The following is a 72,089-nucleotide window of genomic DNA, read 5'->3' as shown; positions in this document are numbered from 1 at the left end:
AACGGGCTATTTCATTTTCCAGGCCCATTCATTAAGCTGTTGATTCACCCTTTGCAGAAGCAATTGAAACCTTATTTAGGAGGATGACCACTGGTCCCACTTTAGCTCCAATCCTTGGGCCGTGAGGTTATGTACTGCCTCGTCATTCGAGGGGGCAAGACAGCGTCTTCTTTGGATATTTAATTCAAAGAGGAATTGGGGGGAGGGTAATGAAATTACCAGTTAGAATTAGTATCATTGGCAAGAGTTTTTAAGGTCACTGAAGAGTCATCAACCCTTACAGATGACAATGCCAAAAAAAATAGTAGTTATAAAAGGGAAAATACCAATTGTTGTCTTGTCAAACAAAAAACTAACCATTGTGTTTAGCATGAACACCCAGTAGCTTCCACCAATTTTGCAAAGCGTGCTTCCCTTTGGGCGGGGTCTGTCAGTCTTCCCTTCTATTACATCCTTCTATTGACATGCCCGAGGCCCCAGGGGAGGACAGATCCACCCAGATATTTGTGACTCCAAAAGTTCATTTGCGTCATTTGCGTCCAAGATGGCTCATTATTCTAGGCTCAAACCACATCCTGCAAAATGAAAACAACAAGGAGACCTTTGACCAAAACCTGGGGAGGAGGTGGGAGAAGAAGCAAGGGGTCGGCGAGCGGACTGGGAGGGTTTTAAAAGACACAGCTCGTGTTTGGCGAGTTTTGAGAAGCAAACTCTCCCTGCAGTGTAATGTAATTACAACCTTTTCTTGGCTAAGTGTAGTACCCTGGAGATTACTATAAGTAACTTATAATAGAATTTTTATTAGCGGTAGTAATTTTTTATGATAATTAGAGTAATCTGCAGCCCATAAAATCAGAAGATATATAGTTATATCTTTTGTACAGGAAAAGTGTTTCTTCCAACTATGGAAACACCATAAATGGCAAATGCAGCTTTATGGCCACTATTGGCTTTTATGCTGGCTGTTTGGTGCTCCTTTCCTTATTAACACTCTTCATTACTTTGGCAGTAAACATTTGATGACAAACTCAAAATGTGCTCAACGGGATCAAAAGGCAGCAGAGGCATCTCTAAATGGCCTGCTAGCCCCGGCCCTCCCCACCCCCCTGCTTTCTCGCCTCTGTCCTAAGGTTTCCCAAAGGCAAGGTGGTTTATTAACAACCACCCCCCCCCCCCCGCCCCCCAAGCTCAGCCCTATCGGCATCGGTATTTTGGGTCGGACACAGAACTGTTACAGAATGATCCAACTAGGGCATAATTCCATGAGAACTAATGGGGCTTTCTGAGTCTGCCCAGAGGGGTATCGGGAGAGACTTGGAAAGAATATGCGTGTCTACACTGACTGTGCACTAGTAAAGGGACATTATGCTAGCTGCTGTAACAAATGAGCCCCCACGTTTCAATGGCTGAACAAAATAGACATTTATTTTTGGCTTACCTACTAGTTAAGCACAGGTGACGCTGGTCAGAGTATCTTCCCTCCAGGTGGTGAGTTTTAGCGACCCAGGCTTCTTTCATCTTATAACTCCACCATCCCCTGGGGCCTCAGAGCAATCTGCATCCATTTGTCAAACGCAGGAAGAGAGAAGGAAGACTCATTTATGTAAAACCCCATCCCAGAGTGATGCACTCCATTGGTGAGAACTAGTCACATGGCCACAACCAGCTGCAAGGGGTCCTGGGAAATTTCGTCCTGGGTGTGGCAGCTGTCCCACTTCAAGAACTCTACTCTATAGAAGAGGGAGCAAGAACTTGGTTGAGCAGCTGGCCCATCCTTACCCCACTGGACAAGACACGCCTAGATTTATACAGACTGTTGGAAAGATTTAAGGATGCCAAGCTTTTCACAGAAAAAGAGCATAATTGGTATAATATTGAATGACAAAATTCTGAAGTCAGACCACTTGTGCTCAAAGCCAACCTTTTCCCTTTAGCGCCATTGGAGTATTGTTCAGACTATTTAACGTCTTTGAGCCTCAGCTTACTCAGCTGTGATACAGGAATAAAAATAGCTAAAATAAGTTGAATACAGAAGATATGCTCTATGCTAACTGTGGTAGAAATGTTATTTCCTTTAACACTCATTGCGACTCTATGAGGAAGGTGCTGTTATTATCTGAGCTATACAAATGGGGAAGCTGAGGCACAGAGAGGTTAAGTCAGTTGCCTGTGGTCACACAGGTTTTAGTGGAATCATGATTCAATCCTTGACCTCTTAGGCACCAGCGACACAGTTTCACAAACGCTAGTGCCTATCTCATAGAGTTGTTGTAAAGATTATACAAGATAATAAGTAGAAAAAACTTTTAACAACTAGTGAGCACTTAATTTATTTACTTCATTATTTATTTATGCCACCAAATATCTCCTCCATCAACTGGTTACAATGTCTCAAATTCACACAATTAGAATCATTGTTTTGGGTTAAGGTAGCATTTTCCAAAGACCGTTCTGCCTAAGGCTATTCTCAAATAATACTTTAAAAAGGACTTTATGGTCAAATAAATGTGGAAATGTTGAATGTCCTGTCTTGGAGATTCATAGGCATATTAGTGCGTCAAAGGTACGGATAAGTCCTGTATTAAAGAAACCTGTTTAACTTTGTCTAACCCTGCAATTCTCAAATTTATTTGCTTTTGGACCCCCTAATTAATGTAGCATTTACAAGCACCCTAAGAAGCTAGTATTCCATTGAATATACTTTATTACCCACTGAGTAATGTTGTACTGTCTTCAGGAGCTCCCAGTTGAAAAGTATGTGTCTGAAAGCTATGCCTGCAAAACCTATCTGAGGATGGACCTTAGGAATTTGGATCAGGAGACTGATATTTTATAAGAGTGTCTGTTTCTACTTATTAAGGATTTTTTTGTGGGAGGGGAACTATCTAAGCTCTACTACCTTTCCCAGAAATTCGTGGTCATTTTTATTGACGTCATCAAAAAGAGTTAGTTGTAGCTCTGTTGATATCTCAATGCCTTCTGTTTACCTTGTCTTCAGCCCCAAGAAATAACTTTGCCCTCAATATGGAGGAGATGCCAATAGCTGTAGAATAGGATAGGGGAAAGGAAACCAATTCAAGTTCCCTTTTAGCTTCATTATTTCATTTGGCAATGTAACATAACCTGGCGACATATCCCTGAGTTAAAGCCCCCAAAGTCTTGATTGTTTAATCAACCAGAAGTCAACTAATTAGAATTCTCAATTAACCAGAAACTTGTCCCTTCACTATTCATTGGAGAGGAAAAAAGATAAACGACAAGTTAATAAGCTGATAGTAATATTAAAACAAATGGGAAAGTATTTTCTGTGAGAATGGCAAAGATATTATCCTTAATGAATAAACAGTTCATAAAAATCAATAAAAAATATTGAGTATATAGAAAAAATATACGCAAAGGATAGGAATAGATTAGGTATAGAGAATGCAAATGGCTAATAAACATGGAAAGCCATTCTAGTACCAAAAATGTAAATTAAAATTGATAAAACCCAATTTTTCACTTGGCAAATGAATAAAGCTTAAAATACCCCTCAAGCTTGTCAGTGCACCAGACACGAAAATATTTATTTCCACTGACCTGCTGATGCCAATTCCAGGAATTTATCCTAAAAAACAGTCAGAGAAACAAGTACAGATTTAAGTAAAGATATATTTATTGCAGCGCTATTTGTAATATTGAATGAAAAAAGATTAGCCTAATTGCAGAGAAAGGTCTGTGAATATCATGGTTATCCATAGTGGATTATTATGATGAGAATAAAATGATATTTTCAAAGCAGTATTAATGACAAAGGAAAATTCTCATATAGTTAATAATAAGGCAAATTACAAGATACAAAACTACATTTGTACCATTAACTCAATTATTTAAACACACAAGAGGGACAGAAAGAGAAAAAAAGGGAGGAAGACAAACGAAGCAAATATAACCCAAAATGTTAACAGTGACTCTTTCGAGGTTGTAAAATTAGAAGTTATTTTGTTTTGTGATTTTTTTACTTTTCTACATTTTTCAGCATTTCTACAACGACCATGAACGATTTTTGTAATCAGAAAAACGAAATTAAAACAATGAAAGTTAGGAGTAAAAATTACAAAAGACGTGTTTCGACACTGCTGATTCCGGGCACTCCCTCTTCCCCTCCCACGCGGCTAGTCAGTGCCCTGAAAACCCATGCTGGCTCCCACGGGGGCTCAGCAGCCCTCGAGATCCCAGTCACTGAGGAAACATTCGCTGACTTTCCCGCCCTGGACTTCCCGGGGCAGGAACGCGAAACACCACATCTTGAAAGGATTTTCAGCAATAAGATTTGAAACCAAAAGACTTCTTAGCTAGCCCTCATTTAACCGAAATAGCACGTTGACCGAAATAGCACATTGACTGAAAAATCCCGATTAGGTGAGATGCTACTGTGTATATGATTGTCTCATTGTCTGCTACTCCGGTTGACTCAAACCTCTGCCATTTTTTAAGAACATGGACAACTAGAGCCCGGCTCTACAGCTCATTTAGGGAACACTCTTTCCACCCTCTCCTGTGGCAGGGGTTACTCTGTGTTCACCAAATCCCTTGTTTTTCCTCCTGGGCACACAGACCGCACTTCCTAGTCTCCTTTGCGGCTGGGTGCAGCCATGTGGTGAGCTCTGGCCAGAGGAAGGTGGTCAGAAGTGTCACACAGCACTTCCCAGCCTGGCTCATGAAACCCTGCACGTGCATCAGCTCTGCTCGCTCTGGGTTCCCCCGTGTGCCAGATACATGAAGAAAATCCAGTGGACGGCTCTGCAGGCCTGAGGGATGGGGAACCATTAGAAGGAAGGAGCCTGAATCCCTGAATGACTGCATGGAGAAGAGTGCGTGCACGTGTGCACACATGCATACACACACACACACACACACACACACACATACACACAGCAGGCCTTTTAGGGACTGTGTCATGAACGGGAAATAAACAATGATTGTGTTACATCACTGAAGTCTGGGGAGTTGTTTGTTATAGCAATTCACTTACCCCAGTGAATACATCACCTTACAGCAAAACCACTCCGCGCGTTGCTCTTGGTTGGATGATGGCAGAGAGGCATTTCAGATGAAGCAGAAGATTTAGAGATGATCAGGCTCGGGTTGAAATGCCAGTTCCACCACTTTCCAGCTCTAGGGCTTGAGCAAGTTAACTCTATCTCTAAAGCTCAGTCAACTTTTCTGAAAACTGAGTATAAAAACAGTACCCTTCACGGTGTTGCCACGAAGCTTAAATTAACGTGCATGTTTAAGTACCTAGAGCAGTTCCTGACAAAGGGTACACAACCAACAAACGGCCCTTCCCTTTCTCTTATGAACAAGATCCATCATAGCAACTGCTTTACTCAAAGACAAACTAAACGTCACAATCTGAAAGCAGACAGATAGGTCCCTGAGGTCAACCATCCAGACACTATTCCTTTATCTAGGTGTTGCTCACAATTCCCCAGGTTCTAGAACTGTGCTCATCATCTCATTCACACATCTTGAACCAAAAGATGTCTGACAAACTGAAAGTAAGAGAATCAAATAGAGGATGTATCAGTAAAGACCCTAAATAACCTTTGCTGTGTTTGAGCATGGCTGATGTCAGACCTGTATCCTCAAAACAAAAATCATCCATGACTGAGACTGTGGAATACAGAGCCCTCCCTCGTTGGTTCATTCGTTCAGAAATACACACACATCTATTGAGCATCACCAGGCATCCTGGTAGGTGTTGTGGTTATAACAGTGGAAGGAGCCCTCAGCCCCTGGGTGAGATACAGAAGTAAACAGACAAATAAAAATAGTGTAATGAAGGGCTACAACTCCTTTATTCACTCATTCAACAAATACTGCGCATCAAAATGTGCCAGGCACTCCTCTAAGTGGGTTCATCAAACAGAAACAAAAAAATTCCTGCCCTTGTGAGGTTTCCATTCCAGACAATGTACAATTTATCAAAGAAATAAGTAAAATATACTCCACATTTCTTTGGAGAAATGGAAAGCCAGCATGTGTAGTAGAGGGTGCCAGCATGGGATGCGGGGTGCCATTTTAGGGTGGTCAAGGAAGGCCTCACGGAGAGGGTGACATTTAAGCAGAGACCTGAAGGAGGTGGCGGAAGGCGCCATGTTGTCGTCCAAGGAACGAGTGTTCCAGACAGAGACCATACCCAGGGTGAAGCTCCTCAGCGGAAGCTCGCCCGGTGGGCTCGAAGGAGGTGGGCAGCAAGGAGGCCAGTGCAGCCGGAGTGGAGGGAGTGCTTCGGCTTTGGTTATTCAGTCTTGCCCATCATTTTGCACTTGGTGTTGGCCCTGGGGTGTGTCTGCTTCTGTTCTGCAGCAAGAGTATGAGAGCTTCCGGCAAGAGGACATGGGTGTGGAAAGGCAGCGATGGAGGAGGGTGATAAAGTGGATATGAAATAGGCGAAAGACAAGTATTCTCATGTTTGCTACCACAACGACACGCACTATCGCTCCTTCCTTATCCAGAGATAAGAGATTGCAGCCCTGGAGGTCCGCGGGGCAAGGATGGAAGCTCTTGCCATATAAGTGGTTGCTCAAGGGACACAGCAGAATTAAACAGGGAGAGGCTGCCATGTGGGGACGTGGACGAGGCGGATGAGCATGAAGGGGCCACAGGGCAGGGCCAGGTTCAAACAGCAGCCCCGGTGCTTCTTCCCACTGTCGCCATCACTCCACGCCAATGACACACATCCCCGGGGAGAAGGGTGGACTGAGGAGTCGGCCGTTGTTTCTGTTTTACTTTAAGCCACAAAGCTTCTAGGCAAGGGAGGTCTGGTCCTTTTCATTATTTCACTGATTTAAAGATCCTCATGCTCTGGGCAGCTCAAGCGGGGCCGACACAAGGAGCAGCATCACTCCTGACAGTTCCAGCAGAGGCCTCAGCCATCCGGAAGCTGAGCACCCTGGGCTCCCTCGCCCAGCAAACTCAGTTTTCAATACAGTTTTTCACTGTCCAAAGATGGTCAAGTCTGAGCTTTCAATGAGATTTTAAAAAATATAGACTTTATTGATTTTTTTGAATAGATAAAATCTACTTACTGTGCAAAGCACCAAAAGTCGCACAGTGAAAACCCCCCTGCTACATCATCCCCCAGGCACCGGTCCCCTGGCCAGACCCAACCCGTGTCCTTAGTTTCTTGCCTATCTGTGGTCCAAAGAGACCACGTAGCGCCATCTCCATCTCCCCTGCCCTTTAGTACGAACAATAGTATCTTGCTCTTTTCACTCAATAAAGCATTATAGGAAGTGTCTCCTTATGCTTCTGTTATGGCTGCATAGCACCCCACGGTATGGGTGAACCATGATTTGTTGAACCAGTCCCCTATTGATGGACATTTGAGTTTTCGTCAACGTTCTGCTATTACAGACAATGAGGTAATGAACAGCCCTACGTGCACAGCATTGTGCACCTGTTTGAGTGTACCTGTGGGATGGAGTTTTGGAAGTGGGATTTCTCCATGAAACGGCGTGTGCACGCGTGATTTGATAGATGCTGTTAAACTGCCCTCTGCAGAGGCTGTTCTGAGTTACCTTTCTACCAACAGTGTATGAGGGAGCCTCTTTCTCCACATACCCTCACCTTCAGTTTGTTTTCAAACCTTTTCCTCCCTGCCAATGTAATAGGAGAAAATGAAATTTAATTTGACGTATTTGATTTGTTTCACTGCGAGGGCGGTTGTCTCCTTGGGGTAGCCTGGGCCCCTCCAGAGCCATACTGCCCTTCGCCACCCTGCTCTGGACCTGGGAGGCTGACCTCTATGAACGATTGCATCACCTGGGCTCCCTCGCCTCTGGCTTTTAGTTGGGCTTGGCCTGTGGGAGGGATAAGAAGGGAAGCAGAGAAAGGGAGGAGGAGAGATACCCTCCCTGGCCTTGGCCTCCCCGAGTTCTGGTTAGTGTAGGCGCCAAGGGATGCGGTGCTCTGTTGATGGGCAAGCAGCTCAATGGAGACCCCCTTCCGCCATCACAACCCTCACCTGACTCCAGAGCATCATTCTCTGTTCTTGCCCCTTTAGGCCTCTGGGGCTTAGCACCTTCTTGCTGGTGCCTCTGCACCCCTGTAGTCCCCTTAGCCCTGCCCCCACCTCTGTACAGAATGTCATCACCAAACTCTCTTCAAACACGCCCTTTGAAGGTGCCATCTTTTTCCTGCCTGGTCTCCGATGGATGCAAATATAGATGTATATTTTTTAAATTTAACGTGCCAAACTTTTGGGGAGTTTGGTGATGGAAATCAATTGATAATTGCACATCTCAGAAGGAAAAAACCCTAAAAGAAAAGGGAGCCTAAAGAACTTTCCAGATATTTTCCTGGAACCAAAGACCGTGTCTATTTTCATTGGCCACCTGCTCTCCTGGCAGAGATGGCAATTTGAATTTTCTCCTCGGGAGAGTCCAAAATATTCATGTTTGTCCACCATATTGTCTACTTTTCCTATCAAACCAGCGTGTCCTGCCACCCCAGACACCACCACCATTCAATAGGAGTGTCACCCTCACCCTCCAGCCCACCCCACTTTGAAGCTATGTGTAGTCACATCAAGTCATGTCAACCACTGCCATCCTCATCAAAAATCTCCAATGACTCTCTACTTCTCTCAAAATGAAGTTTAAATTCTAACTGACAAGGTCACATGCAGGTTAATTCCATAGCTGCTCATTGAGCACCTATTAGGTACTGGGCTCTGAGGAAATAAAGATGAATAAGATGCTTGTCTTCCTTTGCAGTGCTTATGATCTGGGAGTATGGGAGAGATAATAAACTGGCAATTGATATTAGCCATCAGTGAATTAAAAGCCTATTGGATCTATGCAAGATAAGGATAATTAGTGACTCTGAATAAGAGAATTTCACAAACAGAATCAAAAGATCTTTAAAAACACAACAGTGTAGAATATCCTTTAAATGAGGAAATAACTGAATCTGTGATTCACAAGGTACACTGTGTCCAGGAAATACTGATAGAGAGTGAGTGACACTGAGACCTTCCCTGGCCTAGTTCTTAGACTCCAAGAGGAAAGAGATATTTCTTCGGGCACCCCGGAACCACATCAAGACATTGGCAACTGAGAAGTCAGGCCAATAAGGAACGTTCGCAGCCAAAAGATGACTGGGGTAGGTCTGCAGAGTTCTGAGAGAAAGAACACGTGACCCAAGCAGGTTATGCCCAGTCAAGCTGTCATGCAAGTATAAAAGCAACAGGGAAATATTTTCAAACATAAAATATATCAGGAAATGAAGCACCCCTACTCCTTTTCGAAAATTAAAAAACATAATAAAACGATCCAGTGACAAAATGCAGCCAACCAAGAAGCAAACAGTAAAGAACTCGTGTGGGACTCAGTGTCAAAGACAGCAGAGCAGGGGCTGGCCCAGTGGCCGAGTGGTTAAGTTTGCGCGCTCTGCTATAGACGGCCCGGTGTTTCGTTGGTTCAAATCCTGGGCAGGGACATGGCACTGCTCATCAAACCACGCTGAGGCAGCATCCCACATGCCACAGCTAAAAGGACCCACAACGAAGAATACACAACTATGCACCGGGGGCCTTTGGGGAGGAAAAAAAAAGACAGCAGAGCAACGTCTACAAAGTCCTGAAGGAGGGGAGCGATTTTATACCCAGCCGAGTGGTCTTTCAATTATAAAGGCAACAGTCGACCTCAAGCATGCAGGAGCTCAGGGCGAACAACCCAGTGAAGCTATCTTGATAAACACAGCATTCCTGGTAAAACAGAGCCAGGTCCTTCCTCATACTCTGATAGATTAGCAGGGCTCCCTCACAGCCCCCCAGGACCCAGTTCTCACATGTACAAGTTTTCAGATCCTGTGGGCCCCCTCTCCAAGGACACTTGCCTCACCCAGAGCACATATGGAACCTTTTTCTCTCAATGAGGGAGTTGCTCTTTCTTTGAACCTTCCATGGGTACCAACAGTGCTAATGAGCTTCTCTTTCTGCACCACAGAACGTGTCCCACCACTGCCGCCAGGCTTTGGAGGAGGGCAGAGTGAAACCGGGGAGGTAAGCTTCCACCTGCAGACTCAATGGAGGATGAACAGCGACCCCAGCCCCACCTTACACCACCCCTCCAGGGAGATACACTCTCATTTGCAACATCTCTGCATCCCTGTCTCAACATTGCTGCTGCTGGAGGACCTACGTGAGTCCCAGAATTTTACGGTGACACCCATAAGAGGTTTTCTGCTTTGTTCAACTTTTTGGGTTCTCTGTATACCAAGGGTAAGTGCAGGTGGCCAAGGTCCAGGCTTGGGGACTTCCCTGACACATCCTATTATGGGAGACTCATACAGGAAGCACTGAGCCCAGCTTGTACGCATTCCAAGGATTGGCCTGCTTTCTTCCTCCCTTCCTCCCCCCGGGATAAACCACCTCGGAGTCGCAGTGCTGACCAACTGTCTTTCTAGCTCCACCTCAGAAAGTTCTCCCTGTCCTTGGAGGGCTTGGGAGAGGACCCAACAGCGGCTTTGGTGGGTATCACTCATTTGTTTATTCAAGACTCAAGCTCAAAAAGCCAGATCCAATCTTCAGAAGCTTATCTTTATGGTTTCCATTTTATTGAATCTCATTCTGCTAATTCCTCATGATTCCACACTTCCTATTAGCCATAATGGGTTCTTTATTGGTTTACCCCTAATAATATGCTAATTGATAGCTCTTATTGCTTTAAAACCCAAGCTTTCCCACTTTGCGAAGCCCAAACAATCGAGCCACTGCTAATAAAGCTCAGATATGGGGAGATTTGTACGATTCCAGACTTGGCAGGGTAGAGGGGTGCTCTTGACCCAGCGACGTCCCGACGGGAAGCTCCTCGGACGGTGTAAAGGCATTGCTGCTCATGCCACTGGCGGTGGGCAGGGAAGGTGAGTGGGCAACCTCCATGCAAAGTGTATTGCAGCCTCCAAAGGCCCCTTCCTTTCAGTGACGCCGCAGGACTCACGGCCCCGGCTTGTTGCCAGCACCCTGACGACACACAACACCAGGACAGCATCATGTTCGGCTATTTGTAAACCAAGCAGGAGCCGAGGAAACATCCCGCTCACAAGGAAAACATTGATCTGAAGAGGGTTGGAGTGGGGCTAGAGCCTCCACAAGCGCGGAAGGGCCTTCTTAAACTGACACAATAAATTAGTTCAAAGCTGATGACAGCCCTGCAGATTATCCACCGCCCCACAAAGGAGGGAACGCTCTGGTCCCCTTCACGAAAACATAGATAAAAATTGTGTTCTTCTCCTCTAATGAGGCAAGCTCAGATATAAGTCAATAGAGCAATTCATTAACAAATCTAATGAAATCCCCCGGGGTTGCCGGCGGGTTGGCCATGAAATTCTCCTTGGGCGGCTGGTCCATATGTGAGGGTCAGATTGCGGAGTGGTTTCCTCTGGCCTATTCACTGCCCACATATGGCAGTTAAGGTCACTGATATCAGACACTTTCTCTGTACACAAAACAAAATTTCCATATGGCCCATGGAAATGTCCCGGCCGGCTCCCGGGCAGCTTCCCACGGCTCCCTTTGTGCGGCGCGGGTTAGAAGTGTAAGAGGGTGTGAGGGGTTAGCTCGTCACTCAATTGCTCTGCCTGCTTTGTGCGTCAGTGCAATTTAGGGAAAATCTGCCTCACTTTTTCCCCTGTCTTTCAGGCACAAATGCTCATGTCAGTCTATTAGAACGTGATGGAAGTGCTGATGGCAGCCTCCGCATTTAAATCCTTTTGAAACGACAGTGACCTGCTGAAGGGGGTTCCGAGGGGAAGGGCCTTCTCAAGGCTCTTTCAAATCCACATAAATAAAGGCCTTTCCTGGCTTAAAGTGGCCCCTCAGATTGAGCCCCACAGAGCCCCTAAAAAAAGCCCAACACGATTGTCATGGATATTACATGACAGTAACAAGAACAGGCCAGCAGAGACAAGGCTCCAGGACGCACAAAACTGGAAGGGGCTTTCCTCACGATTTGGGCCTGGGATTGTTGACAGCCCAGTAAATAGGCTGTTTAACCCTTTGAAAGTGAATAAAGAGGGTGTAGACAAATGCTTTCTGATGGAGTTTGTGCATGTAATGGGCAAGAGCGTACACACACTCAGGGACTCTGGGGACTCAGGGGTGGGAGGGGCTGGCTGAGGACAGCAGGCGGCTTCCTCCTTACACAGCAGACAGAAGTCTCCATAGAATTTCGTATGGAATTGGTGGAAGGAGGCAGGGGTCAGGGAGACCAGATCTGGACGTGCAGGTGACCAGGACGTTTGGGACAACAGCAGCAACGGCTGTCATAGTCTCCTGTGGCCCCTGTGGCTTGTCAACGTCTGGTGCTCAGGAAAGTTTTGGGAGTGGTCCCAGAGGCCCTCGCTTCCTCATGCCTCCATAGGATGACAGCAGCAATATCCATAACAACAAGAGCCAACAGGTGGGTTTCCGGCTGTGGCAGAGACCCCCGCGAAGCATCCTGCATATGTTATCTCACTTAATTGTCATAACCGCTCTGCAAGGGAGAAGCGATCAACCCCATTTTGCAGATGAGGAAAACTGAGACACTTGCAAGAGAGTCACAGCTGGTGAGTGGTGAAACAAGGCCTGGAACATTCTTACCCTCTCTGCTCACTTGCCTCCAGATCCGGTCTCCCCATTGTCTCAAAATAGGGAAATTCCTGTTCAGTTGTCTCTTTGTTTTAATAAATACAGTAATGCAGTCTCAGTCTCCCTCCCTCTCCCTCTCAATTTGATTTTGGGTGAAAATATATTCCTATTGACCTAAGACGCCAAAATAAACAGGAGAATGAGAACTGCCTCCCAGAAATTTAAAATTATGTATATTGCCTCCAATTTCATAAGCTGTTTACGTTCCCACTGAAATGACTCCCCCGTGAGCCACAATTCCTAAGGCTTGGCAGCTGTGAAGTTTCCATAAATCCGAATACTACTGTTTCTAACCTCTGTCTGTACCTTAACTGGGAAGGGCCTTTTTAATTCATTTAACTCGTTTTAATTGTCTTTGGGGGACGAGGGCTCTCTGGCCGGCTCTGCTGGCAAGGGGAGCTGATTACAGCGCGCAGGCTGCCATTCACCAGGACCCCTCATGAAAATGCATGCCGGGCTCCGGCACCCCTCGGTAATTGTAATATTTCTTCCTTACTGTTTATGTCAGAGAGTCATTACTGGGAGAGGCTGACACATCTGACATGTGTGGCATCGACACACATTAGGTGGTCCTTAGATAATTTTTAGGCAAAGTTTAGTCGGTGTCACAGGCGCCCAGCCCTGTTGTAAGCAGCAGACGTAAAATGAACAACATCTCCTCGTGTTGGCTCCTTGCACATTATAATCAGCCCTAGTTGTGTAGTTCTCTCTCCGCATCTCCCAACTGTAGAGATTTGGGTCTGGGGCCGGGTCACAACCATGTGTGTACCCTCCTCATCACGCCTGGAGCAGGTAGTTTCCATTGTTAGCTATGGTGTCTCCAGCACTATGGCGGGTACTTTACTTATAGCGTCCCCTTTAACATTCCTACCAAACTGAGGAGGCAAATTCTATTACTGTTTCATACAGAAAAAGATCTGAAGCCCAGAGAGGTTAAGCAACTTGACCAGAATTAAACAGCTCATACACCTGAATTCAAACCATGATGAGCTGTCCACCGTGATGCTTTGCTTAGTGCGGCATCGGCACGGTAAAACATCAGTCAGAACTTGTCATCCACGTTTCGGAGGGAGGCTAGGATTCAAGCTGACAGATATTCTGGCACAGATCTTATCCATCTAGGACCTGGGGCTCACTGGTTCCCTCCTTCCCACCACTTGCCCCCTCCGCTGCCCCCACAGTCACTCCTGACGCTCTGGGCTTCCGTTTAAGGCGAGATCAATCCACGTTAAGCAATGTCGCATAATTGCCTGTGTTCCACTACTGAGAAATAAATGAGCGTTTTCCATCACCTGATTTAGTAGCGCTTGCTCTGACTGCAGGAAGAACCAAATTAGTGGCTGGCAAAGGGAAGGAGCATTTTTTTTAATAACTCACACTTTAGCTACGTGATCTCTAAGTTATTACAAATTATAAGGTTAAGACCTCTTAGACGAATCCTAGCTGCTTAAAAATTTAAAACTCCAGGGTAAAGCGGAGAAGTCCTAATGAGCTTCAGGCTACTGAATATCAGAATCCAGGAGGAGAGGGCTTGTTTCCTGTGAGAGAATACGAGCGCAAAGCAGCCGGACTTCACCATGTTGAAGGAAGAACTCTACGGGGGGAGGCAGTGGTCGTGAGATGGGGGTGTGGAGAGGTGAAAAAGGGAATGGGGGTGGCTTAGAACATTCCAGATTATTCTGGCTGGTTCTCCGATGGAAAAACCTGAGATTCCTCCAAATGCTTCCCTGTGTCAACGCAGCATTAGGTTTCCCTAGAACATCCTTTCACTCTCTGAAGAGCAGAAAGAAAAGCGTTTCATGAACCGGGGTGCCTTCACACCACAGTTGGAGGGGGTGTGTGTGTGCAAACCTTTCATGAAGAATCGGGATTAAAATCTCTAAGAAAATATAGCAGGCAGAAGCGACATGCAGTATTTATTTTCCCAATGGAAATGTAAACAGTGGCAGGAGAAGATGAAAATATTTAGAGAACAAACTGACCCGACCCAATTAAACACTCCAAGAACTGCCTGCTTCACAGAGAGGGGCAAGAGCTGACGGGCTCCCTGCCTGCGTGATGGCGGGTGTCACCTATACCCAGCTGCCCCTCAAAGCCTGAGGTTAAACGCCCCTCCAGCTCATCACCACACACACCATCCCAGGGAGCTCACAGCTCACCCAGGCTGATAAGGACCTGATAAAGTTCATACTGCGGTTCAAAGGTTTCGCTGGCATGTGAGATGACAATTCTCGGGTTATTTCTGCTTCCTGCCTTTTGTGGGTCAGAATCACTTTCTCCTCAGCCCAATCTACGACTCTCAGCTCCACTCCCACACTCCTGATTCAGGAACAGCCCACAGGGACACCCCTCACATAGCCCGGAGATTCCCCTCTGACCATCAGGGTCCCAACTGGGGTGGACGATCAATCCCCAGAGGACCTCATTTTAATTAAGGATGCTAAAATGGACCATTTGGAGGGAACTCCTGTTTGCTCAACACAAACCTTCCACTACCCGGCCAGCTTGGGTCTGAGTTCCACATTTAAAATTAAATTATGCTGGGGATAATATTGTCTTGAGCTCACAGTTGCTGACATGGATATTGACAAAGACTTAGCCAGTATTTTAATAAGAAAACAAAACGCAGGAATAGGCGCCAGAGTTTCCAGGCAGGTCATTAAGAAGCCGCCTCCAAGGCCGGAGGCTGGCACTGACTGCATCACAGTTCGTCATACAACTTAAACTTCTTTTGACATCTAGTTATGTCGAAATGTGACTGATCACCTAGGGGTTGGAGCTCCTGAGAGGGAAAAGTTCACTGACAGACAGCCGCGCGCGAAGCAGCTCTTAAATGAGAATCAAGAGAAAGTAGCACGCGGGCGTCCTGACACTCGGCAGCTGCTACCTGGACCCGTCTAACTAAGGCAGGCCTGTTCTGGTGAGTTCTATTAGCATCTGCACGCTTCTGTCTCATTATCACACATCTGCCCACCTTTATTCCAGTGACGCCGCCTCTCATCTGACAGCTCAGGCATTGTCAGGGACTGGATATTGTGGGAGCGGGGTACAGCGGGCGCACGGTGTTCGCTTTTATTTTTTAAAGACTGGAGTACGGTTTGACAGTATCATGCGGCGGAGGTAAAAGAGATAATTAACATATTGGGCAGTTCCTAAACAAAGCTGAGTCTCTGATTCGGAGGGAAACCGCCACTCCTTGACTTGGGTTTTTTCTGGGGCTGGGAGATCAAAGCTGTTGCAGACCTCAGCTCTTTGCCCAGTTCCATAGCAGACAGCCAAATGCCAGAGAGGAGCTTAACTTCTGGGCATTTCAAATTTAAAAAAAAACCTCATGCTTTGATTTTCATCAACTTAGCCATCAACATCCTGACTTTGGGATTTTCTGCAGGACCGTAGCATCTCAGCTGGGTCTGATGCTTCCAAACAGACCTCCTGCTGGCGGAGGAGAGGGTGGGAGTCCCTGCTTGCCCTCAGTTGCCTCCCATCATGGAAACAACAAGCAAATGCAGCTCCATTTGTGTAAAACCATGACCTCACCTAGCAACCTGGACACCAGAAATCTATCCGCTGCACTTGGCCCCCCAGAACCATGGGGGTGAGGCGGGACATGCCAAAATGTCATATACAAGGGTTTTGGGGTTCTGTGCTCATTTCCAGTTGCCAGAGGTGCTGGCTTTCCCGCTTGCCTGCTGGCCTCTTCCTTGGAGAAAAGGAAGGCCCCTCCGTGTTCGGATATCTTGGGTTCTGAAGGGCTTTGAGAGTTCCTGAGTTGAGTCCTAGAAGAAGACCGAGGTCCCCGGCACAGGAAAGATACAGCATAAAACGTGGTCCCTCTGAAGGGAGCGAAACCCAGCCCTGGGCTTCCCAGACCCTGCTAACACAGAGGAAACAATAGAATTTGGCAGAGAGGACGAAGGATGCCCGTGGAGACTCAGACACCAGAGGACCCCGAATGGGGCCTAAAATGGCCTCCCCGACAAGCCCCGGCCAGCCTAAGAAGCTGGTGTGTGTAGTCGCATTTAGAACCATTTAGGAAACTCCTGGCTTTCCTCCCGGCGCTCATGGCTTTCATCCCTCTGCTATTTCTTTGTTCTCCTGCTCGCTGAGGGTTTGTATGGGTTAATGGAAAAATTACTGCTATTTTGCAACAATGCAATCAAAGTCAGTTCAGCAAACCCTGATAAAGTGAGAATAGCTTATTCAGATTGAGCTGGCAGGCCTGAACTCACAATTGCAAAGTTTGAATACAAAATAAGATATTCCCTTTTTAAAAAAAAGAAGACAGAATCCGTTGTCATTCATGCTAAAAAGGCATTACAGACTGTCGACACTGTACAGAAAAATAGGAGATGTTGACCTTTTTATTATAGACTTTTCTCTACTGTTGCCCTTCTTTCAACTGCACATTGCTCCCCCCGCGCCCCTCGCCCCGCTCTGCACTCACACACACTCTTTTCAGCTGTATGTTATCTCAAATAATTACCCTCGCTTCTGGCTGTCCCTGGTGACTTCTGCTGCTAAAAAAGCTACTCATTGTCGGAGACTGAAGAGGGATTTCAAACCTGCTTCTCGTGGCCGGGCAACGGCTCTTAATTAACCACTCAGGTATTGCGGAAGCTCCCAGCCCAGCCCGCTTCCATATGGCTGGGACATGTCCACAGTGATAATCACGGGAGGAAATATTGTATCAAAAAAGAGCTCACACAACCGAAAGCTTGTGCAAATTATTTTTAATGATTCTTCTCTGGTGAGTCGGCTTATTTGTTATTTCAAGCTGAGAGAGGAATGTGTTTGTCCTTGACCCACATTCTCACAGCACGCGCCCTTGGTGCCCCCCACCCCAGATCTGATGCCGGACATTGTCATCAAGAGGGTACCCCAAGTAGTGAAGCCCCCCAGACGGCCTAGAAAGCTTTTCCCCCCTATGATTTCCATAAGCTTTTGTTTCTATTGGGCGCCTCGCTCTTCTCAAACACATGTACGTACACACACACCGAATTCACAGAATTTCCAACAAGCAAGTGATTTTAAATAACTCAAGGAGTAGCTGTTTGGTGGTACTTCCCATTTTCATGCCTCTTGTATTTCTTGCTTTAAATAACCCGGGGGGAGGGGGCGGCAGGGGGTGGAGGGCTGGCTGCTAGTGAAGGTGGTGAAGTTTATAAATCTAATTAAAAATGAAGTTGCATTTACATTTTAAAACCACCCATCCACCAGCGTACTGTGTCACTAGACATTATGTACGATTTTACTTTGCGACAGAAATCATTACATTTAAAAATTCATTACAGCAAGGTTAGTTAGACACATGATGGATGCAGCTTTAATCCTGCCATATATTATTACAGTTAAAATGTAAATGATGAAAAATATTTTGTGCTTATCAGCATTTATGTAGAAATGTGTTTTACAGTGATATATGGTGTTATATTTCTATTATTGTGATGAAAAGAAAGCAGTACAAAAAGATGAAGTGTTTATTAAAACATGGTTACTTGTGATAACATATTCCTGTTGTACATGACTTTAAACATACTCGCTGAGGGCATTTGTCCAAAACAACTGTGAAAATGTATTTGCTGTGTGAATCGGGCTAAGTTTTTTCTTCTGATTACAGGTCTTTTTAATAGACTAATATTAATTCAAGATCCTGTAGAACGCCGTGAAGTTGGCAGCTCTGTTTCCTTTCTGACGTGGCTAAAAATGCACGTGTGTGTGTGTGTGTGAGTGTGCGTGAGTGTATAGAGACACAGTCTATAGCTATAAAAAGAAGGCTTGCTTGTTTATTTTGTACAGTCATTCAGAGGAAAACGGGCCGCCCAATTGAGTGATGTTTCCAAAGTGATGTCATCAAGGGCACAATAAAATCTTATTAGAGTTGTAATTAACCTAATGGAAAAGTAATATCAAATGTCACTTTCCAATCAGGTAAGCAGAAAAAAAAAACGAAAAGGCCACATTGGCTCCATTTGTGGTTCCATCAGGGCACAGGCATATTTCTGTTGGGACCATGGAAGCTCCGATGAGGCTGGAGAATGCAGACCTCAAATGCGGTGCCGGACGGGAAAGTCGCCTCTGAACTCTCCCTTTGCCAAGTTCGCTCACAATGTGGTTCCTGCCTCCTGCTCCCCTCCTCTTTTTTCAGCAGCTCCAGAACAATGGTACATCCAACTACAAAATGAAATAGAACACAAAAAGAAAATAAACCCTCATCAGCAACCAAAAAAAGAGAAAATTTATGACTACACACTATTTAAAGAAAAGGAACAAATGACAATGACGAAAAGCCTTCCTACAGACATTCTCTGCTGTATCTTTCATCATTTAGGACAAAGTACTTAATATGTCACCCAAGTGTCCTAGCGTCCTTTCCCCCAGAACCAGAGTTAGAATATTACAATAAGATTACCCAGGTACTGAGGAATCATATCCATTAAAGGTCCAGGGTACCAGATTCGGTATATAAATTGGAACTCTTCCTCCCATCTCCGGCTGATGACGGATCTTGTAATAGACCTGGAAGTGACCAGACTTGGAAATCAGTCCCACCTTCCGTTTCTTTCATTCAGTGTCCCAAGTGTCCCCGGGGTGAGGGTGACATGGATTTAATACAAATTTCCATCAGGGCCCCTCTTTTTCTTCTTCTTCTAGCATCTGCTTGTAGGAGGATGTCGTTGTGTACATTAGCACTGTAAAGTTTCGCACCCTTCGGGCTGCCTTTGGCACAGGAAGCGAGGACCGGGTGAGCCAAGGATAATAAGGCCTCAGTATTTCCGATCCCAGCCTCTCTCCCGCTCTGCTCCTCAGCTGCCCGCGGTTGTTATCTTTAGGAAGTCCAAGGAGGGGAGAGGGAACGCTTCTCTGGCTCCCATCCTCGTTATAGACGTGAGGCTCCTCCCCGTACACCTTGGGGACATTGTCACAGAGGGGTCACATCCGCTCAGATTCCATAGTGACTGAACCAGCCCGTGACCTACACTGTCCTCCACCTCCTTTTGTCTGCGGCATAACACCCGACTCAGCCGATTTTCTTCAAAGCACAGGTTGTAGGATTTGTAAGAATGTTCTCCCACTCCATTAGGAAGGGGAAAGCCCGCACCCTCTCCAAGGCATGGTCTCTCTCTTCCTTTTTCTTTTTTTCTTTTAAATTTTGGTCTTTTATTTTAAAGAAACTCACACTCACACACACGTGCATGCATGTGCACACATATACGCACACTTTCTCAAGGAAACAGGGAGTCTCAAAACAACTTGCCCAAAGCACACCCCTTCAGTCCATTTTCCCGCCTCAAGAATTTCCCCAGGCCAAGATCCCAGAAGCTGCGGACTGACCTGAGGTTGCCCTGTTGAATGTATTTATTTCTTGGAGCTGAAGAATATTCGCTGAAAGCTGGATTATCACATAGTGGGCCACCAGCAGCTGTTGAAAACCAGGGCATAAACGCTTGTTTGTGTCTTTAATGGCTCACTTAATGATGGAGCAAGTATGTTATTCATAATAAAATGCTGAGGAATAATCTTAATACCCCAATGCATGGCGCTAGAGAATTAAGAAACATCTGCTGTGTCATAAAAGAACATTTTATTTGGGGTCTACATTAAAAACATGATTCCACGGAGTTCTGCTGATTTATATTGTACACAACAAATTATGATGTCTTGAAGTAATTATACTTTACAATTAAATCTACAAGGGCCATGCTTAGAAGAAAAAAAAATCCTGCCCAGTCTTCATCCTTCTAGATCATTTAAGCACATACTGTGGGCTTTCCTCAATATATTTCACCAAAGCACTGTTTAAAATCTCTCTTGGCGTCTGTGCCTCTCTCAGAAGATAACCAAGCTGAACGGTGCTCCTGAAATTACCATTGCAGAATAAAATGGCTATTTGGATTCAAGGGGAAAAGTGTAAAAATAAGTCTTTTCTGCCTGTCTCTTATCTGACTCTAACGCTGTTGTTTATTTTAACACTACTTGAGAGAGAAATATTCAGAACCTGGGACTGGTTAGGGATGAAGAGGATGACTCCAGCCTCACCAGCTTAGTGTGTGTGTGTGTGTGTGTGTGTGGTGGGGGCAGGGAGGTATGCCCCCAGAGGGAGGCTGGGATAGAGTGGCCCTAGAGATGTCCCTGAAAAGGGGAAGGTGCTGAAGGGACAGGGTGTGGCCAGCCCAATCCCAGCCATCACCCCCGCTACTCCAGATGGCGTCTGTCTCCAACACACCCGCTATCACACCAGGAAGCCATGTGTCACCACCTCCATGCCCAACACCACTCATGAGTCCAGGGACATGTCTATTGCTTCCTGGAGCTGGGTTCTCAGAAAGGCACATGAAGCAAGAGGAAAGATGAGTTATTTTAAAAGCTGGCTGCAGGGCAAGCTGGTTGTCCAAGGGCAGTGGCTCTTGACCCAGGCTGCTCTGGGGAAAGACTTGGGTGATGGAAAGAATACCTGTGCCAGACTCTACCCCAGGGATTCTGGTTTCATTAGTCTGAAGTGCTCTTCCCCTCAACACACACACACACACACACACACACATTAGTAATTTTTTAAAAGCTCCCTAGATGATTCTCAGGGTCAAAAACTACTGCTTTAAAGAGATTAGATTTTTTTTAAAAGATGGGTAGCACTTTCGTCCTGAAATACCTCCATGAGCTTTTTTGGTTTCAGAAAGTAAGCCTGCCTGTTGTTGGTGGGGGTGTGAAAGGTTAAACGGTCCTATCACTTTGGAAAACTGTGTAGCGGTTCCTTAAGAATTAAACGTAGAATTACCATATGATCCAGTAGTTCTGCTTCTGGGTATGTACCCCAAACAACTGAAAACAGGGTCCCGAGAAGGCATTTATACACCCACGTTCATAGCAACGTTATTCATGATGGCCCAAAGTTGAAAGCAGCCCAGTGCCTATGGATGAGCAGATAAACAAAACGTGGGATACACAAACAATGGAATATTATTCAGCCTTAGAAAGGAAGGAAATGCTGCCACATGCTGCGGCATGGATGAAACTGGAGGACACTATGTGAGTGAAAAAAGCCAGTCACGGAAGGACAAATACTGTGTGATAGCACGTAGATGAGGCAACTAGAGCAGCGAAATTCATAGAGACAGAAAGTAGAACGATGGTTTCCAGGGCCTGAGGGGGAGGGGGAAGGGAGAGTCAGTGTTTAATGGGGACAGAGTTTCCTTTTGGGGAGATGGAAAAGTTACAGAGATGAGTGGTGTGGTGGTTGCACAACAATGCGAATGTACTTATTGTCACTGAACCGTAGACCTAAAAAGTGGCTAAGACGGTAAATTTGGTTATGTTTATTTTACCACAGTTCTTAAAAATTTTAACGGTGAGGCTGCCTGGGCTGCTCTAGAGAGAATCAACGATGCTGCATAGTGAAGGAACGCAAGCGACGCAAACTGTGTCTCTGCAAAGGCCAGTCAGTGAGTCTTTGAGCCTTCGCCAAACAGCCAGTCTCCGCTGCAGATTCGGAGCCCACCACAGAGGTGCCAAGGCAGCTGAGGACGACACGGAAAGGAATAAGCAGAGCTGGATTCCAATAAGACTTTAGTGATGGACACCAAAATCTGAGTCTCACAGCATTTTCACAAGTCACAAAATACTATTCTTTTGTGATTTTTCAGTCATTTAAAAACTGTCCTTGGCTTGGCAGGCCATACAGAAATAGGCCACAGGCTAGAATTGCCCACAGGCCATCATTTGCTGACCACTGGCCTAGAGTTGACTCCTATAGTGGAGTCTTTCCATCCAGGTCACCCAAGCCAAGTCCCAGGGCCACTGAGACCTGCTCTCCGAGGGTTAACTGTACCACAGTGTGCACATGCCCAGGCTGGGTGTGGGGAGTGTGGACAGAGACCAGATGCGTGGGTCCACACACGTGAGCAAGAGGCCCCTCCCAGGGAGCAAGCTGCAGGACTAACTCTGAGGAGCCGAGAATTCTAAATTCCAAGCGGGCCTTCAGATGGTTGCAAAGTTCCATTTGTCAAGGTAGATGGATAGAATGTTTTCAATATTTTTTTATTTAAAACTTTTAAATGCTTAGACTTCTGGTAAGTGGGCCTCCATTGGTGTCCCAGAACGTCCAAATGTTAAGAGTGGGCCTGCCTCCTGCTATTCTGAAACGTGCAGTAGGGTTTGCTTCTCACAGCGGATGGGGTGATGGCACTTTGGAGGGTGAGGGGAACAGTGCTGAGCCGGGAGAAGGACGCAACAGCAGATGGCCAAGAGAGGCTCCAGCGAGGCACGTGACTTCAGAGTGAGAGAAACAGGGCGCCATCGTCAGGAGTCCTCAGACCTCTCGGTGAGAGCCCGGCCTTTTCTCAGTAGTGGATGCTCAAGCCTTTTTATCTGGATACTGAAGAAAAGGGACTGTTGAAGGATTGGGGCACCCCGAGGGCCACAGGGGGATTCTCCATTCTCAGCATGCCCCATCTGAGTCTCCCCTGTCTGTAGCGCACCAGGCAGCCAGTCTGGTGTAGACACAATCAGAGGCTTCACTCCCCTGCCCCCAGCACCATCACGGACCTCTCCCTGGGCCGGTTCCATCGTTTTCTGCCTAGCTCATCTTTTAATTCTTTAAGTGCAATTAAAGCTTCTGTCCAACCACCTGCCATTGCCCAGATGGAAGCTGGCAACCAAGAGGGAAGAGGCTTCAGTAAAATTGCTCCAGAGACGGGTCGAGGCTGCACAGCGTGAGGTAATGTAGGGACCAGACGCACCCTTTCCCGATTTCGGGGTAATAAAAGCCCCTCCCAGAACCTGGTTCCAGTTCTCACACTGTTTCTCCTACCCGCCAGGAAATGGACAGGAGGGAAAATTTCATGACAAATAAAATGGTGATGAATTCATGAAAACATTTTTATAATATATACGTATTTGGTGAGTCCTTGCACCATCTGAGCATTAATCTGCCGGGAAGCATTTCCTAGAGGGATGGGTTCTCTAAGGCAGGAGTGGAAACATCCCAGCGGCCCCCTTGGTCATCCTGCCACCAGGGCCAGAATGGGGCCATGATGGGATGGGGCCAAGCAGGCCACTGGACGGGTGGCCTTCATACATGCTCATGGAGGAGCATCCACATTCCATCTAAATATTCTGCAGGCATCTGATGGGTTTAATAAAAAACAAAAGGAATCAAGCAGACAGACAAACCTTCCCTGACACTCACGTCCTAGGGAACCCAAAATATACCTCTAACCTGCCCTCGAGGCTGCTGCAACCTGGTACCCACCCTGCATTTCCAGCCTCATCCCACAGGACATCACCACACTCTCTCCTCCAGCTAGACTCATTCACTCCCAGTTTCCCAAGCCAGCCTGGTGTTTTCCAGGCTCCATCCTTTTGTTTACACTGTTCCAAAGACTTAGAATTCTTCTTATTTTCAACTTCACCTTTCAGACCATTTAGGACCCAGCTCAAACACTTGCTTCTCCATCAAGCTAGGAATTTCTCTTCTTCCTTTGTTCGAAGCTCAGATTCAGCACTTTACCGTCTGCCTCGGGTCTTGAAGCTCAGCCAGACAGTCATTCTCCCTGTATGACCTTGGGGACTTGCATGACCTCTTGGAATCTTAGTTTCCTCTTCTGTGAAATAGGAATGTTAATAGACGTGCTAACATCACATGGCTGGTTGTCTGAGGATGCAGTGAGAGGATGCAGCATGCCTGGCTCAGTCAGTGGCCACCATCGTTAGGAGAGTCATATGGGTACCCAGCAGGAATCCTTTGAGACCACAGGTAACTTCCGGGTCAGGACTGAGCCCCTAAAGCACCGTGAGGGTGAGTCACACTGACGGACCCTTAATGACCAGTTCCTCCCTTGAATGCCACCTTACCTTCTTGAATGAGGCTTCCCAGATTATAAAGCACCGGCCTCCCGCTTAAATGACTCCTCTTGCTCCCCAAGAAAGGGCTCTGCCCTGCTGCCTTCCTGTCTGTCCCTCTCCTGTCTTCTCACTCCTGCACTCCAGGTCAGCGTTCCCCAAATCCAGTTATTCTCACACCTCTGCTACGGCTTTTGACAGGCCCCAGTGCATTAGTCGGGTTTAAATTTGTCTGTATTCAACAGCCCCAAAGTAACAATGGTTTTTAAAAAAATACAACGAATGTCTACAGCATTTCCAGGAGTCTGGAAGTCATCAATCCAGGGCATGGCACAGTAATAAAAACCCAGGCCCCCTCTACGTTGTTCCTCTGCCCTGTGTAGCCCATTCCAAAACCATCATGGCTCCTGGAGCTCCAGCAGGAAGTAGGAGGTACCAAAAACAGGGCCACTTCCTTTAAGGACACATCTCAGAAATTGGATATATTACTTCTGCTTGCAATCGGTTGGCCAGAATTTAGTCACATGGCCATATTTAGCTGCAAGGGACTTTATTCTAGGTGGACAAATGTCCAGTGAAAAACTGGGGCTCTCTTTCAGGAGAAGAAAGAGATAGGGATGGTTGAGGACAATGAGAAGTTTCTACACTATTTTGAAATACCTATGCTGTTATTTCTCTTACTTTAAGCATAGTATAAGTTTATCAAAGTAATATAGGCATGTAATTGAAATAGTCAAATAATGGTAAAAGGTCTATAATGAAAACATTTTTTGCTATTTACCCCATTCCACTTCTCCAGAAGCATCACTTTTAATTCTTTTAGGGGTTTCTTCAGGTGTTAACCTCCACATTTCTAACAGATAATATGATGATACTGCTATCTCTTGATTCATTAATTTTAGGCTTTTTATACTGCCTTTCTATTTTGGTAAATAAGGATTTGGCTTTCTTTCTCTCAAACACACACATGCCCCTGCCCTGCCCTCTCTCCCTCACATCTTCTCAACAGGATCATATAAAATTTCCCAGGTAAAGCAGTATCCCATGTTTTCATTATTATTACTGTTATTATTTTGTGTGTGTCTGTGTGAGGAAGAGTGTCGCTGAGCTAACATCTGTGCCAATCTTTGTCTATTTTTTGTATGTGGGCCACTGCCACAGCGTGGCTCAATGAGTGGTATATAGGTCTGCACCAGGATCCGAACCGTCAAACCCCAAGCCACTTAAGCAGAGTGTGCGAATCCAACCACTAAGCCACAGGACTGACCCCCAATGTCTTCATTATTTTGACAATACCAATATCCTTCACTGCTAAGTCTAGCGGAGTGTCATAATTACGCTTCTCTTTTGGAAAATGTATCTTTTCTTAGAACGTCTGTTTCACTCTTTCATTTTCTTAGTTTTTTAAAAAATTTCTATTTAAATTTCTTCCCATTTCCTCCAATAGCTTCTTAATAGAATCATCCATGTGTGAATATATCAGATCATCTATTGGTTTAATTTTTTTCTCCTAGAGACCCTCCTCCTGGACCCCTCTGTCCCCCTGCTCCCCTCTGGACCACTTGCCCTTTAGGACTGATGTACGGCTGTTAATATTACCTTATCCTGGAATTCTCTTTGCTTTTTTCAAGTGTTAGATTTGTTTCCTGGATCCAGAATTTCCTTCTTTGATGAAGCACACCCTCTAATCACTTCCTGGGGAAGGGTCCCTGGGAGGTAAGTGTTCTGTCTGTGAGACGTCTTGATTCTACCCCAACACTTGATATTTTGGCTGGATATAAAATTCTAGGTTGTAAATGCATCATCATTCAGTGTGTTAAAGACTGTAGCTTCTCTCTCCCAGTGTTAACAATCCAATTCTGTCATTCCTCCCAGTCCTTTCTGTGTCACATGATGTCTTGTTTTCTCTCAAAAAGTTTTTGGGTCCTCTGTCTTTGGTGTTCCGGAATACCATGCTGACAAGCCTTAGGGGAGCCTCTTAAAATTCACTGTGCTCAACTCTGAGTGGGTCTTCTCAACCCACATGAGAAAACTCTTGTCCTTCAGTTCCGGAATTCGTCCTTATGTTATTTTCGGATAAATTTCATTCCTCCATTTTATGTTTTCCCTATTCTTTCTTTCTAGAAGGTTGGCTAGTCAGATATCAGACTTCACAGCCAGATCGTATAACTTTTAAAATATTTTCTTTCTATCTTTTAGTCTTTTTGTTTATTTACTGAGGTAATTTCTTCAACCATACCTCTAATCCTTAAATTTCATTTATTATTTCTTCAACCCTACTTTGAGTTCATAGAGTTCTTTCTTGTTTGTTCTTTGATTGAAACTTAAAAGCAATAGTAACCTGTTCTTGCTCCATGCATGCAAGACATTTTCATCTCTCTGTGAATATTAATTATAATATTGTGGCATTTTCTCTTATTCCTTGCATTATCTCTATTTCAAAATTTCTTCACTTCTGATTTCTTGTTTGGTCTCTGTCTTTCTTAGTGGAGGTTTTCTTTTAAAATCGGTGAATCCTTTGCAGCCAGTTTATACTTAGGAATGCAACACCCTCAAAATAATTGACTGGAGGTTCCATTTACCTGAGAGACCTTGTTGACTGATGGGTAATCAGATGGAAAAACAGCTTTTTAGTGTGTTCCTTAGTATTTTCTCTGATTCCAGGTTCTCCAGAAAGGGATTGTCCACCTCTTCACCTCCAACTTATGGGTTATCAGCCCAATGGTGCATTCTGGGAGCTAGGCAAAGAAAGTGCATGGCAGGTGGGAGCCCACTGTTCGGGCACAAAGGCTTTCACTTAATCCACATATTTTTACTGCAGCACCTCATCTTCATTCTAACTCGGTTCTCTCTTCTCCATCAACCTCTCTATCTGCTTTCCATTTTAACATATTATGGTTAGGCATCACAGATGGCTTCTAGCTTCAGTAGAGGTGGAGACTACTTGGTTTCTCATTCCGCTCGATATTTGGAAGTGATTCTTAAAAAGAGAAGGGAGAAGAAAAACACTCTGTCATCCTAATTCTGGAAAGTCCTATGATATTGTTTAATTTGTCTTTAAATTGTTTAATATTTGTCTTTAAATTTGATTCATTCTTTTCACTTAACTAGGTTCCTTCAAAAAGGGAATTGTATACCACTACTGCAAAATGGTAAACTGGAAAGAAACTATGAAAATAAAGAGAGAACAAATGAAATAACACTATCAATTCTAGCCAGCTATTATTGCTTGCTCAAGATTCGGGGCTTGAGGTCTGCTCTCTCTTTGTTAAAAAGACAGGCTAGCAAGTATTCTAAAGATGTTACTAACAGAAAGACATGCCAATTAGAAAGACATATTAATACCAAATGGTAACCAAACAGACCAGAAAAATACTCTGAAATGGGAATAACTGACCCAACCTGTAATTCAAGGTTGTCCCTTGAACATCACCTCCCTGTACCCCTTACCACCTCCCAGCGGATCTTTGCATAACTGGCTTCTTGTCGTTGTTCAGGTTTCAGCTCAAACTTCTTCTCGGAGTCTTCCCTGACCACTCCCACTAACGTAAACGCTGGTCTTATCTCACTACTCTGCTTTATTTAATTCATTAGCACTTACTTCATTTCAAATGACTCTGTTTACTTGTTCATATTCCATCCCTTCCACACCCTTGCTGGAATGTAAGTTTCACAAGAGCAGAGACTCTGTCTGTTCCATTCACCCAATATATCCATTCCTAAAATAAAGATTGACACATAGTAGATGCTCAATAAACATCAGTGAATGAACGAATGCATGAATGAAAAGAATAAGAATTAATTTGCTATCAGTTTCAGCCTCTTGCATATTCCCAGCCACCAGCAGTCTTATTCTCTCTTTCTCTGCTTCTCTCTTCTCTTCTCTCAGTCTTCCCCTCTGTCCTCAGGTTTCAACCGCTAGGCTCACTCCCACGTGATGGGAAGAAAAGGAATTCTTAAATGGTGGCTGAAATCGAGCTGAATGTACTGACAGCCCTCACACCACAGCGCAACATCCCTCCTGAGGGCGGGCATCTCACAATGGCAGATGCTGGTCAATTAGGCAGAAATACTTTCATCTTAAAAAAGAGAGAAAAAAGGGATTTAAAGACCCAAAGGTATTTTTGGCTGACATAAGGTGTAATTAATTTCTTCACGAGACAAAATGGACAGAAAATGAACGCCATTAAGACCTGAGCTTTTATGCTGCCAAACCAACAAATTGATTCAGGGAAAACAGCAAACTGTGTCAGCTTTATTTTTCCCTCAGTTTTCATTTTATTTAAATGGTATTAACAGTGAAAAGTAGACAGAGAGTTTACATAAAATCTTTGATTTCCATTAGTCTTATAAAATGGGACGATCTAGCTGCATTGGGCCAGCATTCCCAGATGCAATCATCATGGGAGCTGCGTAGCATCCACCCCTTTGGGTGGGGCCTGGATCTCCAGTTAGTCGCCATCTTCACTGGCCTGCATCGTGCATCGTGCTGGCCCTCACAAGCACTTGAGTTTGTGAGCCCTGAAGATGGAACCACTTAAGTTCCATCTCATTCCATCTCCTAGGTCTTACTCCTCTCTGCATCACCTACAAAACTGAGCTGAGTACCAGGCACACAGCAGGTGCTCAATAAATAACTACAAAATAGTTGGATAAAGTTCCTTGTATTTTCCCACTTTGTAACTAATCTATTGCCTTTTATACATTGGGACCTTTAGGAAAATTTCAAGTTTCTCAGCATAAGGGGTTCTCCTTAATCAATAAGACATTTCCCTAAACTTGTTTACAGACATCTTCTTCAAGAAATGAAATAGTCATTATTAAAAAAGAAATTTAAACAATTACTCTATTTCCATCACCAGACTGGCCAACGCTTCACTGCATAGGATGGCATTTCCACAGCAGAAAGAACTTCCTTTCCTCCATGATGAACAAACATGCGATCTTCTTTAAAATAAGGTACGTGTCTGTGCTCACCCGTAAACCAAATCCCCAGATCACGCTGCGCCTGGATCAGAGGCTCTCCCAGGTAATGAAGAGAGAGGCCCAACAATGGCGTTTCCGCGGTGACCGCAGGTGGCTCTGGGTTCTGTGTGTGCTCTCTCCACACTGGCCAACGCCTCTCTGAATGAGCGAGTAAAGGTCGTCCGGACTTGAAGAGGTGGGTGAGGCGGAAGGCCAGCGGGCGACTGCAGGACTTTTTGAACAGTAGCCCGTGAGAAAGCAAGCACCGTGAGAAAGCAAGCACCGTCTTTCTCCAGTAGAATGTGTTCCAGTGATTGAGATAGTGTGCAAATTTATTTCAGGTAAGAACACTGACTTGGCAAACAGCAGGGAGGGTCAGAGTTCTGTCTTTAGCTAAGCGCCTCCTTATGGAGGTGAATTTGCTGACTGTTTGCCTGAATATTGAGCTGGCATCAGGGGCCGGGGGCTTGCGTCTACCTTGCGATTGTAGTATGTGGAATAAGGCATAACAATTAAACCAGTGATAGCCGAGAAAGTTTTCTGCGTGATTGACTCTTTTATATATAAATGAGTCAGTTCAAAGTAATTCAGCAACGGTCTCCCTCACTCATTTGCCTTTTTGAGTGGGAGGGAAAAGGATGTGGTTATGATATACCAGGAATTGCACATAACCCAAAGCCCAAGTTATCTATGCCAAAAAATGTACTGAGTAATCGTTCCCAATGTACTATTATTAGTCTTGATCTGTTCCAGTACTATGAGATTCACTTCTCTGCCAAATTTTTTAAGGTTAGTCAAAACCCAGGTTCAGCCATGAGAGCATGACATGCACGTATATCTTACCAGAAAGCAAAACGTTTAAAACCACTGTTCTGTTTCATGGTGGCACAGTATTTGCCAGTTATCATTTTTGACATTATCCATTTTGTTATGTCCCTAGGTAAGAATCCATGCCATAAATTCCTCCAAGAGTTTAGGGCCAGGAAAAACGTTTCTCTCCTGATCTGGCTCTTTTTGATCAGATCAGGAGATACACTACAAGTTCATCTTCTTGGCTTTTTTACTTTGTCTGCCAGTAAGCTTGGAGTTTCCAATTTAATATCACCTTATAGTTGACTGTACGGAATGGACTCTAAATCATGAGCCCAAACATCTGGCTTCTAGCCCTGGTTCTATCACTTACAAGTTGCATGTGCCTTGAAAAATTTACTTAACCTATCTGAGCCTCAGTTTCCCTATCTGTCAAATGATTGTAATAACATGTCCCAACACAGGGTTTGACAGACATTCTAGGCTGCTCCTTCACTTTTTGTCCTGATAGCAGAAGGCTGTTTGGGTTCCCAATGGCAATGTGCTTAGGGAACGTGGACCCAACTCTAGTGAATGAGTCATCATTGGTCAAAGCCAAATATGATAATCCCATTCTCCGTTGCCTGTGATTGCTTTAGAGATGAATGTGTGACCCAGTTACGGTAAATGAGTTATAATGAGAAGTCTGCAGAGAAGCCCGGGAAAAGACTTCCTCCGTGAGATGTGAGTAAGGAGAAAATCAACCTCGTCCCATGCCCCCAAGCCTTCCTTCTTTTGGATAAGATTTTTAAGAAAGGGGATGTGAAAGCTGGAGCTGGGGCAGCCATCTTGGAGCCATAAGGGAAAGCCAAAAGATTTACAGGGAAAGCAAGCCTGAAATCAAGGAACTGCTAAACACCCACCCCTGGAAACCTCTGGGCTTCTTGCTATGCAGGACAACAAATGTCCTAAACTTTCAGGGCCAGCCCGGTGGTGTAGTGGTTAAATTCATGTGCTCCACTTTAGCAGCCCAGGGTTTGCCAGTTGGGATCCTGGGTGTGGACCTATGCACCACTCATCAGGCCATGCTTAGGCAGCATCCCACATACGAAATAGAGGAAGACTGGCACAGCTGTTAGGTCAGTGACAATCTTCCTCAAGCAAAAAGAGGAAGATTGGCAACAGATGTTAGCTCAGGGCCAATCTTCCTCACCAAAACCAAAAAAGTCCTAAACTTTTAAGCCATTAATAGTTGAGCAATCCACTTCTTGCTGTCAAAAGTATCTTAACTGTTAGATACTCTGGATAACTGTACATCAAAACACTTTGAAAAACTATAAAACACTATGCTAATTATTATGTTTATTCCCAGTCCATCTATTTCTCCTTTTGTTTCAAAGCTTCTTGACCCCTAACTTTTTATCTCTATTTTTCCTACACAGTTTTAAGTGATTTTATGAAGATGAGCTCTAGCAGTTATTATAATTGCTGTTGTGTTGCTGTTGGTGTTATATAGCATAGCTACTATGCATTGACTATTTACTATGAGCTTAGTATCGTGCTAACTGCTTTATGTACACTGTCTCATTCAATCAACACAAGAACCGTATGAGGGAGACATTATAATTATCTCCACTTGTAGATGAGTAAACTGAAACTCAGAGAGGTGCAGGAACTTGCCCAAGGTCACACAACCAGCAAGCAGCAAAGCTCCAGTCTGAATGGCATTAGCATTGTACACTCAACTGAATTCCCAAATACTACTCACTTGGGAAGTGTAAATGACCGATCAATCTATCAGTAAGGAACATATACATTGGCCCCAAGCCTTTTCTGGATCCCAAACCTAAGTGTGCTTTGCCCTGGGACTTTAAGAAGGCTCAGCCTGTCCACGTTTGTACTTTCGCCGTGTCAAACACTAGAAATCCTTACCACAGTCTTTCCACCGTTAAAACTCGACTGCTGACTGAGCAAGTCAGGTAGAACTATGAGACAGGAAGGGAGAAAGCCAGACTTCTTCAACAGGACAAAGAAAAAAAGAGGAAAAAAGGCAAATCCAGTTCGCCTTTTCCTCACAAGCCCCAAACATTACAATACGGATCTCAGAAACGGTTACGGTCAGCTAGCACTGAACAAAATTCGCACTCGGCCCAGGTCACAATGGTTGTTCTTGTGCACCGCGGAGGATCCAGCCCGGTGTAGAGAGTTGTTGAGAAACATCAATTAGCTCAAATACCTACTGACTTGCCAAGAAACCCTTCTCATAAGCAGGATGACACGGGCGTGCTCAGGAAGGCGCTGAGAGAGGTCTTCCACCAGGCTCATCGCATTGAGAAATCCCTCCCCAAAGAAACGCTCACTCTTCTGCGTGTCAGACGCCATTTCAACAGAAGAAAAGGCAAAAGTGGGAACCACATTGAGCGATTTTGAAGTTGTCTGCTGCACCAAGATCACGTTCTCTTCTTAAAAGATGCTGTCACTCAGTTTGTCAACAATTGTCCTCAAGCTGAATCACCAGCCTCGAAGAAATGTGAAGACGGAGACAGGGGCGGGGGTAGGTGGGGCGTGGAGATTCAGAAGTTCCAAGCAGAGGCGATGGGGAGTCTCCCATGTCTAAAACTAACGTCAGGCAGAGGGCAACTCAGGCCCGAAGCGCTCACTGGTCAAGTGTCAAGAGAGCTTAAAAGCAGAAAGGAGACCGGTGGCTTCTTGAAACAGGGCTGAGGAGAGTGTGGCCAGGAGCTTGTACTGACGACATAATGAAGCCTTCCCAGACTGCAAGGGAGACAAGCGGGTTGCCCACAGGGGAGAAGTGCCAGTAGCTGCCCTTGTCCCAGGCAATAGTGCTGGCATGCGGGGTCTTCTCCAAAATGGTTTGTACAATCCAGAACGCTGGCAGAACCTTGTGCGGGGGCTGGGAAAGTAAGATGGCTCTGGACAGCTTGAAGGGAAACACTCTTAAATGTGTCCCAAAGTAGCACTGTCCCCCTGTTTTCTCTTACCAGGGATCTGTTTGTCCAGCCAACATCATTTTGTGAACAGGTCCTTCTTATTTTGAGATGACAAGCCCCTGCCCTGGTCCCCTGGTGCACCCAGCCTTTTGCGCAAGGCCCACACCAATCCTTTGCATTTCTGCCACATCCAAGAACTGGAAGAGGATGGTCTGGCAGGGCCACCTTCCACCCAGGTTGGCCATTCGATGCCCTGGTTGTGAGGGACATCACAGGGCACCGTGGGGCACCAGGACCCAGAGTGTTCCAAGTCGCTTCCGTTCCCCCCATTCGGGTTGGGCGAAGGAGCTCCTGTGCGTAATTCACAGAGTGCCTATACTCCGAGGTGTTGCACAATCCCATTACCATTAATTTTTGCATATTTAACCACAGTTTTTAATTAGATGGTATTTTATTATTCATGCACATAATTTGAGTCCAAGTCAGGCTGCTCTCTTGGAGGAAAGAAAAAAAAAGGTGGGGGGGTATTCTTCTGAATTGAACGTCGGTGTTGGCGTTCCTTCTCAACTGGCGAGCGAGCATGGCAGACTGTGAGTCTGTAATGGTTCTCTTTTAATTTTGCTAATAGCTATCATGTTATGTACCTTTATAAATTTGTTAAATCCGGAGTGCTGGGAGCTGTCTCTGTATGCGGTAACTGTAAATAGTTTGCTCTGTTTGGTTTGCACATACAAACTGTTTGCTCAGTCTCCTTGATGTATTATTAAAATGGGTAATGGGCCCCTGGGAAACCATCTAGTTATATGCCTTCATTTGCAGAATAAACCATGCGTTGTTTTCATCTTTTCTCATGATTGTTAATGGCACTGATGATGAGATGGGTGGATTTTTTTCTCCCCTAGCCTTTATCAGCACTGTTTTATTATGCAGGCAAAATGGCCAGGCTGCTGATTTTGTCTAAGGTTTTCAATTAGTCATTTGACTGAACACATCTGTGCTGGCATCCGCCCAGAGCCGGACCGCAGCCATTACCCGTTTTCACCTGCTGAACCGTGGCCATCAACGCGGATGGGAATAAACCTAAATTGGCCTTTTAGATATGGTTGAAAAGTTGTAATGTTGCAATGTTTTATGGCAAAGTCAGGAAGGTGTGAACTTTTCCGCCTTAAAGCTGAAGAAGCTGCCACGATATTGCCCTCCGCTCAAAGGACTCACGTAGAGGTTGGTTATTAACATCTGTTTGCGCTCTGCAGCCCCGATGACTTAATCGGCTGATGTTAAGTAGATGAGGTTATATTTGTCCTGCAGCTGGGAATGGTCGAGTTTAATTGTGTTGGTAAACAGAGCCCGGTGGCTTCTTTGGGATCCCAGCAGATGCCCTGGAATCCTTCCGCAGCAGTTTAGAACCTGACTGCTGCCTCTTCCACTGAAATGAAAATTGCTTCACGGCAGAGCAGAGGCCCCGGTGCCGGCACTGGAGGAGCGGGATTTCTTTAATACTTCAGAGAATCTGTCATTTATCGTGGAGGAGGAAACCTGGGCAAGTTTCTGTAAAATAAATGCAATCTCTTCACCGCTAAGTCCTCATATGTTTTATGAGACAAATTGTTAATTGCTAAATTTCGAGGACCCCCCCCCCGACCTTGGCTGGTCCTCAGGACCCCCGGGGGCAGTAAGCTAGGCGGCAGAGAGTAGTAGCCACGTCCCTGAGGAAGAGCTGGCGCTGGGATACTGGCGTGCACGGTTTGCGGAGGGAGCAGCGTTTCTGTTGAATCCAACCGGTCCACTGGGGACTGGAATAAAAACATTCTCCTCACTGTGGGAAAATCCTGAACAACATTTCAGACTCTCAGGATGACAAAAGATATTGGCATTGCAGCCAGAATGGAAGTGCCCCGTGACACCATCTCTGCCCCCAAAGGATTAAGCTTTTGTTAGTTTCACCGTGGCCGTGTGAATGTGTGGCCACCATATTTACCCCTAATAAGCATCGATGCCGCTGTTCTGAACCCTTAAGACTCTGTATCTTTATTGCCCCTTCCTCTCTATCAGAGGCCACCACCAATCGTTTCTCTAGCCATTTTCCTGACTACAAGATGAGCTTCTCTAGTTTGTAAGTAAGGATCAAATCTTTGACAATTCATACGTGCCAAGTTCATTTCTCTGAGCTTTAGTCATTGTATTTGTTGTTTGTTTTTACTTTTCCAGTTAATACCTGAGACAGACCCAAGGCATAGGCAATCATCATCATCACTGTCGTCCTCATCATCATCATCATCATCATTGTCATCGTCATCATCGTCGTCATCATCGTCTCACCCCATCTCACATTTAGGGAGGCTCTGCAGCATCACTATGCCACAAACACTCGTGACAGACACCATTCTAGGAGATTCGCATGAACAAGGTGGTACTAGGACCACTCCCATTTCATAGACGAGGAAACTAAGGCACAAAGATATTGAGAAAGTTGCCGAAGATCACACTGTGAGTCATGGAAGGAGCCAAGATTCATGATCGGCAGTCTGGGCCAGAACCTGTGTTTCTAACCATTAGGCGACACCACCTCTTTAGCATGGCTTGGTTTCTCAGCCACGGGTTTGAAATAGTAAGCTGAGATCTTTCTGGAGGGGTTCCATGGGTTGGAACCTTCTTTTTTCGCCTGTACTCCTTACTGGTAGATATTTAGGTTGTTTCCAGTTTTCCCAGTGTTGTGATAACATCTTTTTTGATCTCCTTGGGCACACGTAGACGTATTTAGAAGTAGATTTGCCCAATCATAGGTCACACACACTTGAAATGTTACTAGATTTTGCCAAATTGCCCCCCAAGGTGGTTGAGCCAATTCCCGTATCTCCTAGCAGCATATGGAAGAAGCTCTTTCCCCACACATTGGCCGACATTTTGATATTATCACACTGTAAGTTTTGCCAATCCAAATGCATTTTTCTGAGTTGAGATTTTCAGCTGTGTGTGAAGTTAAACCTTTGGACTTGCTATTTGTGAAGTTAAGCCTTCTGTCACTCAGGCATACCCTCTCACTCTCACTGCGTCACCCCAAAAATAAAGATGTCCTATGTTCTTTAAAATACAAGTCAAAACACAAGATCTTTTCCCCTCTGGCTAAATCCAGTCTCAGAATAACTAGGTGTAAGGCAGCATTTGTCAGCCTCAAAACTGCAGTGACAGCGTGTGGGGTTGGGAAGCAGTGTAACATCTGAGCGAGCACCCTCTGGAATTAGACCACCTGGCTCACAGCGTGGCTCACCGCGTGGCTCACCACTTCCTAGCCGCAAGACCTTGGTAAGTGACGCTCCCTGTGTCTCAGTGTTCTCGTCTGTAAAATGGGAATGCTTGTGACATCAGCCTCATAACGTTGCTGCAAAGACTAACGTTCACATACAATATGCACAGCACTTAGAAAAGTGTCTGGGGGCCGGCCCCTGGCTGAGTGGTTAAGTTCGCTCACTCTGCTTCGGCAGCCCAGGGTTTCACCTGTTCAGATCCTGGGCGCGGACATGGCACCGCTCATCAGGCCATGCTGAGGCGGCGTCCCACACAGCACAGCCAGAGGCACTCACAACTAGAATATACAACCATGTACTGGGGGGCTTTGGGGAGAAGAAGAGGGGAAAAAACGATTGGCAACAGATGTTAGCTGAGGGCCGATCTTTAAAAAAAAGAAAGAAAACTGTCTGGTTCATAGTAAGTGTTGTTTTGGCCATTGTAACCTCTGTACAACAACTGGACCTAATAGGCTGGTGGGCAGAGAATGTATTTCTATTGCTTATTTTAGATTTTTTAAAAACAACCTTTTTAAAGATTATAGCATTTGAAATGGTGGGAATGGTTATGATTATTGAGCCTGACCCTTTCCAATAGCCACAAGCAACTGGCCAGCAAGGGCCAGGCCTTCTTCCAATCCCCAGCACGCAGCCCAGTGCTTCGCACCTAGGGGTGCTCGGTAAATGATAGCTAGATGGATGGACACACAAACAGACACACCGTGGCTCGTTGGCCTCAGTAGGCAAAATTTGTACTTGTTCAAACTGCAAATGCCCAGGCCCCGAGCTCGACTCACCAGATCAGAATCTCTGGGGTGGAGCCCTGGAATCTGCACTTTGAGCTGCTTCCCTCGTGCTATTGGGCCTACTAAAGCTTGGGGTGGGAGACTGGTGACAATCCTGGTTCTAGAGAAAACTATCTCCAGCACCTGGCACACCTCCTTACACATAGTTGATATGCGATACATATCGTTGATTGAATCACTTGATCATCTCAGATGGTAGTTACAGGACTTTCCTACTCACAGGGCCCCAGGGACCCTTCCGGCCACCATTCTTGTGGTGTGGACCTCAGAGCCCACACCCCAGTGCCACCAGGGCTCACAAGAGGAGGAGACCAAGGTCCCCTGTGGCAATCCTACTTCTCCTACCCCTCTGCCAGCCAGCCTCAGGCCATCTGCTGTCACCCAACCCTCTGCAATGACCTCCTGCAAATACCTAGGCCCTCCAAATTTCACAGACACCATTAAGCACACTGGAGGGCACATTATTTCAAGCCCAAGGTCAAGCTCGCCTCAGCAGTTGCCCCATCTCCCTCCAGGCCTCCCCAGCCCTCTTAGGTGGCAGACAATGGCCTGCGTGGACCTCACAGTCTGGTGGCTCCTCCTGCCTCACCCACATCCTCCCTCTGACCACCACTTTCTCCCTGGACTGAAGGACCTCTGATGTCTGGCTTGATTTTCGCCACTGATGTAACTCCTGTCTCCTTCTCCAAGCCCAGCCCGCACCAACCAGTTCCCAGACCATGCCTTATCCGGGGATTTTGAGCTCCCAAGAACTGAGTCCCAGTGTAGGTCATTCCAAGGAAAGGAGCACATCCCTCAGAACTACAAAGTGTTCAATACTCACTTGGGATGGATGGAAACATTGGCTAAGCTGTATTAATTTTTTTGAAATCACTATTTTGCTTAATAAAAGTTATTTCCACTGTTGGGGGCTGGCCCCGTGGCCGAGTGGTTAAGTTCGCGCGCTCCGCTGCAGGCGGCCCAGTGTTTCGTTAGTTCGAATCCTGGGCGCGGACATGGCACTGCTCATCAGACCACGCTGAGGCAGCGTCCCACATGCCACAACTAGAAGAACCCACAACGAAGAATACACATCTATGTACCGGGGGGCTTTGGGGAGAAAAAGGAAATAATAAAATCTTTAAAAAAAAAAAAAAAGTTATTTCCACTGTTAGAACAAGCAGTCATCTCTTGAAGCTGCTTTTACAATATTGAGGATTTCTGGACTGTGTTCAAATGAATATTGAATGGCGGTTTTCCATGATAGCTGGTGTTTGTGGAGCCCAGGCAGAGTGGGGAGCATTGTATGCATATTTACTCCACTGGATCGTCACCAAAACCCCAGAGAGTTGATACTAATACCACACCCATTTTCTAGAGGAGGAAACTAAGCCAGAGAAAGATGCAAAGATTGCTCGGAGTCAGATAGCTAATAGGGAGCAGGACTGGATTCGAACCCAGGACGTCTGGCTCCACTCACCAGAGGTGACAGCGGAAGCCCCAGCAGTCGGCCCCCTTGCCTGCCTTTCATTCCCTTCTTTACCAAGTAAACTTGCCCAGAGGAGCAGAGACACAAACAGGGCTGTCCTTGTTGGGAAGGGAGGCCAGACCCGTTGGACTGGCCAGAGCTGAAAACTTCCCTGGTCAGCCCCCACAGTGACAGTGACAACGGTGACGGCAGAAGGCCTGCAGCAGCCCCTTCCTCCCGGCTTGGTCTGTGTTGCGGCTCCCCACGAGGCCCCGAGCGCTGAGGCTGTCACCGCCTCCCCACTGAGGACCCGCGCTGGCCGCCACCTCAGCGCGATGAGCTGCCTGTCCCCGTGCCGTGGTCGGAATGTACGGCCCCCCACATGAAAGCGGGGGCCCGACAAAGGGAGGCTGCGGTCTCCCTTGAGCTGTTTGCCCTGGCTCGCTAACCCCACCTTCCTTCTCAGGATGAAGAAGAGCTCTGATGCTCTGATGTTGAAAGCATCAAAGGCTGATCGCCTCAGCTGAGCAGTGACACACAGTTGCCTGACAGCGGGGGCCTCGGGAGCTCCCGCCCGCACGGCTCCACAGCCCGGGCCCCCGAGTCCAGCCCGTGTCATTAGCCACCAGTGGGCCACTGGTTAGACAGCAGCGACCTGGGCTGCACCGTGGCTGGCATCTGTCCCTCCGCAGCCTCTGTCCACAGTGCCACCTTCCGACCCCTGCACCTCTAAGGGGGACACAGACTCTGGCCTTTCCCGACGTCCCCTGCGCCTGCTGAGAAGTTCAAAGCCGTGGAAGGAGAGCCTGGAGAGATACAGATCAGCTTCCAGCAGGCAGATAAGGTGGCTTCTAGAAAGATTTTTCTGAACAGTTTCATCTTCTTTTCTGATGTCAAAAAGTGACCCATATTCACTGTTGACATCTCAACAATTCAGGAAAGTATAAAGTAGAGATGGCTGTGGCCCACTGTGGAGAGGCCCACGGTTACATCCCGTTCACAACCTCTGCTTACATAGCCAAGGAGCCCGATGCACACTCTGGGCCTAACTTTAACCCGGCTCTGGGTGTGGCCCAGCCACGTGCCCTCTGCTCCCCACAGGATGCTGGCCACCTTTCCCTCTTAGAGACTTCTGAAAGCATCTCTCCTAATAAACCATAAATTCTGAACCTCTCCCAATATTTCCCTTAAAATACGAGCACTTAGGGCCTGCCAGGTGGCATAGTGGTCAAGTTCATGTGCTCCGCTTTGGCAGCCCAGGGTTCGCTGGTTTGGATCCCCACTGTGGACCTACACACCACTCATCAAGCTATGCTGTGGCAGCATCCCCCATGCAAAATAGAGGAAGATGGGCACGGATGTCAGCTCAGGGCCACTCTTCCTCAGCAAAAAAGAGGAGGATTAGCAGCGGATGTTAGTTCAGGGCTAATCTTCCTCGAAAAAAAAAAAAGAAAAACAAATATGAGAGCTTCACACTGGCCACAGTGCTGAGCTTGCTGCAAACTCTGCTTTTAAGCTAAATTGAACACTAAAAAGATGGCTGGGAACCAACTTCAGCCAGCCACCAGCAGCTTTGTGAGATGAGAGCCTCTTTGCATTTCGTGCAAAGAAAAAGCATCACCCTCCCCTTTGTTTTCAGAAATTAATAGAGCTTTTCCAACACCCTGCTCTCCATCACTGAGAGCGAACAGTCAAACCAGGGCTTTTATTCCCTGCTCACCACGTCAAGTAAATAGAAGCTTCCAGGGTAGACCAGGGAACGATAAGCAATTCCCACTGCAGCAAATTCTTAATATATAAATTCATCCGGCAGCCGTTTAGTATCAACTGGCAAAACCAGGAACAATGGGAAGCAGCCAGGCCCGGCTCTGACGAGGTCAACCATCAAGGTTATCTATATTCAATTACTGGTATCTACAAACTTGCATAGCTGTCAGCTGGTCAGAGCCCAAATGAAAACTCACCATGCACTCAGAAAGCAAATATAGTTTCCGAGGAGAGGCTCAAATTAGCTCCGTGAATGACTTGGCTTCAGACGCACAAAAGCCATCAGCCTTTGGGGACGCTCCTGCCGGCAGTGTCTCAATGTCTAAATTTGGGCATCATCTTATAAATCTCTGTTCCCGAAGTAGGAAGGGACTGGAATTGCTCCTTAACCCTTGACGACGATAAATTATCTCACTTAACAATAGATAAACTTAGGACACTTTTCCTGTCCTGTGGACCTATTGTGAGGTAACCGGTAACCTCCAGCATCTGTCCCCCCCATCGGCCCCACTAAAGACCTGTCGGTGGTGAGAAGACACAATAATTTGTTTTCTAACTCCTCCTCCGGAACCATATATCATGTGTGGAAACAAAGCTCCCTAACAACAGAGAGGTATCTGCTTCCTTTATCTGAGTTCCTCTTCCCATCAGTGGTGATGCGAGCGGGACAGTGTTCAGCGTGATGCTCCTGCGGCCTCCTCCCTCCCAGGCCCGGCCGGAAGTAGGGTAAAGGCCTCTTCTCCCAGAGGGGAGAGGGTGTGCCTTCTAGAAAGGAGGGCTTTCTGTTGCCTGCCACAAGCCGTCGCTGTTTAAATCACACCTCAGTTCTTCCTGGCAGGTGCCTTTCAAACCCAGGCCTCAGATTCAGGTCGCCATGGAGATTTACCGACTAGGCAAGTCGGGGTTAATCAATGCCGAGGTAATTTCTAGATTAGCTTGGGGAGGCCATAAATCGTGAGCCTGTTAAGAACTAGATGTCTTTGATTTTCTCCTTGGGCTAGGAGCGTTTGAGTTGTTACTCTCGCCCATCCATCCCATGCTTCGTCCAATATCTGTCATCTTCATGAGGTTGGTGACCGATCCCCTGCCAGTGACCCCCTTCTGTTCCCTCCTAAGGCTGATATGCCAGTCATGGGCTCACGTGGTCCATCTGAGCTACAAAATTAAAGACTGTACGTTCATAAGTGGAATCTGTTTAGATTAATAAAACCAGGCTTCAGGACAGAGGTAAAAATATGATTATCTTCATAAGAAACTATTTAACATGGGCTCATATAAGGAGGGAAAGGCCAGATGGAGCAACGTCAGTCCTGGCTTTCCATCGGTCTGGGACACGCTCCCACCTCCAACGTGAGCCCTTGGGTCCACTTAGACAGAGCCACCATATGTACAGCCGTGCATGCTGTGTACTGCACAAGAGCTCATATCTAAGGGGATGCCATTCACATATCCTTTGTAGATTTCTATATTTGTTATGACAGTTTTCTGGCAGATGACAATAATGTGTTTTGTTCAAGCAAAATCATTACAATTTTTTGACAGCTGGAAGTGAAGTATCTTGAGAAAGGGAACCTCTTTTTAACTGGCACAAAGGCACAACACAGGCTAGTGCCAGTCCTGCATCCAGGGACCTACTTCTTATCCCTGAAGCCACATGGCCGCTTATTTCGTAGCTCCCCTTCCACACACTGGGGAGGAAGTTGGTTCAGATGAGGTGATCTGTTCATGGGTCTGTCTCCTCTCTTTGGGATCTCCTTGTCCAGCTTTGTACCCCAGCACAAGGCCAGTGCCTGGCTCTCGAAGGTGCCCAATACTTGTTTGTCGAAAGAATGAATGAAATTCTCTGTCTTTCAACTCATATGACAGAGTCTTCCACAGAGCAGACTAAAAATGAAAGTGTTGTTGAACCAAAGTGATTCGATCTGTGGTCTGGAAACCTCTTTATTTGCCAAATAGAACACGAGGATGTTAAAATGTGGGAGCATTTTAATTTTTCTCTTACAACCTGATGCTAAGAGCTGTCCAAAGGACAACGTGCTTCACTGCACAGTTCAGGGGTCAGTGGGGAAGCAGGAGATGGCCACAAGCAGGATGACATGGACATCTCTTGGTAGGGACGGTGGTGGCAGACTATGGGAAAAGTTTCCTATTCCTGCCTTAGGATCCTGGCACACATTTTCTTTAAGGATCACAAGTGTGTCAGGGGAGCAGAAACGACACACTTTACGAGTGGTAAACTCAGCAACCCTGTGAAACTCCACATCGAGGATTTATTCATGTGTGTGTGTGAGGAAGATTGTCCCTGAGCTCACATCTGTGCAAATCTGCCCCTATTTTACGTGGGACGCCACAATAGCATGGCTTGAAGAGTGATGCTAGGTCCACGCCCAGGATGCAAACTGGAGAACCCCGGGCCGCCAAAGCAGAGCCCGTGAACTTAACCACTATGCCACCGTGCCGGCCCCCACATGGAGGATTCTAAAATCCGCTGCCCTCAGACAATCGGCATGGAGTTGCTCTCGGGGACAAACAGCTCTGATGGCACCTGCTCCTCCTGTCTGGGAACCCACGTCCTGTGACCACCAGGCACTTCCGTTCCCTGCAAATGTCCTTGGGAACCCTCAGAGTGCTCAGCTACACTTCTCAAGGTGTCTGGACCATTAGTGATCATGGCCGTGGAGTCAGCCCTGGAAGCAGGATAATTGGACAATGTTAAAATGTAATTATTGTTGTATTAGTGCTTTACTCAGTGATTATGAAACCAATGAGTGTTCGCTGTTAAAACTAATTGAAAAGAGAACAGAACCCCGTAAGGAAGGAAGTGACTCGCAAGCCTGCCTCGCCCCCACCAGGGACTAAGGTACTGATGCACAGGTCTGTGTCCCTTCAGGCTATTCCTGTGGAATTTGTCTATAGATGCCTCTCTTCCCATTAAGATGGCAAAAACAACAAAAAAAGATCCATACCATATCACTGTTTTGTAACCTGCTTTTTAAATTTAATAATATATTATAAACAATTTTCTTGTCAATAAACATATTTTTACCTTATCCTGAATAGGATTTAGTTATATGGCTGAACAGTAATGCATTTAACCAACCCTGACAGATGGGCATTTAAATTACTCAATAGACTGGATGCATATATCCCCCTCAAATTCATGTATTGAGATCTTAACCCCCAATGTGATGGTGTTAGGAGATGGGCCTCTGGGAGGTGATGAGATCGCAAGGGTGGAGCTCTCGTGAATGGCCCTTATGAGAGAGACCCCAGGGAGCCCCCTTGTGAGGACACAGTGAGAAGGCCACCATCCGTGAACCAGGACGCAGGCCTGCCGCCTCCGTGATCTGGGACTTCCCAGCCTCCAGAACTGTGGGAAATAAAGGCTTGTTGTTTAAGCCACTTGGTTCACGGCGTGTAATGGTATTTCTGTGAGAGCAGCCTGAACAGACTGAGGCAAGTTGTTTTCTTTTTTATTGTTTTTTATTACACACAATGCTGTGATGAAATTCTTTGTATACATGTCTCTGAACATCTATCTGCTTATGGAATTCACTTTTAATAGGAAAAAATAAAATCTGCTTTGCAGGGATGGAATTAAGACCCACGTAAGTGTAAGCGCCATTGAGTCAGTCAGTCAAAGCCTGTGTCTAAGGCCCTGACCAGTGCCAGACACCGCGATGAGGAGATGGTGTAGGGTAGACAGGAGTCTTGTCTACACCGGGCAAGAAAGAGAATAAACACAGTACCTTGCGGTTGGTACCAGAACTGCCTGATGTGGGCACTCAGTGAGGTGAGTGGAACCTAATCCTGCTCCACGGAGAAGGAAATAACTGAGCCAGAGCTTGAAGAATGGCTGGGAGTTTGCCAGGTCAATAAGGGAGAAGAGAAAGGGAATTCTAGGAAGAGGGAACAGCATCGGCAAAACACGGAGTCCCGATGCCACAGCATCAGTGACGAAGAGTCAGCCGCCTGTGCCTTGATAGCATCTTCCTAATAACTGCCTGGGAGACCCTAACACAGGAGGCCTCAGCCCTCAAGGGTTGATTGTCTTCATGTGTAAACGGACGTACAATGGTACCAGCTCACAGGCACAGTGTGGCAGGGTGGTCAAAGGCTCGGATGTTGGCACCAGACGGCCTGGTTCACATCCTGACAACGCCAACTTCTAGCTGTGCGTCTTTGGACAATTTACTTAACCTCTGTATGCCTCCACTTTCTCTTCTACCAATGGGATCGTAATGGTACCGACCTCATACTTGAAAATTAGACTAATACATAGAAAGCATTTAGGACAGTGCCTGACATGGTTATTGTTTTTGTGGGGATAGAAAAATTGGTTATTGAATGCCTAATCTGATTCAGATTCTAAGCCAGTTACCAACAAGTCCATGATGCAAAGATATGGTCAAGTCCCTGCCTTCACGGGGCTTACAATCTAGTGAGAGAGAGGGCCCCTGAAAAAGAGAAAAAACTAAATAATTGTGAGCTGTGATAATTAACATAAGGGAAAGGACCAAGGGTCTGAGACAGACCAGGGGACCTACCTGAGCTGGGAGGCATGATGCCCTCTCTGAACTGCTGAGCCTGAAGGAAGGGAAGAGTTGGCTGTGAGAAGAGTAAGGGCGTGGGGAGGAGGGGGAAACACCCAGGCAGAAGGAACAGCATCCACAACCACCCCGGGGCAGGACAGCACTTTGCTAATCCAAAGAGCGGGAAACGCCAGGGTGAGTGGGGTGGAGACGGCAGCCGGAAGGTGTAAGAAACAAGGCCAGCGACCCAGGCAGAGGCAGGACACACCAGGCCACCTGCTGTGTCCAGTCTGGGTTCTTTCCAAGAGCAATGGGAGGCTGCTTCAGGATGAGGTAAAGCAGGGCAGAGGCAGCATCTGACTTATGTTTTAAGAAGATTATGCTGAGCGTTGTGTGGAGAATGGATTGCAGGTGGTGTGTCAGTTACCGAGTGCTACCATATCGCTCGTAACAAACTACCCTCCAACTGAGTGGCTTACAACAACATTATTCTTGTGAGGGATAGAATGTGATTTATCATTTCCCACAAGCCTATGGGTCAGCCAGGCTGGGCTGATCTTGCCTGGGCTTATCCATGTATCTGCAGGCAACTGGCAGGCCAACTGGGGCTGGCTGGTCTAGGAGGGCTTGGGTTGGGTTGAACTGTCTCTGCTCCATGTGATCCAAGAGGAAGAGCAGGTGTAGGTAAGGCTTCCTGAGACCCAGCATCGGAATTCCGCAGCATCAGTGGTCATAGTCCACTGACCAAAGCAAGTCACAAGGCCGGGCCAATTCTGGATATAGAGAAACAGTCCATCTTTTGATGAGAGGAGCTGTAAAGTCACCCTGGAAAGTATGTGATTACAGGCAGGAGTAAAGAATCAGGACCATCTTGCCACCAATCTACCACAGGGGACAAGACAGGGAGGGGGGAGAGCAGCTGGGAAGCCACTGCAGGCGTCCAGGTAGGAGATGATGGTGTCTTGCCCTAGGGAGGTGACACGCTGATGGAATGAGAGAATAGGACAGAGGAGGACAGACTCCACGGGGAACCATGACGCCTGATAGATACACAGGCATTTCAGTAAATGGTTGTATCCGCGGCTTTGATATTTGGAGAACAGGAAGAGGCGTGAGATCAGATGCACGACGTGTTTGTGGTCTGTGGAGGCGTGGGACAGGACGGAGGCACGTGAGAGGGGTGAGCTGAGGAGGAAGGCGAGATTGGGACAATGGTAGTTCTGAGGAATGAGAGGTTTTTACAAACAATTCAGCCACAGAACAAAAGAAGAAGGAAGGAAGGAAAGAAGAGAAGGAGGAAGAAAGGCCCAAACCCATAATCTCCCTTGAGATGGAAAAAGGCATCGGGAGCAAAAAAGCTAAGAATTCACAATGTTTCATCAAAGACACAGCACAGTACCTTCCATTTACCAAATGCCCGCTCTGTGCCAAGCACTTTACAAACATTAGCTCGTTCTAACTCATTCGTACGTCATCACAGCCCTCTGAATCACATGAAAATGCCAACAGGGAGGACACAGTGGCAGAGCAGGAGTTCCAACCCACGCCTGTCGGACTCCAAAGGCTGCTACTTCCTCACGGGGAACACGGCGCTCGTGGTGTTAATGGTGGTGGCGGCGGTGATCTAGGTGATGGCGGTGAGAACAATAGTGGCAATGGTGCTGGTTGTGGTGGTCGTGCCCATAAGGGTGGGTGGTGGTACCAGCGGCAGTACTGGTAATAGTAGTGGTGGTCATGGCAGTGGTGGCGGGCGGCAGTGACAATGGTGATATTATAATGACAGTGATGGTGACGATACTATTCATGACAATGTCAGTGGTCACGATAACGCTACTGGAGTTGTTGGTGTTGGTAATGGTGATGGCGTTGGTGGTGGCAGTGGTAATGTCAGTAGTGGAAGAGGATGGAGGTGAGGATAGAATAAAACACAAGGGGTTGGCCCTACTATAAGACATACCAGGAAACTGCCAGGAAATTTAGCATTTGGACCAGGGAAGCCACTAGGGACCGTCCAGCATATGCCGCATTTCTAAATGATTGGGACCCGGCAAGACCAAGAGTAAACCTGAGAAAATCACACCGGCTCTTGGGCTTCACTGACGCCGTCTTGGCTGATTTCTCTCTCTCCTCTCTAAAGAAGAACTACCTCACCTCCTGCCCCACCCAATAAAACGGCTCGGTAAATATAATTACTTGCACCGTCTGATCAATAGCAGATTGCTCCTGGCCCCTGCTTGTTCAATATCAGTGTCTGGGATCACGGAATCTTGATACTTCCCTCAAGATGCCAATTCCTGCTTAATGTTAGATAAACCACATCTATCAACCTCATCCACTAATGAGATTTTATTGTGTCATTAATAATACACATCTTTAAAAATATGTTCTTGCCTAATCTAACATGAAATATGAGGTTGCAAATATTCTACACTTCGCAGTCTTAGAATCCCGATTGCCAATTGAACAACCCAAATCAATGCTGTATTAGGCAATCTCAGACAGTGATTATGGAATTTGAGAGAGAACCGATGGGTGGGCGAAGAGAAACTTCTTTTCCCATTGATTTTTCTAAGAGAGAGAGAGAAAGAATTAAAAAGCAGTCTCCATTCACATTAGGAAGCCAGTTAGCGGAACTTAAGTCGTTGCCTTTGTCACCCCCAAAGTGGGTTAGTTGTGCCCTGAGTTTGGGTCGTGAGTTCCGAAGGAGCACAGGGCTCTGAGATCTCCTCAAGGTTCTCACGTATGAAAACCACAGCTCAGAGGAGGTGAGATACACCGGCTCAGGAGAAAGACGTTGCCAACAGTGTGCGGACGGGACGCCTGTGCCAAGGTTCCCTGTACACAGAACAGACACCGGGTAGCAGCCCAGTGCTGAGAGGAGCTTCTCCACATCAAATCCCAGGACCCAAAGCCCCAGGGATGGCAAACTGTGCCGCAGAACGAAAACAGCTGCAAGGAAATGTGGGCGACAGGTGAGGTGCCATGGAGGCATTAACAGGCCCAAGTTTTCTTCATCTGGAAAATCACATTTATTTTAATTGCCTCGCTGTTGTGTTCATCGTATAAAGAATTTGGCCTACTCTCCTTTATTTCCTTATTAGAGATACTCTTTCCTTTTGGAACTAAGTGATCATTAGTTCCATCTTCCCAGGGCTTGTGGCTCTTAAATGAATGACAAGCAAGGTCTTTGCGAGGAGAGGTTGTCTGTAAATATTTGGTTAGTAATTCACCCTAATACTCTAGCACATGGTTCACTAATTATTTAATTAATAACGTCATAAATAGCAAGTTTCTTAAGCAGACAGAATCTGTAAGTTGGGGTGCCACATACACTAAGGGAGTGGGAGCATCTTTTCTGAGTCACGTGACCAGTTTGGGGTTCTCACTCACAGGACGATTTGCACCCTGGCCAGGCACGTGTGTGGGTTCTGATGTTTGGGGCTGGGTGTTCAGGCCTGTGAGTTTGTTTGCAGCTGAACGTCTAGGGGAGAATGTACACACACATGTCCACACTGAGAAGTCAAGCAGCTTAGATCCGTAAGCTGTATCCGGGCCGCTTCATCCACCATTGCGGGTAGACGAGTGGGTTTCGTCCTGAGGGCTGTGACTGCGTGTGACAGGATCGGATATTCCGTGGCTTCTCTCTTCAGCCTCTGATGGAAACCACAGTTATTTCTCTACAGAGATCAAAGAGATCAAACAGCTGTTCAACTTCACCAAACGGGCCTTTCCGTGTGAGCAAAGCCAGGCTCTCGCTTTCTCATTCTCCTTCCGTCTCTCTAGCCCCACTCCCCGTCTCCCTCTGTCTTTCTCTCAAAACAAAAGAAGGTAAAATATTTTATCCTGACCTACTCATTGGTTTTCTCTCAAATTTCATAATCATTTTCTGAGATTGCCTAATCTAATATAGACTGCGGACTAAGGGTCCTTCTAAGTTCGAACTGCTATGGTTCTAGAATTTTCCCTTTTTTCTTTTTTCTATTTTTTTAATAAATATTCCATTTTAAAAATTCGCAAAGGGTGCGGTCGTCTTCCAGCTCCTTCTCCTGAATGTACGTGACTTCCTTTATCCTTTTCAAGTCTTTTTCTGCTGGCTCTTCCATTTGCCGCTGGAAACGGCTGTGGCAGCCAGTGGACTTAATTTCAAGTGAGCGCCGTTCCTCCTAGACGAGGCAGAAAGGTGACCAGCGTGTGTAAGCTGCACCTTTGCGCCACGACGTGACGTCGCGAGGCCATGTGGCGGTGTTTCTATTTGCGCACAGGACACCTGCCAGCAGGATCTTCATTGAGCAGGGGTTTGGAGCAAGACTTTTCACCGAATACTTTATATTGTTGGAATTTTGAGCTCCGTGACTATGGTATCTATTCAAAAAATTAATGAGAGTAAATTTGAAAACAAAACCAAAAATCTTCATTGACTGGGGTTGTTTGATTGGCTTTTGGGGGTTGTTATGACCATACGGAATATTTTACATCAAAAATGGACAAAATTTTTTAAAATGGGTCAGTATGTTTGGTGTTATCTGCTGGACTCACAAATTAACTGGGGGCCTTGACAGTGACTGGGTCTTGTAGCATTGGGTAGACACAGCCTGAGAGAAACCCACAGCAGGTGGCCTGGGATGGTGTGTTCAAAGTACACACGGCGGTGGGAGAAGGAAGGGTGGGTGTTGAGGAAAACACAGAATGCCTGATTCTGAGGACTGAAAATTTGGGAAACTGAGGCAAGGCACTTAGAGGACAGATTTTCAGGGGGTGTCCGTTTTCTTGTTACCCTTAATTATGATAAATATTTCGAGAAGCTGGTGTTGATCGCGAAGGCTCTCTTTCAACCAGAAGTCAAGGTGGTCGTTCCCACGCCGCAGCGGGGTGCGGGCCACTGGGGGTCCTCCAGGGGCAGGTGGTGGCCAAGGACGTACTTCGTTCCAGTGAAGGCTCTTTCTGAACTGCAGCTGTAGACCATGCAGCCGTTAAGCAAGGCAGCCATTTCCTCTGCTCATTTGTTTTCCATCAATTTTTCCACACTCATTCAAAACGCCATCCTCTAGTTTCCCGTTTTTCTTCAGGAATCCCACGCGGACAGGACGCCAGATTACTGAAGGCATATGACCAGCGTTTTCTTTTCTTTCTTCGTTCTTAAAGCAAAGGTTCAAAAATGCGTCTCGGTTTATCTAAAACCGGCACTCTGATTGAGCCGCTTTATTTTTGATGGCTGCAGTAAACACCTGCGCGAGGAAGGGAGAGGTGGAGAAAGTACAAACAAAACAGTGGCTTCGTCGGCTGGAGACGGCATTTATGTGTAAGCGATACTGAGCCTAAGCCGGGTAACTCAATAGTAAAATGGGCAGGTTTTAGGGCTGTTGCCATTAAGAAAATAACACTAATACAAGACACATGTGGGTGCTGGCCAGGACACATCCCCAGAGCTCCTGGGCAGCCCGAGCTGGGGATCAAGGCTGAATGCTCAACCCCAGCTCGCAACCTTTGCTGTGATCCCGGGTCAGAATCTGGTAATGTAATTTTCTGCCAAGTGCGGGAATCCATGTGTTCCCAATGACACATCAGGAGGTTTTGTTTTGATCTGTTAGATCATGGAATCATTGACTTTTAAAGTTCTCAGACCTTTAAGTTTTGCCTGGTTCTTTTTTAGCGGAATAGACCAGAGAGCTTAAGTGACTTACCCAAGGTCACACAGTGAATCTGTAGCCAAACTAAGATCAGCATCCAGATATTAATAGCTGTTTTTCGGTCAGTGTGGCCAAAGAAATAAGGTGGACCACACATCACCTCTACTCAAGTACCATGCTCGCTTTGGGTACCACTCTAATTCTGGGAGTGTTAGGATAACATGTTCCCCCACATCAAAGTACATCAAATAAAAAATATATTTGGGATTCCTCAACTTGTGACGGCTGCCTCGTTTTGAAGACTTTTCTCCTTTTATTTCGTTTATATTTTGGGTCTCACGTTGAAGGTCACCTCAGATAGACTCTCTCTAACCCCCCGGTCCCCAGCTGCCTGCCCTCCACCTGGTCACTTTCCATCTTCTTCCTGGTTTGTTCCCTTCACTGAAAGTGTCTTGTGTGTTCATCTGTTTACTTATTAATCGTCTGTCTCCCCTTCTGGAACGTGAGACCCCTGAGGAGAGGGATCCTTGACCATTTTGTTCAATGTTAGCTAGGTACTCACTGCATGCTTTTTTGGCGTGCGTGAATAAATCCTGCTAAGTGGATGCGCCTTCCCCTTCCTTCAATCCTCCACGCATCCTCTGGCATACATCTTGGGGTACTTGTTTCCTGCCTTGAAAGACCCACCCCACCCTGTCCAGCCCCCTCTACTGGAGTGGAAGGCCTTTGGAGGCAGGTATATTTCTATCTGCAGGCGTGCTTGGGACCGCATCCTGCCCACGCGGGTTCTAAAGTTTAATGGAGGCAGGCACATAGAACAAGAGGTTTTGGAGCCCATCCAAAAATAAAAGTCCACTAGCCATTTCTGGACCACTGAGCTAAAGGCAGGCAAGCATTGAAAGAGAGAGGTTCCGTTACAACTAATTAATCTGTTTTGGTCTCTCCCTTTCTTCTGGACTGGAGGCTGGGCACATCGAACTGTGCTGAACAAAGATATCTTGGACCAAGGTCTTGTTTGTGTCTCCGGAACAGCTACTCCCAGCTGGCTTTATTTAAGTGATCGTAGGATAAAATTTCATCACAATCTCCAGTGAACGTGATGAAAGATTGCTTCATCTGTCGTCTCCAGCGCTGGTACTCAGAGGTCCCTCAGCCCAAGAAGGGACACGAGACACTGAAGGAGCCATCACCCCAGTGGAGAGCCCCACCCCAAGGCAGCCAGGACACAGTGTTGACCAAGACTGCCAGTGAAGGGCGGTGAGCAGTGCCACTGGAATCAGGGAGATGCGAGTTCTAATCACAGCTGTCTTATTCATAGGCTGGTTGACCTTGGGCGACTGGATCTCAGGTTTCTTATCTGGAAAATGGGAATAATATATCACTTACATGGTTGATCAAGAGGGTAAGTGTTTCTGGAGTGCCTGGAACAGAGTAGCCAGTTAACAAAGGGTTGTTATTACTACTCACTACTGCTGTTCCTTTTCCACACTGTCTCTTGTATTTAAAATCCAAACCCACCTCTATGCCTATAGACTCTATACAGCCTGAGCTCTGTTCCACCTCAGGGCCTTTGCACTTGCTGCTCCTGCTACTTAGAACCCTGGTCCCACCTCCAACTCCCATGGCATGGCTGATTCTTACTTCATGTGCAGATCTCAGCTCCAGGGTCGCTTCTCAGAGAGGCCATCTCCAATGGGCTCATCACGAGGAATCGCACAGGAAGTCTCTCCACTGCGTGTCCCTGCCTCTCATCCTCATGCCCTGCTCCTCCTCTGAAATTGTCTCCTGCAGTTCTCGATTCTCTTCCAATACACAGTAGGTGCACGGTGAATACTTGTGGAATGATGGTGTATATAAACAAATACGTCTACATGAAAACCAGCCCCGAAAGGCCAACAAGAGCTGAGAGCTGGGCCAGCTGTATAATCGGCCGAGTCCAGCGCAAAGTGATATGCTGGGCTCCTTGCTGAAAAACGTTAAGAATTTCAAGACAGCGGAGGCAGAGTGTGAAGTCAACCTCGGAATCCCTCTGAGCAACTGCACAGGACACAAGCCCGTGAAGCCGGCCCTGCCCAGAAGGCCATGGTAGACACTGCAGGAGTTCCTCACTGATGGGCAAGGCTTCTGGAGAGTTCTCAGCTTGCACCATGCAGTGGGCCCCAGCAGACACAGTTCAGGCCTGGCCTTTCTCCCCTACCTCTTCCAGCTGTTTCTCCTCCCTCTAGAAGGCTCTAGAAGGCTGGGACCCAGTGGGTCCCATTCCTGCCCCCAGTCACCTCTGTGGGACCCATCCCCCTTTCAGGCCCCTCTTGGAGGGTTTTACTTTGGACTAGAGTCACGTAATGAGGACCTTGCAAAGGGCAACAAGTGAGAAAATCCCTACACCAAGAGGACGACACCTCTGAAAGCACTGAGATGGCAGAGAATGAAGGAGGCCCAGGGGCAGGGTTGCCACATACAGCTGTGCAGGTTGCTCACTGCAAAATGCCCTTCCAAGGGGTAAGTGAGGACTGAAGCCCAGCCTGTGCTGTAGTTACCCAACAGGGAGCCCTATGCAGGGCTTCGCCTGCGTGAGGGAAAGGCGCCATTTTCTTTGCACAAAGTTGCTGTCCACTTGACGAGCCAAGTGTCTGCCTAGAGGGCCATCTTTTTCTAATTTGCTTGAAAGCACCATAAAGTTTAGCAACATCCCTGCCCAAGACCAGACAAAGGAAGCTTTCCGAGCAGCTGAGAGAACTTAAGAGTGTAACCAAAAGCAAAACAAAAAAACCCAAAACAAAAGCTAGATTCTCTGCCACTCCTAATCAGGCAGGCCTGCTCTGTGCCTGGAGGCACGTGGAGACACAAACACGAGGACCATCTGCAAAATCCACATCCGGTCGCTGTGGGGACGTGACCTGCACCTGGAAATGGAGTGGACAAGAGACCTGCCCCCTGCTGGCCCACAGGCCCTGGTGCATGTTGCTTGGAACTTGGCAAGGGCCCCCCGTGGTGGCAGTTTTCTGGGCTGTGTTTGGAGGTGGGGTTAGAAGGAAGGAGGAAGAGAGCTGGTGCAGACTGAGATGGAAGGCTGACCCGGTGGGGGCTGCCGCCCGGTTTTCACTGCCACTTACCTCTGTGGCTCCGGAGGATTCTTTACGCCCCGGAGCCCTTGCTGGAAGGGTTCTGTTCTCTCTTCTTGGCTGGGAGCCTCCCAGGATTAGGAGCAAAGAAAGACACGTCCCCACTCTGTTCCCTCTGGAAGCCTGGCATGGGAACTCTGCAGTCAGTATGGCGGCTGGCGCCCAGTGGGGACTTCCGAGGGACCTGCAGGATTTCGGGCACCTCCATGGCATGTCTGACCTCCGCGGAGGCCTCAGCAGCTCCCATTCAATGCTCTTCATCAACTACTACACCCAGCCTTTCTTCGACTGCCTTTACGAATCCCTGGTACTCAGGTAACCAGAACTATGGAAGAAGCCATGTGGATTTTTGTATTGGATTGGATTTTTAAGTGCCGGGTTCCACCAGTTTACAGGTGAGCAGGGAGGTGAGGAGGAAACTGGGAGTGCACCAGTGTTTGAGTGAGGGACTTCACGGACATGGGATCCGTTAATTCTTTCTTTTTTTTTTTTAAGGATTGGCACCTGAGCTAACAACTGTTGCCAATCTTTTTTTTTTTTCTGCTTTATCTCCCCAAACCCCCACTGTACACAGTTGTATATCTTAGTTGCAGGTCCTTCTAGTTGTGGGTTGTTGTGGGACACTGCCTCAACGTGGCCTGACGAGCAGTGCCATGTCCACGCCCGGGATCCAAAACCTGGACCGCTGCAGCGGAGCGCGCAAACTTAACCACTCGGCCACGGAGCCGGCCCCGGGATCCGTTCATTCTTACAGCAGCGTTGTCAGGTGGAAGGCTGCCCCTCTATTTTGCAGATGTGGAAACCAAGGCCAAGAAGGAGAACACCTGTCAAGTGCCAGCTCTCCTCTGGGCAATATAATAAGTTGCGTGTCTCGTATGTAAGCAATCCTGAGAGATGAGTGTTATTATTAACTCCCATCTGACAGATGAAGAACTACATTCTGAGTAGTCAGAAGGTCCTACACCAGGAAGTAGTATTCCTGAAATTCAGACCCAGGGACCAGATGCTCTCAGTTCTGCTTCCCTGTCAAAGCGAGGGTATCATAAAGTGTATGTTCTAGAATAATGCATCATGGCCCAGGTTCCAGCTGAAGCATCGGGACCCTCCCCGCTCTGGATGGGGGGGTGAGTGTATGTGGGGGGGAAGTTCTTCGTCTGCATGTTTCAGAAGTCAAGTGGTGAAACTTCCCAGCCGCCATCTGGGTGGGAAGAGCCTTGCCCTCCCGCGCCGCCCGCAGCAACCGGAACTGAGCGAAGCCCACAAGTCGATGGTAAACACACTCCCAAGGCCCCCAAACCCACACCCGCCCTGAACCATGAGATTGACAAGTGCCAAGGGCCTCGCCTTGGCCAGAAACCAGCCCAGCATCGCGTTCCAGGCCTCGGAGGCTAAACCCTCAGATGCGGAAAACGTCCTGCCCTTTACAAGTCCGTTCCCTCTGTCGGTTTTATTGACCAGAAGGCTGAGATCTGAACGCGGGTTTGCAGTACCACCTACCAGCTGGTGGAATCACAGAGCAAAGCCCTTTCTCCCGGAACCAGCCTGAAGGCCACGCCAAGCCACCAGATGGGCAGTAAAATCTTTTAAACAGCTGCTGTCTACGACTACGCTACTACTGGAGTTGTAAGTTTGTTTTATAGAGATCATGGGCCTGTAGAACCCTTCGACTGAAAATTAAAAATACATTGTTACGAAGGCCAGTTCATCTTCCCAGCATCTCGGGACTGCGGCAACTTCCTGGAGTTGAGTTTGGGGAGCCCTAGTCTCTTCTGTATTCTGGTGCCAGAACGTGGGACCCTTGCAGTCAGAGAGGATAACACAGCAACGACGTCCACTGATTGAACACTAGCCATGTCTTTCTCAGACGTTCTCTCTTTTAATCCTCATGACAAGCCCATTGAGTAGGCGCTACACAACTATTTGGTCCATTCAACAGATGGGTGTTTTGAGGCTTAGAGAGGTTAAGGATTTGCCCAGAGTTACCCAGCTGGAAAGTGGCAAAGATGGGATTCCAAACAAGGTCTCCCTCGCGATCAAGCCTTCACCTTTGGGAATCTTCTCTCTGCTCAGCGACCCATCCCCCGTTGGAACAAAGGATCAGGTGGAAATGAGCCACACCAGCGGGAAAAAGAGCCTGTGCCTCCTGAGTCTTCTAACCCCACATTAGGTGGGCTGCCTCAGTTTCCCTGGCTATGAGTGGAGAATGGTAGGAATACTCCTTCATAGTGTTGTGTTGAGAAGTGACAAGATAATGAATGAAAATGCTCTGCACAGCTCTTGGCTTGTAGTAAGGATCCAGTTAATGTGGGCTCCTCTGCTGCTTTTTCATCTTATTACAATTATACGTAGAGGGTATACGGCAGCCCCCAGGTCTGTTCCCTTAAGACCATTTCAGTGCATGGATCATGTCTGTCCTTGGAAGAAAAACCTCTGGGGAAATTCTGCCTTGCTTTGGTTTTGAAGCCAAACTAGTCTCCTCTTCCTTTCGCCATCATTTCTAGAAAGTTCTTAACATTCAAACCAGACCCCATTTAACCTTGTGCCCCACACAGCTCTACGTACTTCAACCCCCTCTGGCTCTCTGAGGCCTGGCTTCCTTCAGGCTCAGGCTGTAAATGTTTGACTTTGATTTGAGATACATGACAATAAATTAGGGGACATTTATCAAAGCTGCTTTTTGCATAAATTACTGCATTATACAAATACACTTAGCAGAATCCTGCTTCTTTGATGTTGGGAGCAAAGATTTATGTGCAATGGAGTTTTTATTTATCTGCCCTGTTCACCTCTACAAGAGCTGGACATAGTCTTCAATTAGTTCCATACTTCTCGAAATGACATGTATCTCTCGCAACTTGGGTCGAGGGAACAAAGACGCTTAAGCCCCATCTGAGTGGCCTTTATAAGGAGACAAGAAGCTTTCTCTGACCCAGAGTGCCTCTGAATTCTTTCTCCTGAGAGCAGATTGAATGGCGTTTAAATTTGTTCCTCTGGAACCTTCCTTCGCCATTAAAAAAAAAGTGACTAGAGGAAAAGGTTTTCTCTTCTTTTCCATTATTATTATTTTATTCTAAGGTAGCCACAGAAACATAAATACCTATCCGCTAAATTTAAGTAGCTAGAGGAAGACGCATCTACCTTGTCCAGGACTTCTGCATTTAACTCCCCGAGTATATTCTATAAGAGTAAAGATCTGTGCCACCCAATGAGGTGGGGCCAAGAATTTTATATTTCACGGGCCATTAAAAATGTTCATGCATTCATTGAGATGACTACCCTAAAGTTACCATTTTTTCCCTTTTTGAAATAAGGACATTTTAAAAAGGAAAATTACCAACTCCTGTCTCCATTCATGCCTAAAAGATGATGCAGTTGTCAGAACACAGGATCTGAGGGAGGGAGATGTGGTTCAAGGCCTGGATCAGATGAGTAGCAAAGTCAGAATGGAGCAGGACAGCCTCTGTGGAGTAGCCGCAGCCCACTGTCAGGCAGAGGCTCGAGGGCTGTTCCTCGTTCACTTCTAGATCATATAGGTGGCCCTCTGCCCCTGTCTGAGGGCAGGGAAGGGGGCGCAGAGATCTGGGGCAGAGAAGCCATGAGTGCAGCCCCATCCAGATGGGAGAAGCTAGGTTGCCCTCAGGTGCAACTGGCAGGGGAGGGAGACGCACCAGCAGCCAGCAATGGGAAACATCATCCCTGCCCCCAATGGCTGTGTCTAATGCCCAAGGCACCCTGGAAATCAGGGGACACAGTTCTCCCGCTCAGCGGTGACAGGCACCTCCATCCCTCCCTCAAGCTCCTGGGGGAACACATCCCCCCTACCCCATTCACACCCCAGAACCTTACCCTCGTTCTCGGTGTAGCCATTCATGGTTCCTGAAGGCCCCACTGAGTGCAGACAAAGTGGAGACACAAGTAGAAAAAGGGCCAATTTAGAGAAGGATTTGGGTGAGTGAAGATGAGAGGAAATGGCGCTTCAAAATGGGGAGACAGTGGGATAAAGGAGACAGAAATATCTACTAATAATAGTGATAATATAGTAACGTTTGTATTTGTCAAACACCCGTTCTGGCCAAGTACTCATGTACCGTGTCATTTAACCCTCCTCACAACCTACGACTTAGGAACTGTTGATAGCCCCATTTGACAGATGAACAAATCGAGGCTCAGAGGGTGACATAGCTTTCCCTAGGACACCCAGTTCATAAACTGCAGAGCCAAATGTGAACCCAGTCTGACCGCAAAGCATCCCCACTGCTAGAAAGTCAGCCAGACCAGAGTAAGAGCATGGCCAGTGGGACCAGCAGTAGCAAACGTCTGTCACTAACACCTGCAGCAGACAGAGCACAGGAGGGCGCCTGCAGAGGCGTAATTCCAGGCCCTCCTCTCTGCAGGATCACAGGACTTAGTGAGAGAAATGGCAGCAAAGAGTAGAGGTGGGGCTTCCAATCAGGAAGGCCTTGAATGCTGCTGTAAAGAAGCTGTGAAAGGTCATGAGCACCAAAGGGATGGAGCAAGAGGAGCCCAAGACCTTTATTCCATTCCTCTCTGCAGGCAGCACTCGCGTGGCCTCCCGCAAAGAGCTCTGCCAGCGCAGTGCCCACTCAAGCCAAGGGCTCCACAGCGCTCTGTCCAACCATGAGCCCTTCACAGCGAGAGTGTTCAGCTGAAGGTCATGGCGAAAACTCCCAGACCCTGGGCAGAAATACCCCAATCCCAGCGCACAGCACGACTGGTGAAGTGGGTGGGGGCCAGAGGTCCAGGACAACTTCTTGTGCATTTTGGTGGAACGGAGAAAAACCCTAAGCTTTGTAGATTTCTACCCTTTCCCAGAGTAGCTATCTGCCCTTGCCCATGTACCTACCTTCCCTGCACACTCCTTTCCGCAGCTGGGAGTTTTGGATTATACGACTCTTTTCACAGGGCTATTGTAAGAACCAAAAGAGCTCACGGGCAAAGACAGCCAGCACCTGCCTGACACACAGTAGGTGCTCAAGTTAAGCTAACTCCATTCTTCCCAAGCCTATTCCAACTGGTACGTATTGTTTTTTTATGATGATGCGTTTTTAATAAACTTGTAATTTTAGATTTAGAGAGCTATTCTGAAGATAGTACAGAGCGTTCCCATCTACTCCACACCCACTCTCCCATTATTAACATCTTACATTGGCATGGTACACTTGTCATTGCTAATGAGACAATACTGATATATTATTATTAATTAAAGTCTATACTTTATCCAAGTTTTCTCACTTTTTTCCTAATGTCCTTTTTCTTTTCCAGGATCCCATCCAAAACCATATTGCACTTATTCGTCATGTCTCCTTAGGCTCCTCCTGGCTGTGACACTCCATCAGAATTTCTTTTTGATGACCTTGACAGTTTTGAGCAGTGCTGATCGGGCATTTTTGCAGAATGTCCCTCAGTTGGAATTTGCCTGATGTCTTTCCCATGATTAGACTGAGGTGATGTGTTTTGGGGAGGAAGACCAAAGAGGTAAAGAGCCATTCTCACCCCATCCCAACAAGGGTGCTTGCTATCATCATGACTTACCACTGTTGATGCTGACCTTGACCTTGATCACCTGGCTTGAGGTAGTATTGGTCAGGTTTCTCCACTGAAAAGCTATTTTTTCTTGTCTCCTTTTCCAGATTGTCCTCGTCAGAAGAAAGCTACTGTGCGCAGCCACTCCTAAGGACAGGAGGGTTGCTCTCCATCTCCTTGAGAACAGAGTACCTACATAAATTAATTTGAATTCTTCTGCGCAGAAGATTCTCCCCCTATTTATTTACTTATTCAATCATTTATTTACATCAGCATGGACTCCTGGTTATTTATTCTATTCTTTAGGTTATAATCCAATACTAATTATTCTGTTGCTCAAATTGTCCTAGCTCTGGCCGTTGGGAGCTCTCTCAGCTGGATCCTAGATCCCACTGACAAGTTCCATCACTATGGGTTTGGTTTTCTGGTTGTGTGTTTGTTTTTCGGCACTCTCTGACTTTCTGGCCCTACAAGATGCTCCAGGCTCATCTTGTATATTTCACGTCCGTCCTAGAGTCCTGGAATCAGCCATTTCCCCATCCCCTGATTCCTCTTATTGGAGAATGATATTAGAAATCAAGACCTGTGCACGAGGTGTGGACATGACATCTGGGGTGTCATTGCTTCCAATCCCTCTTAGCTGACAGAGAAAGGAGACAGACGTATGCATACTAAACCCGTGAATATATCTATGTGTATTAAAACTTCTACATGTGATTATATGTATCTATGTTAAGCTAAACAGGAGTTCATTCTGATGTCTACAACTCAAATCAATTACCCTATGGCTTATTCTGGCCTCCTCTCCTTCCTTGGCTGTAACCCCCTCCCACTGTAAAAAATCTGGCTCCCACCACATGCCATCCACTTGCTTAATTGCTTGGTTTAAGTGTCCAAGTATAGTGGTTTCAGAACTGTGGGAAAGAACTTGATCGGCTCGAGTAGAGTGCTTATGACACTTCCTTTGCCTGTAGTCTTACAATTTCCACTCATTTCCAGAGTTACTTAGGTCAGCACCTTATTCCCCCATCCCCTCCAGTGAGGTGGTTTCCTGCATTTGTAATACAGTTAAATTGTTGTGCCATATTCCGCATTCTATCTTAGGATCCCTCAATGTCCTAAAAGATTTTTTTAAATTTGTATACATTAAGGTTTACTCCTTGTGCTGTGAGTTTCTATGGGTTTTGACAAATGCGTTGTATCTTGTGTTCACCATCACAATAGCATACAGAATCGTTTCACTGACCCAGAAATTCTGTGCTCCATCTAGTCAACCCTTTCCCACCGCGCCTCGAACCCCTGGCAAACACTGATCTTTTTATTGTCTCTGTAGTTTTACCTTTTCCAGAACATCATATAATTGGAAACATAATAGCTTTTTCAAATTCCCTTCTTTCACTTAACAATACGTTTAAGATTCATCCATATCTTTTCACGGCTTGCTGGCACATTTCTTTTCATTGCTGAATAATATTCCATTGTCTGGAGGGACCACAGTCTGCTTGGTCACTCTCCCATTGAAGGACACTGTAGTTGCTTCCAGTTTGGGTGATTAAAGATAAAGCAGCTATAAACGTTCATGTGCCAGGTTTTATACAGATGTGTTTTCAGATCAGTTGGGTAGGGGCAGGCCCCATGGCTGAGTGGTTGGGTTGGCGCACTCCACTTTGGTGGCCCAGGGTTTCGCCAGTTCGAGTCCTAGGCACAGACATGGCACCACTCATCAGGCCACGCTGAGGAGGCATCCCACATGGCACAACTAGAAGAACCCACAACTAAAATAGACAACTATGTATTGGGGGGGATTTGGGGAGAAAAAGCAGAAAAAAAAAATCAGTTAATACATAGGGATTCAGACGCTGAGTTGTACGGTTAGAGTATGTTTAGTTTTCTAAGAAACTACCAAACTGCCTTCCAAAGCGGCTGCAGCATTTTGCATTCCCACCAGCAATGAACAAGCGCTCCTGCTGCTGCACGTCCGGTTGTTGATATAGTCAGTTTTTTGGAATTTAATTAATCTAATAGGTGTGTAGTGATATCTCATTATTTTAGTTTGCAATTCCTTAATAACAAGTGATGTTGAGTATCTATGCCATCTTTATATCTTTTTTGGTGAGGTATCTGTTCAAATCTTTTGCCTATTTTTAAATAGGGTGATTTTAATTTCTTATCATTAAATTTTAAGAGTTTTTTGTATATTTTTTTCCTTGTCTTTGTCATGGCCCTGGGCCAGCTCTGTCCACGTTGCCCCTGCTGCCCTGCATCTGTATTATCCTGGGCTCAAAACACGTGGAATGTTCCATCACCCCAACCTCGCACACCGGGCTCAGAGGAGTAGGAAAGGGCAGCTCCCCAAATGTGGTCACAGATACTTAGCTGCTTCCCTAGGAGCCTTGACTGAGCATGAAAGAGCTCAGCCAGGCTGAGCCCACCCCCTCTTGATGTCCCTGGTCCCCCAGTGAACTTCCTATGCACCTCGTGAGATCCTGTGCTGGGGGAAGCTCCTCTCCTCTCACCCCAGGGCTCACTCAGCAACAACTTCAGAGCAGCACATCCAAAGACTGTCATGTTTTCGGCTATAAGGATCCTTAGAAAGCATTTAGTTCATTTTATAGATGAATAAACTGAGATTCCGCTCATAGATGTCACTAGGTGTTCCAACGGGGAAGGATAAACGAGGTTGATATGTTTAAGATTAAACGCAGTTAAACTTTTGAATTCCTTGCTACTCAAAATGCAACAACACCAGCATTAAATTGGAGCATATTAGATATACAGATTCTCAGACCGCACTCCAGACCTACTGAATCAGAACCCGCATTTTAACGAGAGCCTCCCAGTTGATTCAAGTGTTCATTAAAGTTTAGGAACACTGTCTTGTGTGTGTGTGTGTGAGGAAGATTAGCCCTGAGCTAACTACTGCCAATTCTCCTCTTTTTGCTGAGGAAGACTAGCCCTGAGCTCACATCCATGCCCATCTTCCTCTGCTTTATATGTGGGATGCCTACCACAGCATGGCTTTTGCCAAGCAGTGCCTTGTCCTCACCTGGGATCCTAACCAGCGAACCCCGGGCCGCTGAGAAGCAGAACGTGCGAACTTAACCACTGTGCCACTGGGTCGGCCCCAGGAACACTGTCTCAATCCAGTAATTTATCAAATCTTTATTGAGCATCTACCATGTGGCAGGCATTGTCGTAAGCATGGAGGATTCGTCACAAAATGGATAGCACCTGCTCTCAAGGAGTTAGTCTGGAGTAGACACTGCAACATCAAATTACTTCACAAGTAATTGGCGGATTGACTACAATCACGGTTTACACCATAAAGAAAGAGCGTATCTGAGAATCGGAGACCTGAAGACAGGTAGGATTGAACTAGGCTGAAGCCCACGTGGATGATGAAACTGTGTGCACGGTGGATCACGAAGGAGAGAATGTGGCAGGCAAAGATTCCCAAACCTGTTTGATCCAGACATCCTGCAGAGCATTTCATGGGATTGACAGGCTGCTAAATGCTGCTCTGGAAGTCATGTGACCAACCTAAGACCCAACAGGAGGGTGGTATGGGAGTCTAAACCCAGCTCCCCTGCCTTCCAAAACAAAGCCCTTCCCACCGACCCATGCTACCTCCTCCTGGTCACTGGGAGTTCCCCAGGATGACATGGAGAGAGGGCCCTGGGCATCAGGCTGGCTGCCAGCCAGGCTGGACACACATGCAAGTTATTTTCATGGGGCAGCAAATTCTGGAAAATATGTGGTTTAGAAGCAACATAATTATCGTCCTCTAAAATTAGGCTCATAGTCTAAACAACCCCAAGTCTTCCTTCTGCACAAAAACAAACAATGGCAGGCAGGAAGCCTGCAGCAATGCGTGTCGTGTTGGCCAACAGGCCCGCTGGTCTCCCCGCTGAGCTAAAAAGGCAAACTGCATGCAAAAATGTAAATATTATATTATTTTTCAAATACCACCTATTTCCACTCTTGCCCCAGCTGGCTCTGTCTGTCCACCTCGGCGCCCTCTGGGTCCCCCGCCCTCCACGCTTTGGCCACGAAATACCTAGATGTATTTCTTCAGAAGCCATTATCTAAACTGCTGATGTAATAAGGCCCTGGTATATGAAATTCACTTAATAACTCACGCTTCGTTATTTATTGTGAACCTGGGTGCATTCTCCTTGATTCCATTTCGCAGCGAAATATAAGTGCAGCTTTCATCGTGAGCGCCTGAATTTATGGCAAACAGACCAAGTGACATTAAGAAAGCCGCACAATCCCTTCATTCAGGCTTTAATAAGGAAGCCAAGGAAAAATTATCCTAGCTGGTTTGCGGGTGACAGCACAAGAACTTTCTGGAGTCAGAAAGTTAGCACCGTGCCTCCTTGTCAGCCCATTAAAAAGCAAAGCTGGCATGGCATGATATTAGAACCATGTGTGAGAAGGAATTTCTCCTCTGGTAAGACATTCCAAATACTGTCTCTGAGCCAAAGACTTTGGTGTTAGACTAATTTAAGCAGCATGTTGAAATCAGCGCTCAGGACTTTGATCATAGGGCGATCGTTTGTTACAAATTGAACTAACCCAGTCTCTATTTCTGGCGGATCAGAACTCTGGATTTGTTGAATTAAATGCCTCATTTAGTGCCGTTTGCACATGAAAAGGAACGCTGCACTCAGGAATCTGATAGTGAATTTTTCACCTAACCAACAGGTCTACTTTTTTATTACTTTTAAACCTAATCCATACTCGGTCCACACTGTTCCTAATAACCCCAAGGCTGTTCAGAGTGAAGTTTTAAATCAACTCCCATGTTATTGGGGGCTGGGGGGGTCGAGGGGCGGTGGCGGGGCAGCAGGGGTTGCTGAGCCATCCTTGAATTATCAAACCATGTAATAAAGAACATCTTGGAACCCGGGACTGAAATAAAAGCAAAGAGAAAAAGCAAAATAAATTAGTCTTCAGTTGTTATTTACTGTCTAAATAACCCAGTTTCCTTTCATGACAACTGTGGGCTAAAATAGCAAAATGATTTTGCAGACCTATGATTTTTGTACTGCTGCCTGTCTGGTCCCGCTGAAACTATGAGTGAGAGAGGTTAAAAGGGTACGAAATAGACCATTTCCACATATGGCTGCACTTTCTTTTCATTTTTGAAGTTATAATATCTTTAACTGTAGATAATGATATTATAAACTGTCATTTAGTGCATTTTAAGTATATTACATACATGAAACAAAGATCTGGAAGGAGCTGCAGCTGAAGTCTTAACAGAAACATTGTGAGTCAAATCCAGCGAGCAAGAGACAGGTATGGGGTTTGCTAAGAATGTTTCGGAGCAGAGAATCAGACACAGACTCCATCCGAGCTGACTCCTGGGCGTGAATTGTGAAACTAACCAAGACTGGCCAATGATGATTTAATAGTAATTAACTGTTAATTATTAACACTCAGGGGTCAACAAGCTCCTTTGCAGTCTGGTTTTACTTTGACATTATTTGGTTCATCTATAACTTTGTTTCCCATCATTTACCTCCTGTTGGTTGGAGGTGTGGGAGAAGGTTCCAGAGCCCTCTCTGCTTTGGCCATTGTAACAGCCCCGACATTGCCTCAATTGGGGCTGGGGGGGGGGGCGGTGGGGGGACACACCTATATTTGGAAATTGATTCTTTCCTAAGCCCCGTGTGCAGTTAATTCATAAATCTCCTCACCTGCAGGCTGAAAAATCCTCTTGAATGAGGATTGCCTTAATTTAAAAGGGAAATAATTAATTAATTATTTTTTAAAAACGTTGCTGCTGTTGTGTGCCAGAAAAGTCAACAGATGATTCCTTAGTTTCATTGGCATGAAGATGAGGTTGATTTTTCCCCTCTTTGCAGAAAGAAAATGGTTGCGAAACAGATAACGATAATAAATGTTTTATTGGTGAAAAAAGAAAGATCAGATCTTTAATGAAATCAGGATGGGCTTGGAGATGAACTCAGTCTGAACTCGCCAGGATTCATGGAACTTCAATTAAAACAATTTCAGAAGGGCGGCTGACAGCAAGGCGCTCGGAAGTGTAATTAAAATTGAGCAACATTTTAGCACCAGGTTTTCTAGCAGGATCCTGAGAGCGCGGTAGCCCCAGGGAGGAGGAGGCAGTGGAGGTGAGGGATCTGTGGGGAGGGCTGAGTACTCTAGGCAATGCTGGTAAGAAATCTCACCGAGGCTAGGATCCAGCCTCAGCTATCAGTATGTAGTTTTTAATCCACTCTGAAATGTTCACCTCCATCCATATGGTTGTAAAACCCTGGCTTCTTCAGCTGGAGACTGGTGTTTTTCAACCTGAAAGATTCTTTTAAAAAACCACCCTTTCATGAAGTCACACACAAGGACTCCAGTTAGACAATCATTAAGGCCACATAATGTTGCAGTGAAAAGCACGGACTCTAGACCCAGAGTCGCTGGGTTCAAATCTTCCTTTTCCATGTACCAACTATGTGACCTGAGGTAAGTTACTCAACTTCTCGGAGCCGTATTTTCCCAGCTGTGAATGGGATCCTGATAGCACCTACTTCTTAAAGCTGTCAAGAGGTTTTAACAAGATGTTCCACGTCAAGTGCTCAATACCGTGCCTGGCACCTCGTTAGCACCAATAACAGTGAGCAAATATTGTTGTTTATTAGGGCTGAAAATTAGGAAAGTTAAATCCAGCAACTCAGTCTCTCCTTTTAAGAAGAAAACCTCTACCAGATGTGGCACCAGCACGGTGCAGACAAAATGGAAGGTCTTTGTGGTGAAACGTGGGCCCCCTAAGGAGCTTTGCACATGGAACATCGTGGCTTCTGGAATGAGAGTTGGTGCTCACCTCTTAAAGAGGCCGGGGTAGGTGAGGGGCGGTGGGCAGGTAGTTGTGCAGCTCAGGCCTGGGACCTTGGAGAAACTCTGGTTCAGTCTCACTTCAGGCAAGAGGAAAAGGAGGCTGGAGAAAAAGGAAGAGGAGAAGGAAGGAAGGAAAGGGGAAGGGAGGGAGGGAGGAAGGAGAGACAGGAGTCCCTGATGCTCTCTGGCCCCAGCTTGGCTTCACTGTCTTAGCTTCCGTGAGAGTTGGCTCCTTGTAACAAACCTTTCTCCACCTTGAACGAGCCTGAGTGGGTTTCTGTTCCTTGGCCACCGGAAGAGCTCTCTCCACCACCCTAAGCAGGGGCTTTCATGTCAGGGAGGGACTTTCTGCAGCATGGCCAAGGCAAAGACATGGGCACAGAGACCCAGCTCCATGGGGCATAGGGGAGCAGGGCTTGCACACGGCACCCTCACAATTCCTGAGAATCACCTAGAACAGAACAGCACTCACTAACAGGCCAAATCCAGCAGACCCCAACGGCCTGTCTCTTTGCCCAGGCTCAGATTTATAAAGGATCCAGACAGCAGCTCTCCAGTCCCACCAGCCTCCTGGAGAGAGAATCTCTTTGCAACGCAGTGCTAGGGCCTGACGCAGCAGTTTCCCAAAGTTTTACAGCCCCTGAATAGGAGCTCCCCATTGGCTTTGGGAACCAGCTCATGATGTTAAGTTAAGTCAACTTTCTAATGGTATAGAGAGACCCAACCTGTGAGTAATAGAAAAAAAATTAATTACACATCCTTTGGATGGCCTTCTGTGATTTTTTTTTATAGCTGCAGCAGCAGAATTGCTTCCAAATTATATTGGGCCCAGGTTATTAAAATGACTTTCAATTCCCTGAGTATACCCAGTGATCGACAGCCAGGCAAGGAGCGGAAGCACTAGGATGCTTTCCTTTTCTTTTTTTTTAACTTCTTGCAGATAAGCCACATGCAGATAACTGAGAATTGACTGTTTCCATCTCCAATTGATCCATTTCCTCTGGTATCTGGTATTTACTCCTAGACTTGCCCTGGTTTCCAGTACAAACCGACACTCTTTTAACACTCCAAATCCATTAGACACTTTTCTTCTCCCTGGTGAACAAAGGAGAAATGTTTTCGTGCAACTTTATGGAAGCCATCAATCTCCCTGAGAGGCCTGGCCCGCTCCGCAGAGCCCACATTATAACTTATGCAAAACAGAGGGCGGGAGGCGTGCGGGGAAGGCCCACTTTCTCTGAGCAGCAGCAACACATTGAGGAAAACACGCGTTTCTGCTGAAATTCATATTGGTAAATGGATTTCCCATCTGAAACATTGTTTTTCACTAAGAGAAGCTTTTAATCCCCTTAAGTTCCTTTCTAATCTGCCTTGGAAGTGCTTGTCTCAGGAATATAACAGTGATGATATAACAGATTTAATTTATTAGAACGAGACAGCAGCCAGCCAGCAGAGCACACAGGAGCGCAGGCCCGCCAGCTGAGCGGGGCTGGCATTCCTGGGGGGGACAGCTTGTTCCCCCTCCTCCTGAATCCAGCCCCAATGCCCCGCTGTGCACCCACGTGCAGATCTCAGCCTCCCAGGCTCTTTCTGGAGCAAACACTCCAGCTTCATAGGGGAAAGCCCTATCTTCTCTAACAACCAAAGGAAGGCTGAGGCAGGCTGGCCCCTGCCTGCTCGCTGCCCAATCTTCTGGAGAACAGCCGGTTGGGCGGGAGTAGAGATGGCCCAGCTGGTAGGGACCAATGGCCTGAGGCTCGGCGAAAGGTCACCGTGAGATATTCACCTCCCACTGCCTGTCTGATGGGCCACCTCAGGTAGTAAAGGCCCCAATGAGCAGAGTCAGAAGGACAGGACCCAACCCCACTCCCAACCAGGACAGGGAAGAAAATAACAGAGAAGTCAACAAGTCCTGCGCAATCCAAACGCCGCTTGATCTGGGGAGGTAGCAGGGAGCTCATTCTGGTGGCCAGGTCAGCTTCGTCCTCTAACCCAGTCGGTCCAACTGAGACATGGGAGGCCTGAACCCACCTGGCTGGGCTGTGTCCAAACCAGCATGATGACCCCAGGTACATCCACACATAACTCCGTGTCTCCTTCCTCTGAACAGAAGCTGTTCATTTACTCACTCACCCATGCTTATTGATGCTCTCAGGAACCAGCCTTTCACTCATGGAGGTAATGCTCTTTCAGCCCCACAAGAACGTGAATGACTTCAGCACTGGGCATCATTTGGCCCTCTGCACTCACACACAGTGTGACACCATAGTGGTCAAGAGCATGGTCTCTGGAACCAGAAAGTCCTAGGGTCAAATCCCCACCCCAGCCCTTACACGGGCTGTCCTCATCCATAACAAGGGAACACGACCATCAGCCTCCAGGGAGTAAGTGACATCACTGTGTAAACTCCTTAGTGGGGTGCCTGGCACATATTAAGTGTTGATTAATTATAACTATTAACCACACATGTAGGTTTAGACGCAGACACATTTGTCCCTTCTGTTCATTCATTCATTCATTCATTTTGTTCTTCATTAATTCCCCAAACGTTTATTGAGCACCTACGATATACCAGGCTCCATGCTAGACATTCTATATTTGTGACGCGGAGATAGGAAGGGAAGGAGAGAAGCCTAATAAAAATCATCTACAATGGACGTGCAATTTTGCGCTCACTCTTTCATTTAAATTTCACACACACACACAGACCCAGAGTAGATATTTAGGGCAGAAATAATCACTCTCATTTTACAGATGAGCAGACAGATCCAGGGAGATTAGGGGACTTTGTCAAATGGTAAAGCTAAAAAGAGCCCAGGGTCAGGGGTCTCAGACAAGCCTCCTCCCATACGTTTCCTCGAGTAGGATTTTCCAGAATCTAGTCAGTATAGAATGGTGTAACACAAAACCACGTGCACAAGACCCCCGTGGACCCAGAACATACCCCATCCCGTGGCAAGTGTGTGCTTAGGTAGGAAACCATATCCCACGCTCAGTGGGAGCCGGGGTCTGCTGTCTTTAGACGATAGGAAGAGGCCAGGAAAGAGAAGAGACTGGGGAACTTGACGCTTATTAAAAGCACTTGCTCACAAGCTGTGTGCAGGCCCACATGGCGCCCAAAGTCAGGACCCCGGCCTCAGCAGGGGTCAGCGCCCCGTCCTGACAGGCGTGAGCTGGGGAGTCTGGGCTGAAGATGGATGGGGGCGCGAAACACGCCCGTGACAGCGGTAATCCACACGACCCAGGAACCCAAGCTGGTATTTTGGCCACTTCCCCACACTTTTTATGGGCCTGAAGTGGGGGGAGGGAATTTTCATCATTTCAGACATAAATAACTCCCTGAACAGTGTCGAGATCAGACACCTCAAAATTAACCAGTCTGTGCAGCACAAAGCCTTCGGCTGGGCCAGATTCATCTCTCAGTTGCAGAGCCCCTTGAAGTCAGGCAAGGCTCCCAGGGGCACTAAAACCAGCCTGGCACTTCTGTCACGGTTCCTTGGAGAAGTCCCTGTCCTGCTCAGAGAGAGGACCCTTGTGTGGTTTCTTCTTGCTCACAGATTTTGTACCACTCCCTCGCCCCTCACCCTGGGCTGATGACTCGGCCTCATTCTTTGTGGAGGAAATGGAAACGACCAGATTCATGCTCTCTCATTTCCCACCACTCAAGCCCACAGACTTGCCTTCATTTGAACTCCACTCTCTTTCATGCTTCAAGACATAGTAGAAGACATGTCCTTCCTCCCACCAGGGGCCACCCTCCACCTGCGTCCTGAGTCCCCTCCCTTCGAAGAGTCTGCCCTGCCAGTTATACACACTCACACGCATCAACGGCACCCTGTCTCCTGGACCACTCTCATCTGCAATGACACGTCCTCAGCATCTCTCATCTCAAAAACCAAACCGAAACAAAACATCTACCTTGATCCCTCATCTGGGTCCTCATCATGAACACCCAACTACGCCCTGTTTTCCTAATTCCCACCTGGGCGAAATGTTTTGCAAGTTTTGCCTCCAAGCCCTATCTATTTCTTCAATGACGTCCAAGTCGGCTTCTCCACCGCTCCACCAAAACTGATCTAAAGTTCATCAGTGATTCCACATTGTCCAATGCGAAGAGCATCTCTCTTCTTTTCTTACCTGACTTCTCTGTCCACCCCTTAGTCCCTGCTGAGGCACTCTCTTCTCTCTCAGCTTCTGCTTCCCACCATCTCCTCTCCTCGGCTGCTGCCCTTCAGTCTTTTGTTGACCCTCCTTTTCCACCCAACCTCTAGCTGTAGGAGAGCCCCTAGGTTCAGTCCTCAGCCCTCTCTTCTCTGCTTCATTCATTCTCTCTGTAGGTGAGCTCATTCATTCCATGGTTTTAAAAATCATCAATGCACTACTGACTTTCAGAATTATAGCCTCAGCCCAGAAAGTTCCCCTGAGCTCCAAGCTGTATATCTGGAGGCCTTCTTGACGTCTCCACTTGGACACCTAACACGCTTCTCAATTTGACATTTCCGTGACTAGGCAGTTTACAGAACAAGAAACACAACAGGCTATCTTAGACGTGTCGAAGGTGTTCAAACTCATTGAGAGTTTTTAAAATGTAAATTAAAACACACAGAGGCATTTTTCACCAATCAGTTTGGCAAAGAGAGATCAAAACATTTAAAAATACATTGTTGATAAGGATTCGAGAAAAAAGGTGCCTTTGTAAATTGGCAGGGAACATAAATTGGAATAATCCCTTTGCAAGACTAATTTTCAACATCTATCAAAATGAAAAACACACATCCTCTTTGACCTGGCAATTCTACTTCTAGGAATTTATCCAACAGATAAATGTATTCAATAGATATATTTAATTAATATATTCTATAAATGTATTTATTTCCATTAATATGTACCCAATAGTCACACATCTGCAAATGGATGTTGAATGCATTCAAGAAACCATTGACTATCAGCAATAAGAGACAGGCTGCATAAGTGGGAGTAAGTGCCAAAGTGGAATGCCACTTAACTGTTAGAAAAGTGAAAGAACTCTTCACAAGCTAATATAGAAAAATCTCCAAGATACCATGTTAAATGAAAAGAATTAAGATGCAGAATGGGTATGATACGCTACCGTTGGTCTTTAAAAAGGACAATAGAGACAAAGATACTCACCCGTAACCACTTGCATAAATATAAAATGTTACTGGAAGAAGACACACAAAATTAGTAACAAGATTGCCTCTGAGGCAGCGGAACCAGGAGACCAGTTCCTAAGGGATTAGAATACTTGCCCCACCCCCCACCCCAGACCCCACCCCCATACTTTTTGTACTATTTGAATTGTTTGTTACTGTGTTCAAATAGTTCATTTTCAATTTTAAAATAAAGTTGCTTTCCATCTCCTGGCTCTTTATTCTCCTTCCAGCTCTCGGCTGAAATATCAGCTCTCCAGCAAGGCCTTCCTGGACCCCACCTTCTATGTCAGTCTCCCCTATTTTTTTTTTATCCCCCACCAGAATAGCTCCACTTTTAACTACTTTAAATACTGGGCTCCCAAAGAAGATTTAATTTAAGAAAGATCTCTGTTCACCTTCTCAGAGAGACTTCTCCGTGCACCCATCTGAAATAACGCCCTCACCACTGGCACTCTCTAATCCTGCATTCTGCTTCTTTTTTTATTAGTACATTTCTCACCACGTGAGATGTTACATTTTTATTTGCTTATCATTGGTCTTCCCTCATTGCAATGTAAGTTCCAGAAGAGCAGGAATCTTATTCATTTCATTCACGGCTCTATCTCCTGTGGCCAGGACGATGATTGGCACATTGCAGATGTCCAATAAGTATTTGTTGAATCAATGAATAGCTCTATTGCTAAGAAAAAACAAATGAAAAGACATTTAA

General features: G+C 46.5%; 2 long non-coding RNA genes across 3 annotated transcripts; one reads left to right on the top strand and one right to left on the bottom strand.

Moving 5' to 3' along the window:
- Nucleotides 1-21,975: 21,975 nt before the first annotated feature.
- On the bottom strand, nucleotides 21,976-29,645 carry LOC139082174 (uncharacterized). The gene is made up of 4 exons (XR_011537911.1): nucleotides 29,492-29,645; nucleotides 28,116-28,233; nucleotides 26,114-27,494; nucleotides 21,976-23,048 (listed from the first exon to the last, which is right to left on the bottom strand). It is a non-coding gene; the product is annotated as an uncharacterized lncRNA (long non-coding RNA).
- LOC139082175 (uncharacterized) lies at nucleotides 29,552-64,296 on the top strand. Of its 2 annotated transcripts, XR_011537912.1 has the most exons (4): nucleotides 29,552-29,820; nucleotides 35,428-36,522; nucleotides 59,088-59,300; nucleotides 59,456-64,296. It is a non-coding gene; the product is annotated as an uncharacterized lncRNA (long non-coding RNA). The 2 variants fall into 2 exon arrangements; XR_011537913.1 differs by lacking the exons at nucleotides 59,088-59,300; nucleotides 59,456-64,296 and adding an exon at nucleotides 37,825-38,446.
- The last annotated feature ends 7,793 nt before the right edge of the window (nucleotides 64,297-72,089 follow it).

This window comes from Equus przewalskii, chromosome 3 (assembly GCF_037783145.1).
Source record: "Equus przewalskii isolate Varuska chromosome 3, EquPr2, whole genome shotgun sequence".
NCBI classification, from domain to species: Eukaryota; Metazoa; Chordata; class Mammalia; order Perissodactyla; family Equidae; genus Equus; species Equus przewalskii.
The sequence above is the reverse complement of the archived record's forward strand: the minus strand, read 5'-3'. Positions and strand labels throughout refer to the sequence as shown.